Source organism: Nothobranchius furzeri, chromosome 12 (assembly GCF_043380555.1).
Source record: "Nothobranchius furzeri strain GRZ-AD chromosome 12, NfurGRZ-RIMD1, whole genome shotgun sequence".
NCBI classification, from domain to species: Eukaryota; Metazoa; Chordata; class Actinopteri; order Cyprinodontiformes; family Nothobranchiidae; genus Nothobranchius; species Nothobranchius furzeri.
This window is the reverse complement of record NC_091752.1, coordinates 21,487,306-21,559,151: the sequence shown is the minus strand read 5'-3', so window position 1 is coordinate 21,559,151 and position 71,846 is coordinate 21,487,306. Positions and strand designations below refer to the sequence as shown.

General features: G+C 40.4%; 3 protein-coding genes across 10 annotated transcripts in view; 2 read left to right on the top strand and 1 right to left on the bottom strand.

Moving 5' to 3' along the window:
* The window catches only part of slit1a (slit homolog 1a (Drosophila)), a 100,574-nt gene extending 97,226 nt beyond the window's left edge, over nucleotides 1-3,348 (top strand). For 2 of the 4 annotated variants that reach the window (XM_070542414.1, XM_070542413.1), the window contains 5 exons: nucleotides 1-34; nucleotides 136-290; nucleotides 1,094-1,382; nucleotides 2,731-2,942; nucleotides 3,016-3,348. The exon at nucleotides 1-34 is cut by the window's left edge and continues 97 nt beyond it. In XM_070542414.1, coding sequence (XP_070398515.1) covers nucleotides 1-34; nucleotides 136-290; nucleotides 1,094-1,382; nucleotides 2,731-2,942; nucleotides 3,016-3,254 — 929 coding nt within the window. In that variant the 3' untranslated portion in view covers nucleotides 3,255-3,348. Of the gene's footprint in view, nucleotides 35-135; nucleotides 330-1,093; nucleotides 1,383-2,730; nucleotides 2,943-3,015 lie in introns of all 4 variants that reach the window. The other 2 variants (XM_070542412.1, XM_070542411.1) reach the window with 1 other exon arrangement.
* A 12,124-nt stretch (nucleotides 3,349-15,472) lies between these two features.
* wu:fc17b08 (ligand-dependent corepressor) lies at nucleotides 15,473-47,474 on the bottom strand. Of its 4 annotated transcripts, none has more exons than XM_070542408.1 (7): nucleotides 33,573-47,474; nucleotides 32,579-32,644; nucleotides 30,267-30,346; nucleotides 29,845-29,977; nucleotides 29,424-29,741; nucleotides 29,221-29,314; nucleotides 15,473-21,867 (listed from the first exon to the last, which is right to left on the bottom strand). In XM_070542408.1, exons 5-7 carry the CDS (start codon nucleotides 29,680-29,682, stop codon nucleotides 16,860-16,862), a joined length of 5,361 nt encoding a protein of 1,786 aa, XP_070398509.1. In that variant the 5' UTR covers nucleotides 29,683-29,741; nucleotides 29,845-29,977; nucleotides 30,267-30,346; nucleotides 32,579-32,644; nucleotides 33,573-47,474; the 3' UTR covers nucleotides 15,473-16,859. The 4 variants fall into 4 exon arrangements, with proteins under 4 accessions (XP_070398509.1, XP_070398508.1, XP_070398510.1 ...); XM_070542407.1 differs by having other exon boundaries at nucleotides 47,253-47,401; XM_070542409.1 differs by having other exon boundaries at nucleotides 47,257-47,379.
* Nucleotides 47,475-48,684: 1,210 nt separating this feature from the next.
* On the top strand, nucleotides 48,685-51,164 carry morn4 (MORN repeat containing 4). Of its 2 annotated transcripts, none has more exons than XM_070541953.1 (5): nucleotides 48,685-48,818; nucleotides 49,433-49,506; nucleotides 50,458-50,572; nucleotides 50,656-50,765; nucleotides 50,844-50,983. In XM_070541953.1, the coding sequence occupies exons 2-5, from the start codon at nucleotides 49,440-49,442 to the stop codon at nucleotides 50,906-50,908; spliced, it is 357 nt and encodes a 118-aa protein (XP_070398054.1). In that variant the 5' UTR covers nucleotides 48,685-48,818; nucleotides 49,433-49,439; the 3' UTR covers nucleotides 50,909-50,983. The 2 variants fall into 2 exon arrangements, with proteins under 2 accessions (XP_070398054.1, XP_070398053.1); XM_070541952.1 differs by having other exon boundaries at nucleotides 48,686-48,818; nucleotides 50,863-51,164.
* Nucleotides 51,165-71,846: the final 20,682 nt, after the last annotated feature.

The window sequence follows — 71,846 nt, the reverse complement described above, 5'->3', positions numbered from 1 at the left end:
ACCCTGGCAGCCAGCCCGGACATGCCATCTACAGGTACGCGCTAGTTTTCTGTTAACAAAGGCGTATTTTGACTTACGCATGCACTTCCTGTTCATCCTGGTTGACTTTATGCCCCATCTGTCATCTTCTGGTAGCACCGAGACTATCAACGATGGTCAGTTCCACACAGTGGAGCTGGTGACCTTCGACCAGATGGTGAACCTGTCCATTGACGGGGGTCTCCCTACCACAATGGACAGCTTCGGGGCGGTGCGGCCCCTCAACGGGGAGGCACCTCTATACGTGGGGGGTAGGGGCCCTCTCCAGAACACACCTCCCTCCTCTGCAGGCACTCTTAACTACTACACTACTGTTCAATCACCTCCCCTCCCCCCCTCGCTTTGTCACCACCGCAACCCGTCCCGCCTCTCAACCATGCAACCCTCCGACTCATCCTTCCTCCACCCTGACCTTTACCCTGTCCTCCACCTGCTCCATCCCACCTGTCAGTCCTGACGGTGTCTGTTAGGAGTCTAAAGTTACACCAGAAAAATACGTCCTTCTGGACCGGACAATTTGTATGTAAATTATAGTAATTATTATATAACATGGACATATTTCACACCATCACTGCAATTCAGTTCTACGGTGTGAAATTGTGTCCGCTTTGAATTACCGCTAAACTAACAGACACAGTTTGTCTTTTGTGGTTTTTGTATTTTTGTTGTGTGTGAATGTTTTTATTAAAAATAGCTCATTTTCTGTGTTTGTGTTTAAGCCGTGGGTTTGTTCAGGAGTGTTTGTCTCTCTGCTGCTGTGTCGTTTTATTCCTTCGTGCGATCCCACAGGAGACACTGTTTTCCATTCTTCTTTGCTTTTGCGATCACGCGTTTCAAGGATGATGTCCCTCGTGGTGCTGATGCAAAGTTTAGTCTCGTTCTACAAATGCAATCAGAGTCGTTTAAGTTTGGGCATCGTCACGGTTGGGACACTCATGTTTGAAACCACTTTTCTCCATTACTCTCATACCAGCCCTATGTTTGCTGTTTGTTTGTGAGCCAGGGCACGGATCGCCACAAGGATTAACCTCCATTCTTCCTCTTCCTGCTCCAGGCATGCCGGTGGACGTCCACTCAGGCACGTTCCGCCTCTGGCAGATCCAGAATGGTTCCAGCTTCCATGGCTGTATCCAGAACCTGTACATCAACAACGAGCTGCAGGACTTCACCAAGACCCAGATGAAGCCCGGTGTGGTGCCTGGCTGTGAACCCTGCAAGAAGCTCTACTGTGTTCATGGCATCTGCCAACCTGATGGGGTCCATGGACCGGTGTGTCACTGCCAGCCAGGCTGGAGCGGAGCACACTGTGACCAGCCGGCTCTCAACCCCTGTCAGGGCAGCAAGTATGTCCGCAATTAATACAAACTCTAAATGGATCCACTTGTGTTCACTTAAAGGTGGAATATGAGATGTTTTCTTGCCGTTCAAGAAAACTGCTTTTTGACGTGTCCAATCCTCTTTCTCCGATATACAAACCCGTAATCCTTGTCATCAGGAGTTCAGTTTAATGGTTTTGATCATTGTTGGCACCTTTTCTGCCATAACTTCTAACATTACACACCAACATAATCATGCAACAATTTAGCATGCTTGCTAATATAGCATGTGGTGTGTTTTATAGTGAAAAACGAGGCAGCTTTTAGTTTTCTTGATTTATTCTCAACTTCAAAATCACCATCAGTGCGGGAAAACCCCACGGACTTCAGAACTCGCGTGAACCTCACACTCAGTTCTCTCCTCTGTGTCGTAAACACCAGCTCATGAGACACACACACACACACACACACACACACACACACAGGAGGCAACTGACCCACGACTCTACCAGCTGACAAGGGTCAGGCTGCATTAACAAACAACAGTTCCTTCACCTAAACGGTCCCCAACAAGAACAGAAACAGGCTCTAAACAGAATCAACTTACAAAACATTAAAGTCCCATTAGTCATCATCACACACTGGTGAAATTACGTCTCCACATTTGACCCATATCCCTGGGGAGTGGTGAGCTGTAGCTGTGGGTGCGCTCGGGAACTATTTGGTGGTTTATCCCTCCAATCCAACTCCTTAAACCTGAGTATCAAGTGAGGAGGCATTTGGTCCCATGTTTATAAAATGTTTAGTATGACTTGACTGAGATTTGAACCCCAATCTCCCAGTCTCAGTGCGGATACTTTACCACTAGGCCACTGAGAAGGTATATTAACCAATACATTTAGAAGATACGAGAACCCCGGGTATTAGAGCCATGTAACAAAAGGTTTTCAGGAAGTAAGATCATGACAAATCATTGGTGTTTCATAATATTGCCAGTTTGTACATTTAAGAGCAGGAAGTTGAGTCTCCGAGGTCCAATCCTCCCTTTTCTGTGCCTTTTGCTTACATTATAGGGTTAGTTCACATCTTTTAAGCTGGGGGTTTGGTGGAACAATTAATAACATATTTGTAGGTAACTCTTTGAGCTGCTTCAGTTTGGAGAAACAGAGAAGAATTCTGATCAAACCAATTCCATGCTCAAAAAATCATAGCAGTTAATTCAAATGCTGTGATATATACAATATATTGACTTAAATTTCCAATTTTACTGTATTATAATTTTCAAATGTTTAATTGTAGCCGTTTTCATTCTTATTTATATGCTTTGATTTGTTTATGGAGCAAAATAATCTGACTGAAGACCCTTTCTTTCTAGATGCGTCCATGGAAAGTGCATCCCACTGGACGAGCAGTCGTACCGCTGTGAGTGTGCAGAGGGTTACCGTGGCGCTCTGTGTAACCAACAAGGGGAGCTGTTTAATCCCTGCCGCCACCTTTTCTGCAAACATGGCCGATGCCAGATCTCAGACACAGGAGACGCGTACTGTCACTGCGAAAGTGGCTACACCGGGGAGCTCTGTGACGCAGGTGGGTGTGGGACGTGTTAACTAGAAATGCATACAGAATGCAGCCACACATTCAACAAATCTCTGGTTTTTAGAGTCTGAGTGTCGAGGTGAGCCTGTGAGAGACTTCTACCAAGTGCAGCGAGGGTACGCCATCTGCCAAACCACTCGCATGGTCTCCTGGGTGGAGTGCAGCGGAGCCTGTGACGTGGGGGCCTGCTGCGGCAGCCAGAGGATGAAGCGCCGGAAATACACCTTTGAGTGCAGCGACGGAACGTCCTTCAGTGAGGAGGTGGAAAAGACCATCAAGTGCGGCTGCGTGGGCTGCATGTAGCACCGTCCACTCACATTTCCTGCTGCTGGCACGGAGCAGAAGACGGAAAGCGAGCAAGGAAGGAAGAAAACTGCTGAAAAGTGGAGGAGGAAAGGAAAGGAAAAGGAAGAAAACAAAAGAGAGTATACAGAATATATATAAAACCTCTATCTAAATAATATGGACAACAATGTTTGTAAAATAGAACATTTGCTCCACATCTGGGGGTGTGTGACCTTACAGAAAAACAGAAAAAAACCATCATGAGCATCAGTGTAGAACAGCGACAAAATCATTGTATCTGCAACATTGTTCCAATGGGGGTCAGAGATTCAGAAAGTGCTGCGTTCAGATCCTTCCAGCCCAAACTATTCCGTGTGAATGCCCCGTGTACCTGAGGCCTCTGATGGCTCGACCAACATCTTCCATCTTTATTCATGGAGGCAGAGAGGACAGTGCGGTCCGTTTTTGGCAAAGAGTGACAGAAAACAAAAGTAGGGATAAGAGGAGAGATGGACCGTTGGACTTGGCAAAGCTATCTTGAGTTGAGCTTGGCTGGGTTACCTGGACTCTGCTGGACACGGTTTGGGTTTAGTTCAGCTTCCTGTCAGTTTGGTGTTTCTCCACCAGGAAGCAGTCATCCATCCACACACGTAGACGTGAACCGATGAAATGGAATGCGGGAAACAAGAGCGGCACGCGATTCTGTGCAGATTGTGGCTTAAAAAGCTCGGCGGTCAGAGCTGTAACGTGCATATAGAGACTGCAGTGAGTAGCAGCACCTCTCTGAAATACATAATCACACACACACATACACACACACAGTCTTAACCCGGGTTGAGAGGGCTTATGTGGTGCAGCTGTTCATACCGCACATTAAACCAGCCCTCAGCGTGTATTCCCTTACGATTAGCATCGTCCTACTTCCTCTGAGCGGGAGTAAGAGTGCTCCTCTTGCAGTATTAAACCTTTGCAAATTGTTGCATGTGTGGAAAAGAGTTTTCCAACACAAAAGTAGAGCTTCTTCATATTATTATTATTATTATTATTATTATTATAAATATTTTTACAAAACCATTTTTCATTGTTTGTTCTAATTTGTTTTTTTATGATTTTTCTCACAATGTATTCTAACTCCTTTAGCCCACCCCCACGTCTCTTCATATTGAAATGCCTAACAGATTCTAATATATATACATATATATTTGTATTTTGTTTTGGTATAGTATTTTTCTATGTTAAAGAGTAAGCCTGTTTTACGATGCATTTGGACTGGAGGAAAGGCATTCGGTTGGTTTTCTGGGTGTTTTTATTTGTGGATCTCACCTTTTCCAACCTGACCATGTTAACCGGCCCTAAAAGGCAGCAGTGGGTTGGCCTTGTTGTATAGAAGGCAGTATTGGTTTAGAAATATGTTTAATATTGTATATGTTGTCTTCCAAGTGAATATCACATTTAATTAATAGGAACATGTGCTTGCTTTTTTATTTATTTTATCTAAAGGAGTTTTCCAGTAAAAAGTGAAAGACGTTAAGTGTTTGCTGGGATATAATAAAAAAAGAAAGAAATTAGATCATTTCAAAAATAGAAATGGTAAAAAGTAAACAAAATATGTTGTTTTGTTGTTTTTGGAGACTTTGGAGATTTCCTGATTCTAAATTTTTTATTATTTTATTTCCATATCCAATCTTTTAAGAAATGGGCTTCATTTCCATCATTTGAATTGGAGAGAAATTTGCCAGAGAATAAAGATATTTTCAGTTTAGTCAAGCTCAACTGATTATAAGCTGCTGTCAAGCCAGAAGAAGAAAACAGGATGAAGCCGCCTCTATGGACACCGATCATGTTAAAGTGGATCATCCTTAAATCTCTGTAAATGGGATGTTTGAACTGTGTGAAGCATTACATGCCAACTACTGACAGATAACAAGAAAGCTCTGGACATTTTTATTGTCTGTCAGTTTTGACAAAAAAATAAATAAAAAAAAAGAAGAAAGGTGCCAATTATCATGAACAGTCATACCTGAATGTATAAATGTGAATAGATAAATATGTCCAATGCTTATTCATGAAGTGGTAACTTTTAGCTGTTCTTTAGTTTCCAGTGTAAGATACAGAAACTACTTCCTGTTGAGAGAGCCCCAGCCAATCAGGATGGAGCACGGCCTCGTTCTGCTTGTGGACTGTCTGGATTGTGTTTCTCTAAATGTCTCTTTATAATGTAAAAGGCTGCAGATCCAGATTTCATGCCAGAGCCGTGCCGCACCCTACATGCTAAAAACTCCGTGTTACATGCTGTTGATGTGATGCCAGTGGTGTACAATAATACAGAAAATCTCCTAATGGTTTCTGCAGAAAGGTCACTGTAATATTTAGGGCATAAACCTCTTAAAGGTGCATTCGTTTAGTTAAACGTGACTTTCTTTTCCAGGCTCCTTTTAACTCATTTTGCACTGATCTGAACTGGAACGGTGCGATCCGTCTCTCTGTAGACATCTTAGTGATACTTGTGCTATATTGAGATGTAATTCCATGATCTGGTCATACGAAACACAGATTTACCATCTTATGAACTATATACATAAATGTTATTGTAAACAACACAATGTCTCTGTTGTATTAATATGGTGCAAAAACTAAAGAAATATCCCCTGTTGGGTCTGTTTGCTTTTTTTTCTCTTGCAGGACTGAAAAATTGTAATTAAGCTGAATGTACGTAGTGCCACCGACAAAATGTTTACCAAACCTCCACTCTTTTCATTAAATAAACCTAAAATGTGTGTGCTTTTAAGAAAGTGTCTATTTACTTCACCGTCTTCACTATTTGGCAAAACTTTAAAATGCTTTAAACTAACAGATCAGCTCTTATGAGAATTGTTTTAAATCAAACCTAAAGAGATTTTAACACTTCAAGCGATTGCTGTCAAACTGGTTTCAGCGGTTCATGAGCCATATATTTGAGCAGCTTTGTATTGGACAACACTCTCTGGTGACCAGAAACTGCAATTCACTTGACGGTTCGCTAGAGGGAGGACCGGACCTGTTTTGCAGCAATGGCTGTTTACTGTGCCAGTAGCTCATATAAAAGCTAGCAGTTAGCTTTTTCAGTTTGCCAAACACCAAGCACAAGTAGAAGCACAATGCTGCGTTCCAGTGGTCCTCGGACATCGGAATTTCCGAGCAGGAAATGACGTATTGGGCTTGTTTTGCGTTCCAGCTTCCATCTCAGAAAAAATGGACACCACCAGTGTTGTCCAGTACTAAACCAAAAGAATTATATAACCAAGTATTATCTGCACTTAAATAATAGTGGATCACGCCCTTTGACAGTTGCCACAAACAACCAGAAAAACAATACAAATCAACTTAGATGTTAAATAGCAAAAAAGAAAACAGAACACATAAATAAGAAAAAAGACAATTACTTCCTGTTAGCACTGGGTGTAGCCATCTTTAAATTTGGGATGAAACCTACGAGCTCGCAGCTCGGAATTCCGAGTTCATTGTGTCATTTCCGGCTAACTTATCTCAGAAAAACAAGTTCCGAGGACAAATGGAACGTGCCATAAGTAGATATGGTCTACTAACTAGACTACGGTCTTCAGTGAGGTGCACATGGAGGGAGTGCGCAGTACGGCTTTGAGTGTAAAGTACACAAGTGTGCAAATAATTGCCAAAATGGGACAGTGAGCACTGCGTCATCGACAGCAATGCATGCCAGTTTCTATTTGTGTAACTTTTTAAAATCTTTATCAACAACTTTTAACCAAATAAATACTTTCTTGACTAAATTTACATTAATTGCTGTCCACATTAAATCTTGTTTTAAACTATTCAGAGCATGAGTAAATATAATTAATGGTCTTAAAATTAACTTCTTTCATTTGAAAAAACATATTTTCAGAAAAGGTATTTGAGCCATTGTTCCAGCTTCTTCTCAAAATTCCTATGCAGCAATAGATGCGGACTTGGGCAAAGTGCGGATCAAGGATGCAAAAGGGACCAACTTCCACGCTTGAGGATTGGGTCACCCTACGCACATGGAATGCGCAATGGAAGTGGGCAAGGGTGAAAGTGCGAGTATTGGGATTGGACCTTACTTGAACACAAAAATACCCCTTTGCCTGCTATGAATTGTGGAAAGGCACAGATCTGACCAAGGTTGCTGCACTTAAGATTCCTAAGAGGACAGTGGCCTCCATAATCCTTAACCCTCCCACTGTCTTCAAGGGTGACTCTGCCAGGAAAGTTGACCATTGAGCAGAATTGATGGTTTATCCCTTGAGGTCCACGTGGCAGGGGTGGGGAGTGATCATCACCTCACCCCTGTCACGTCGACCTCAGGGGATAAACCATCAATGGTGAACTTTCCTGGCGGGGTCACCCATGAAGACAGTGGGAGGGTTAAATGGAAGACGTTTGGGACAACCAGAAACCCCTCTACAGCAGGCCATCTGGACAAACTGAGCTACCGGGGGAAAGAGCTTTGGTGAGAGAAGTAAAGGAGAACCCAAAGATCACTGTGCCTGAGCTCCACAGATGCAGTCAGGAGATGGGAGAAAGTTGTAGAAAGTCAACCATCATTGCCGCCCTCCACCATTAAGGGCTTTATGGCAGAGTGGCCCGTCAGAAGCCTCTCCTCAGTACAAGACACACAAAAGCCCGCATGGAGTTTGCTTAAAGACACTTGAAGGACACCAAGATGGTGAGAAATAAGATTCTCTGGTCTGATCAGACCAACAAAGAACTTTTTGGCCTAAATTCTAAGCGGTATTTATGGAGAATACCAGGCACTGCTCATTACTTGTCCAATACAGTCCCCACAGTAAAGCATGGCAGTGGCAGCATCATGCTGTGAGGGTGTTTTACAGTTGCAGGGACAGGATGACTGGTTGCAATTGAGGGAACGATGAATGCGGCCAAGTACAGGGATATCCTGAACAAGAACCTTCTCTGGAGAGCTCAGGACCTCAGACTGGGACAAAGGTTTACCTTCCAACATGACAATGACCCTAAGCACACAGCTAAAATAACCAAGGAGTGGCTTCACGGCAACTCTGTGACTATTCTTGAATGGCCCAGCCAGAGCCTCGACTAATGCCCGGATCACACTGCGATTTTTGATCATCGCATGGCATTGTTCATGCCACACTGTTTGAATTCCAGAAAGGTAGCACACTGTACAGCGCAAGATTTCAGTGAGGCATGACGTCTCGCTCCTGCAGTGCACGCAACGTCATGAGCACACCTCATGAAAGCATATGTCAGCAGACCGCTAACCAAAACAAATCTGAAAAGCTCAGTGTCAGCTCAAAACCCAGCTCGTCTTCCTCAAAGAGGAAGCATCGTTTTAAAAACCCTCGCTTTGGCCTCAGACTTTGGCTGCATGTCTCCTTCTCCCGTCTTCCAGATAAGACAGCTGAACTGTCTGTTGGACATTCATCCTTCTGATCCTCCTTAATAAATACAAAAAATTGCACATTGTGATCCGGGTTTTAAACCCAATTGAGCATCTCTGGAGAGACCTAAAAATGGCTGTCCACCAACGTTCACCATCCAACCTCACAGAACTGGAGAGGATCTGCATGGAATAACGGCAGAAGATCCCAAATGTAAGAAATTTGTTGCATTTTTACCAAGAAGACTCACAGGAGCAGCTCAAAAGGGTCCTTCTATTAAACACTGAGCAAAGAGTCTGAATACTCTGCAATATTTCAGTTTGTCTTTTCATTAACTCTTTACAGGGCCAACGTCTTTATTTAGACACTTCCGCTCACATCATAAATTATGCCAGTGTACCTTTTCATGAACTCTTAGAACTACAGAATTTTACCCAAACAATCATCAGAGATCAAGCTAGTCACAGTTTGCGCCATGGCGCAATACCACCAGTTAATGCGGGGCTATAACGCACCAAATATTGGTGTGTCTGCAGAGCCAGAAAACTGCTCGATCTCTCGTGTTTACGGCCAGATCTCTTAAAACTAACAATGCTAGATTTATGAAACTCTCACATCACAAGGTTGACTAGTTGTAGTAAATAAGGATACATGTGTTGTAAATGGTAATTCTCAACGAAGTTGATAAAATTCTTGCATGAAAATCAAATGTACCCTGAACAAGTAAAAAAAATTATGAATATTTTTAGGTAAAATATGTTGTTTTTTAGACATAATCTTAATATTCATGGTAACAGTAATAATAACAAATATGATATTGAATATGTTAAGCAGTTTTAAGCTTAGATTTCTCTAGGGAATGGAGGACAGTTATTGTGCCAACAGTGATGATGTACAGGAGGAAGATGACACTGAGGCAGATCCTCAAATAAAATAAAAAATTTAATAACCCATATTTGATCAGAACATGTGTATATTATTCAATAACTTTTGAAATATATTCTAGTTATCCGTTTTTATAAAAATATACTATATTGTTTAATAATTGTGATATATTTGTATGTTTGAACAGTGGTATAATGTTCTAAAATTAGCTAGATATTTTAAAGTGTCTTATAATTATCTATATTTTTGAAAATAATGTGTTTTATTTTGGGATTTCTTTTACCGTAGGGCAATGTCCATATTTCTGCATGAAAATAAATATTTTTGAAAATTGTAACAGAAATACAGTTTGGTTATGGACTACAACAATACTCTGGGGTTGACATTTTTAAAAATAAAATACATCAATGAGTGCCCTAGAAAAGGTTAAATCTGCATACATTTCTAAAAGTTTGTGTTTTTCTGCCAATATGGGGCACTGTGTGTACATTAATGAGGGGAAAAAATGATTGAATTGATTTTAGCAAATGTCTACAATACAACAAAGAGTGAAAAAATGACAGGGGTCTGAATACTTTCTATACCCACTGTATATCCTGCCCCCATCGCCAGGGAGAATATACATCATCACTTAAAAGTTTTTCTTTCAAAAGTCCCCTATAGATATTTTATTCCCTGGGGTCAACCTGGGAAAGCATATCAGCTTCAATAAACATAAACACTGAATATTTACAAAATGGCTAAATTCAACGTTTACTAATATCTGTATGCTGTAGAATGAAGACAAGTCAGCCATACGTTGTTTTATTTCTTTTTAAAAAATCAAGTACAAATCAATATTCAACATTTGAATTCAATGTTGATCAAAAGATACGTGGAGATTTGTGAGAAGTACTTACGGGTTAACCTGCTGACAATAGTGACATCTAGTGTCCAAAAGTGGTGAAAATAGTTGGGACAGCAGTGGTTCATGTTTGGGTTTTGGAACCAAAAACTAACAATGTTAAAGGCTTTTGAACGGCACCCAGAATTATGTTGCACGAAGCACAATTTCACATCATTCTGGGTTCATTTGTGTGAAAACAAGGTCCAATCAGGCTGAAATGTTACAGGAAGGTAGAATCTATTGAGTTGTAAGTGATCTGAACGTTTCATGATGATAGCACTTTCCTAAGGGGGTCAAACAATGTCCCAAAGGTCACCGGATCTGGTGTCAATTTAAAGAAGTAGGCCAGTTACACATTTGTGGGCTTATAACTTGGCTTCTGAATGTCCTAGAGAGATCAGGTTTGTTTTAGTGTACTCCAATCAACAGCCCCTACAACCACAAAAAGGAATGGAGTCATTAGCACTTATGGTTTGTAAACGGCACCCAGAATTATGTTGCACGAAGCACTATTTCACATCATTCTGGGTCCATTTGTGTGAAAACAAGGTCCAATCAGGCTGAAACGTTACAAGAAGGTAGAATCTATTGAGTTGTAAGTGATCTGAATGTAGTCCAGTTACACATTTGTGGGCTTATAACTTGGCTTCTGAATGTCCTAGAGAGATCAGGTTTGTTTTAATGTACTCCAATCAACAGCCCCTACAACCACAAAAAGGAATGGAGTCATTAGCACTTATGGTTTGTAAATGGCACCCAGAATTATGTTGCACGAAGCACAATTTCACATCATTCTGGGTCCATTTGTGTGAAATCAAGGTCCAATCAGGCTGAAACGTTACAAGAAGGTAGAATCTATTGAGTTGTAAGTGATCTGAACGTTTCAACATGATCGCACATTCCTATAGGGGGTAAAACCATGTCCCAAAGGTCACCGGGCCTGGTGTCACTTTAAAGAAGTAGTCCAGTTACACCTTTGTGGGCTTATAACTTGGCTTCTGAATGTCCTAGAGAGATCAGGTTTGTTTTAGTGTACTCCAATCAACATCCCCTACAACCACAAAAAGGAATGGAGTCAATAGCACTTATGGTTTGTAAATGGCACCCAGAATTATGTTGCACGAAGCACAATTTCACATCATTCTGGGTTCATTTGTGTGAAAACAAGGTCCAATCAGGCTGAAACGTTACAGGAAGGTAGAATCTATTGAGTTGTAAGTGATCTGAACGTTTCATGATGATAGCACTTTCCTAAGGGGGTCAAACCATGTCCCAAAGGTCACCGGGCCTGGTGTCACTTTAAAGAAGTAGTCCAGTTACACCTTTGTGGGCTTATAACTTGGCTTCTGAATGTCCTAGAGAGATCAGGTTTGTTTTAGTGTACTCCAATCAACATCCCCTACAACCACAAAAAGGAATGGAGTCAATAGCACTTATGGTTTGTAAATGGCACCCAGAATTATGTTGCACGAAGCACAATTTCACATCATTCTGGGTTCATTTGTGTGAAAACAAGGTCCAATCAGGCTGAAACGTTACAGGAAGGTAGAATCTATTGAGTTGTAAGTGATCTGAACGTTTCATGATGATAGCACTTTCCTAAGGGGGTCAAACCATGTCCCAAAGGTCACCGGGCCTGGTGTCACTTTAAAGAAGTAGTCCAGTTACACCTTTGTGGGCTTATAACTTGGCTTCTGAATGTCCTAGAGAGATCAGGTTTGTTTTAGTGTACTCCAATCAACAGCCCCTACAACCACAAAAAGGAATGGAGTCATTAGCACTTATGGTTTGTAAACGGCACCCAGAATTATGTTGCACGAAGCACTATTTCACATCATTCTGGGTCCATTTGTGTGAAAACAAGGTCCAATCAGGCTGAAACGTTACAAGAAGGTAGAATCTATTGAGTTGTAAGTGATCTGAATGTAGTCCAGTTACACATTTGTGGGCTTATAACTTGGCTTCTGAATGTCCTAGAGAGATCAGGTTTGTTTTAATGTACTCCAATCAACAGCCCCTACAACCACAAAAAGGAATGGAGTCATTAGCACTTATGGTTTGTAAATGGCACCCAGAATTATGTTGCACGAAGCACAATTTCACATCATTCTGGGTCCATTTGTGTGAAATCAAGGTCCAATCAGGCTGAAACGTTACAAGAAGGTAGAATCTATTGAGTTGTAAGTGATCTGAACGTTTCAACATGATCGCACATTCCTATAGGGGGTAAAACCATGTCCCAAAGGTCACCGGGCCTGGTGTCACTTTAAAGAAGTAGTCCAGTTACACCTTTGTGGGCTTATAACTTGGCTTCTGAATGTCCTAGAGAGATCAGGTTTGTTTTAGTGTACTCCAATCAACATCCCCTACAACCACAAAAAGGAATGGAGTCAATAGCACTTATGGTTTGTAAATGGCACCCAGAATTATGTTGCACGAAGCACAATTTCACATCATTCTGGGTTCATTTGTGTGAAAACAAGGTCCAATCAGGCTGAAACGTTACAGGAAGGTAGAATCTATTGAGTTGTAAGTGATCTGAACGTTTCATGATGATAGCACTTTCCTAAGGGGGTCAAACCATGTCCCAAAGGTCACCGGATCTGGTGTCACTTTAAAGAAGTAGTCCAGTTACACCTTTGTGGGCTTATAACTTGGCTTCTGAATGTCCTAGAGAGATCAGGTTTGTTTTAGTGTACTCCAATCAACAGCCCCTACAACCACAAAAAGGAATGGAGTCATTAGCACTAATGGTTTGTAAATGGCACCCAGAATTATGTTGCACGAAGCACAATTTCACATCATTCTGGGTTCATTTGTGTGAAAACAAGGTCCAATCAGGCTGAAACGTTACAGGAAGGTAGAATCTATTGAGTTGTAAGTGATCTGAACGTTTCATGATGATAGCACTTTCCTAAGGGGGTCAAACCATGTCCCAAATGTCACCGGATCTGGTGTCAATTTAAAGAAGTAGTCCAGTTACACATTTGTGGGCTTGTAACTTGGCTTCTGAATGTCCTAGAGAGATCAGGTTTGTTTTAGTGTACTCCAATCAACAGCCCCTACAACCACAAAAAGGAATGGAGTCATTAGCACTTATGGTTTGTAAATGGCAACCAGAATTATGTTGCACAAAGCACAATTTCACATCATTCTGGGTCCATTTGTGTGAAAACAAGGTCCAATCAGGCTGAAACGTTACAAGAAGGTAGAATCTATTGAGTTGTAAGTTATCTGAACGTTTCATGATGATCGCACATTCCTATAGGGGGTCAAACCATGTCCCAAAGGTCACCGGGCCTGGTGTCACTTTAAAGAAGTAGTCCAGTTACACATTTGTGGGCTTATAACTTGGCTTCTGAATATCCTAGAGAGGTCAGGTTTGTTTTAGAGTACTCCAATTAACAGCCTCCATTACCCCAAAAAGGAATGGAGTCATTAGCACTTATTGTTTTTAAATGGCACCCAGAATTATGTTGCACGAAGCACAATTTCACATCATTCTGGGTCCATTTGTGTGAAAACAAGGTCCAATCAGGCTGAAACGTTACAGGAAGGTAGAATCTATTGAGTTGTAAGGGATCTGAACGTCCCCCCCCCCCCCCGACACACACACACACACACGAAGATCAAAAGTCAACTTTGGAAACAACGGCCAAAGAATCAGCTGATCATGATCAGAATTCTGACCTGGATAGATGTGATTTAAGATAAAGTTGTCATTATCTTTTCCTTGGAGCTGTGGTTGTCCCTTATTCAAATCCCTTTGTGTTTAAATGTCATCAGATTTCAGGGTTAGATGTTTTTCTGTTTTTACCCGTCCTGTCCTGGCAGTTCAAGCAGACAGAATGGTTGATCCGAGTGTCGTAACATGCCAGAGCAGTTTTACTCTACAGCAAGAGGGATGTGGGATATTCCTGTTTGTGGCTTGTTAGAGCACATTTGCTTATGCACCAGAGTGGACAGCAGGAAGAAAAGAAACACAACACCAACAAGGAAAGAGAGAGATGGAGGAATGGGAACAACAGGGAAACACAGGTCGGCCACAACAGCGGGGTCCTTATAAAAAATATACAAGGATAAATGGATAGGAACTTTGAAAATATTGTCCATTTATGTAGTAGCGTGTGCATATGTGCATGTGTCTATCTTATAGAATATGCTGCTGTTTTTGTGTGTGTCTAAGTTGTTAATCACTGTGGTTATGGGTCTCTGTATGTGGATTTGTCACCAAAAGTGTTTTTTTTTATAGTTCTTATATGCCCTGCGACAGCCCAGGTCCTACCAGACTCAGGGCCAACGCACGCCCCAACAGCCGATTGCCACCAAAGGGTGGACACCAATCGGCAGGCCCAGAGGACAGACCCACGCACATGGAAGAAGACGAGCCAACTGGAAGACAAAAGGGCACCAGCCCCCAGCCAAACAGGGGTTAGATGGTTTTTCCATCAGCCTGCGTTGGATGAGTGTCTCCATGTTGGGATTTCAGCGCATTTTTATTCTAAGCGCAGGTCTGCACCATTAACACACCAGCAGATGATGTTGCAAGCTGAATGAGCGGAAATTTGCACCCAATTTCTATTTTTATTTAGCTTTAGTAGAGGAAAGCCCTTCTTCTGCTGCTCCTCATCTTTTCTAGCAGATTCATGTGCTGGGGTACTGAGGAGCAGACTCGGTCAGCTCTGGAGTTTGCAGAGGGGAAATTCTAATTTCCTGTTTTTTACATTTGCATAATTTTATGCAGTACTGGATGCAATTCAAAATGTAAAGATGTTCAATACTTGGAAGAAAACAAACTCAAGCAAAATGTCAAAAAAAAGTACAAGAACACAAAAAAATTCTACTTAATTACAATAACATGAGTGAATCTAATTCATCACTTTACAACCCTCTTATGAGCTTTACTTTTATAACATAGTGAGATTTTTCACATTTTATTCGATTTTTCCTGACCCCCAACTCAGTGCATCAAAGGGAGTTCAGAGTGCGCCACTTTTCTTTACAAAATAAAAAACTTTGCGAATGAAGTTTAAAAATAAAGACTGGTTTAAATAACTCAAAAGACCATAAAAATTCAAACATCTTTATACCAACTCCAGCAAAAATACAAAGTTTTTAACATGTATATTTCTTGGGATAATCACAAATAAAGCAAGTATATCTTTCTAATATACAAAATTAAAGTCTTTAAATAGCAACTGCAAAGAATAAACAAGTTCAAGTCAGGTATTTGGTGGGTTGTCTTACATTTCTAAATTCAACAGCCTACGTGAAGTCCTTAAATATCAATAAAAACATGAAAGACCTGTTTGCCATTTACAGATGATTTATCGTCTTGCAGAAAATAAGCATAGTAAGAAAATAACACTGTGCTACAATGCTTTTTTCCTTTTGACCAAACGTATGGAAATTACTGTGGAAGTAAGCAGATTTCACATTATACAAACTTGCATGACATCAGTAAAATAAACTAAAACTGCACATTTCCAGCTTGCAATGGGACACACAAGCCAGCAAACCAAAGTCGTCTTAAATGTTCTGTCTTCAAACACCAGGAGAGTGTATTCAGTGCTGGGATTCATAGCTGCATTGCACAAGTTACTGACACGGTCTCCACAATAATAAGATTCTATACATGCAGAAGCAGGTGAACGTGGGTAATAAAACCTTACCATAAACAACAAAACAACATTTTCATGACACAAAAAGAATGCTTGATTGCGTTAACAGATCTAATCTCAAATACTAATGCAGCCATTACAGCGGGGTTAGGTTAATGCTTTGGGGAAATGGGCATACGAATAAATCCGTCTTGAAAAAAATTCATAAAATCTGAACGCCATCAATATGAGAAATTGCCGACTGAGCAGTAGGAAAAAGACTTGCTTGTCAAACTCAAAATATTATTGGAGGGAGTTTTCACGTTTAGCGACACATTCATTACCAGTACTTTTCATAAATAAGGCACCTGGTCACAATGTCACATTTCCATAATGTGATTGGAAGACTGGCTGGAGATAAAACTTGTTGCACGTAAAAGATTTTTGATTCAAAGCTCCTTTTTCAAAGAATTGTAATGCTGAACGTGCAATCATCTAAAACATTATTATATACAGAAACAGCCAACATGGCAATAGATTGTGAATGCTGACATGTGATTGATGCTTTCTTTTCCCTCCAACTTCTAAAGGGAGTTTTGTCCAGCTAATGTTATCTCCAACCGTTTAGCAGAGTGCAGATACGAGAAGCAATCACAACCGTCCGACATCACAGAAAATTTCACTCCATTTTTTTTTCTTCAACGTCATCTTAAAACTTCCCACTGAGAGGAAAATTCTCCAACAAGTTTGGGAAGAATACAATGATATATTTGGTCCTTTTTAGTTAAATCCGGATAGAAATCGAAAAAATAAAATAACCTACAACTTAAAGACCATTTTTCTACAAGGATGTATTTTATTTTGTCCTGGTGCGCTTTGCAGGTGTCTCCTTAGGTTCCTGGGCTCTTTTAGTGGCTCCCTTAGTTATGTTGCGTGGCAGCGAAGATGTCTGACATCTCTTTATAGCTCCACTTCTTGTCAGCTTAGGTTTATCCACTTCAGCAACTGCTTTAGAAGTTGCTGTATGCAAAGATTTAGACTTTTTGACCCTCTTTGATACATTATTAAGACTCCCACTTGGGGGGACTTCTGCCTCCATTTTTCTCTGGGACCTAGTCAGCACCTGGTCAGGTGAGGCTGGGGCCTTCTCACCCACAATCTGCTGTGGGACTTCAGCAGCATTCTCACCGACTTTGGATTCGGCAACTGAACTCGAAGAGGGTTCGGCTGCTTGATTTTTCACAGAATTCACTTTGTTTACTTCACTTTTTTCTAATTCTAGTTTGTCCGCTTCATTCTGTTTTTTACCAGTCAATTTGTTTTTTGATGTTTCTGAGGAGTTGGGTTCAGATATTTTGGGAGACCCGAGTCGTTGAGAAGATCTCTTTGGTATTTCTTTTCTGTTTGTATTTCTTGGAGTTCTGACACCTTGAGCCTTGCCAGTCTTCTTTTTGACAGAATACTTTGCTGAGCTTTTTGCAGCCAACATCGTCCTTCTCTCCAGTTTAGCGGCAGACTCTTTCATTTTTTTGCTAACAAGAATGGTCGGTTTCTGTCCTTTCATAGATGACTTCAGTTGCGGCTTATCAGCAGATTTTGTCGCAGCCAGCGTTTTCATTTTTTTGTTTGTTAACAGTTTTGATGCCCCCTTCAGTCTAACTGTAGTGTGCTGAACCTGCATCTTCTCTCTGATGTTGGAGTACTTCCTCAGGATTCTGGCACTGGCTGGATTCTTAGTTCCTGAGGATTTTTGGGATTCAACTTTTTGTGGGCAGGCTTTGTCAGAGGACGGCGGCTTGCTCAGAGCTTGCATACTGCAAGGAAGTTCTGTCCTCTCCTTCCCTTTAACTGCATTTGCCTCTTGCTCAAGTGCTTTAGCAATAAGCTTCAAACTCTTGGGATTGCTTTTTACAGGTGAAGCAATGGCAAACTTCTTTAAATGTTTCTTTAAGCGCTCCGCCTGGAGGCTTGGAAACACTCCCTGGGAAGGCCCTGACACACTTGAGCTGTGGAAGCACAGCTGAGTTTCTGACGGAAGACGAGTGTTCACCTTCTTTACGATAACAAGAGACTTGGTTTCTGTTGATTCAAGGAACCAGTGACAAATACTGGTGAGATCAAAACCTTTCATGAACAGCATTTGAACTGGGGAGTATTTCTGCTGCTCGAAGGACTTTGATTTTCGAGTCCTGCGTTTGCTTTTCCATATTGCTGCCTGTCTGTCGGATCTGTTTTTGTTTTTCACTGATGGCTGGCCCTCTTTGTCCATTTGCACCCAACCTTTAAGCATTTTATCATATTTGTTATTCATATTGTTGATTAGGTTTTGGTTCGCTTCTCCAGTTAATGACTGTAAGAATTTGTTGACAGTTTGTTTGGGGGGCTCCTGCTTTGGCGGTACCAAAGAGAGGCCAGTGTTGTGAAGAGAGGGTAGGACTGAATAGGGTCTCATCTGAGCTTTAGGTACTCTCTCTGGTCCTGCTCTAACTGAAGAAGCTGAACTACTTTGTTTTGGAGAATCCGTAAAGGCATTGGCAGGTGTGTTAGATCTTTGTGATCTCAGAGAAAGTTTCTTGTTTTCTGGTGGTGACAGATTATCAGACTGTTGGGATGTTTCGATCTTAATGGTCTCACTTCTTAAAGGCATTCTTTTGGGTTTGTCTAAGATTAGAGGACTTCCATCATCTCCACCTGCAGATCTGTTCTCATCTTTCTTCTGAATCAAACTAACATAGCCTGCATCTGAATTCTTACGGAGAACCCGTTTACTTCTTAATGGCAAAGATTCGGGTTGTGTTTCAGTCTTAGCTGGACACAGATTTACTAAAGGAGATGAATCCTCACTGAGCTGTTCCTTATAACTATTAATGCTGTCTGTTACAGCCTTGGATGATCTTAGCCTGGGCTTGGTTTCTGATCCTTTGTCTATTTGGGGTTTGGCTTTATCTTTGGGAATTACCTCAGCTAGAAGTGTATTTTGTGTAAATTGAGAGATTGCCTCAACTGGCTGGTTCTTTTGAACAACTTCACCAATTACCTCAGTCGCTGGAGAGCTGTGGGTATCTTCAGAGATTCTCACATCTGATTGCGCAATTTGTGTATCATCAGAGTATGTCTCTGCTGGGTGAGTACTGTGTGTATCTTCAGAGTTTGCCTCAGCTGGCTTGATACTGCGTGTATCTTCAGAGTATGTCTCAGTTGGGTGAGTAACGTGTGGATCTTCAGAGTTTGCCTCAGCTGGCTGGATACTGTGTGTATCTTCGGAGTATGTCTCAGCTTGATGAGTATTTTGTGTATCTTCAGAGATCTCAATCGACTGTGTATGTTCTACAGTTTTTGAGACAGTCCTTTGTTTGAGGTGTTTAGACGATGAGGATTCAGATGACCTGTTTAACGAAAATGTGGTAATAGGCAATGAATGAGGAACTAGCAAAGGGGGAAGCTGTTCGGCAGGAGGAAGAATAAGGGTTGAGGGTGTTGGAGGGGAAATGGAAGTGATCACATTTGAGGCAGGTGTCGATGTTGGAGTTGCTGTCAGTTTCTGGCTGGTTGATCTTAGTTGCCGTTTGGGAATGGCACTTTGACCCTGGTCAGCAGGGTGATTAGACTGCACTTTACTTCTCAGAACAATCTTTCGTCGCTGACTTTTTGGAGTCTTTGAAGGTAATTTAGATGAATGGCTTGATGAGGTGTCAGAGGAAGGTTCTGTCAGCTGTTGTGTCACTAGAGGAGTATCTACTGTTTCCAAAGGTACATTCTGAGGTGGAGATTTCTCCAATTTTTCATTATTAGCTAATAATCCAATAGTGAGATCAGGAGAGTTGTCGGGTTTGGTAGGTTCATTCTGACTAGATGTTCCCATGGTTTTACTAAGTGATATAGGGCTGTTTCCTGCTCTGTGGCGCAGACTTCTGTCAGAAGCCGATACGGGTTTACCATTGACATAACCCACTATGTTGGTTTCATTTTCTCTCATCGATTCTGGTAACAACATCTTGGTACGTTTTTTCCTACTGACTTTCTTTAAGGGTGCATCAAGTGACTTTGACGCATAACTGTCCTCATTAGCATTTGTTTCTACAGGATTTAAAGTCTCCGCTGCTTCAGGTGTTTGAATCTCTGGCTGTTTCTCAACGGGCTCCTCTGCTGAACCCTCGGCTGTCAACATGTTTGTATCTTCACAATTGTCATGATGTATTTGCATGTCTGGCTGAAGTTCTTGTTGTTGCACCTCTTCTATAGTTTCTTCCTTATCTTCCTCCATTCCTTCTTCAGTTTGACTAACTGCTGAAGAGGAATCAGTCTGCTGAGGAAGAGGATCACTGCTGAGGAGTTTATCTGGTGAAGGCTGGGGCTCAGCTTCTTTTGTAGTAATATTCTCTGGTGGTTCTACTTCTGTTTCTGCAATGGTTAGCTCCGCATTGTCTTCACTGACCTGCTGTGCTTCTGGTTGAGTGTCTTTTGTTGCTTCACACATAGGCTGTTCAACTACCTCTGCGTTTTGTATTGTTATCCCTGAATCTGTGAACTTTTCCGATTCTGCGTATGTGTCCACGTGAGTTTCTTTATTCTCTGATGGGAGATTTAATGGAGATGGTGGACTGGCCTGCCCCTTCTTCTCACACTGATCTGTCTGACTCATTTCAACTACAACGTCTGCCTTACTGGCTGCTATCTCTACCACATCGCCTGCTCCTGGAGTTAGACTCTCAGACTCTTCCGTGGGCATTTGCTGATTAACTGTCTCTGTGCATTCTCCAGCAAAAGCCATATCAACAGGTGGTACACCTTCAGGCTTTGAAAGTATTTGTTTCGGGGTGACCAATGTGATCAGCTGTGGTATTGGATTTGGACAGTTGCCCCTTCCAGCCAACGTACGGACCGTTTTTAACTCCCAGATTTCATCTGAATACATATGCCCTCTGGTGCTTTTTCTAGCATTGCGGCGCGGAACCAAACTGCGGCGCTTTTTGTGAAAACACTCTGTGATTGGCTTGTCAATAAAAACAATGTCACGATGACCAAAATCGGGGTCAACCATATCTTTACATAAAGAATCCCTGATCTGATGCTCAGACAAAGTCCTGGCAGTCTTCCTGGCAGTAGGAGCAGAATCTGAGGGAATGGTCACATGGACTGGAAACACTTTTGCTGGTGTATCTTTGGGGTGCTCAAAAATGTCCATCGGCCTAGCATGATGTAGGAGACTCACCGGACTGCGTCTTTTCACTGATGTATTAAGTCTGGCTCTGTGAGTCGCCCCCCTGCCGGATGAATTTGTGTTGCTCTGGTGGTTTTCATAAGCCTCAGAGTGTGAAGACAAGCTGCCATCAAGCACACAGGACAACTTTTTACCAGCAGCAGCACTGTTTGCCATGATTTTCATTTTAAGAGGTGCATGATCACTGGTACTCTTGTTGTCTCCATCTACTGAATTAGTTTTGGCCTGAGGTTGATTATTCTCCGACTCTAAACAAAAAATATCCAAAGCAGAGTCAGCAGAGGAGTTCAAGGACACCATATTCTCAGATATCTTTTTCAGTGCACAGCTTTTAGGAAGTGAATGAGTTGTTTCCTGGAGTTCTGCCTTAGGAGTGGATTCACATGGAGGTTTTAGCTCGGGAAGGGATTTATCTGGGATGGCTCTGCTGGAGTTCTCGTTTAAACAGGATGCTCCTTGGGTGCCAGCAGCAGAAGAGTTTGAAGCTTTAGAGGATGCGTGTGCTTTGACTTCTGTTTGAAGAAAACCTATGGCATCAACAATCTGCTTCTGATGGTGGGAACAAAGTTTGGACATAAACTGTTCCAGTGTGGAGGTGGACTGCAGGTCTTTTGCTTTTGCAATATGGAAGTCAGGAGACTCACTGGGAAGACAGCAGAAAACAAAACAAAATAAATATATTAAATGTAAAAAAAATAAATAAATAAAAGTTTCACTCAGCTGATATGGCAGCCATAATAAATGTTTTACAAACAAATCTGGAAAAATTAAAAAAAATTCACAAATACATTCCAATAATTTTAATGTTGCATATTTATTAGAAGAATAAGCCAATTTAAAAGTGACCAATTAGATTCATACAGCTACTACAGAATAAATTAACATCATTTTTACAGTATGCATACATACAAGCAAAAATACTACATGCACAAGACATTTAGTAACTGTAGACCAGTTTGATGTAAATAAGTCAAATACACAATCAATCAATCAATCAATCAATCAATCTGAAAATAAGTTGAAGGAGATACACCAGTTTGGTGTGTTTTATCATAATTATTTTATTACTGTAGTGTCTAGATAAGTTATCCTAGTTATCCTTGGACTTTTAATTTTGCTGTTTCTTAAAGATGTTTCACCTATAAAAAGATAAAAGGATTGGAGGTGAAATATTTTTCGAGAAACAAGAAAATAAGTTTCACGTGCTTCCTTCAAATAAAAAACAGAACTCCTATGCCTCATTCACCCCTGGTACAGAACGGCTGGTGTCCGAACTCTGTACGACTTCCACAAAGATCAAAAATCATTACGTCCAATCAGAACCTTCTTACCAGCTGCGGTGTGGTGTGGATCCAGAACTCTGGAAACATATTTTATGTGAATTGTCAGGAAGTTAAAAGAAATTACATGATTCAGACAGAAAGTGGGATGTGTGCCAGCAATCCACATCAGATATATTTCTAAATAAAGGTGTGTTGAGTATTTGTTTTATTATTATTATTATTATTATTATTATTAATGAGGAAGATATCAGTCTAAAGTGTATGATAGTTCATGTTATATTTACAAGTATATCTTAAAATCTGCTATGTCAAAATTATTTGGTGCTCTAGTTGGAGCGAATGTGCGAAACCGGACCACATCCGTTCCATGCTTGGTGTGAATGAGGCACAAGGATCACATTATCCTGGATAAATGAGAATCTATGCCAACATGTAGATGCAAGTGCTCAACAATAAAATAAATGAAAAATAAAAAATAAAAAGCTATAAATTAGTCAATAAATTATAATTTCTCATTTTTGTGTTTTTGTACAACAGAATATTTGTGGTCGTAAAAACAAAGTAGTCATTTAATTAAAAATATATATACTTATTTCAGCTCTGCGAAAAAAATTACTATTAAAATTGAGGGTGCAAAAATGTGTTAGTGAGCAGTTTTGGGACTTTTTGCTGTAAAACAAAACTTTACCGTTATGATGTTTTATTACAAAGTTCTGTCATAATAATTTGAGTGGTTCGAGGCAAAAAGGTGGGTTTCTAATGCATTTTCTGTTGGTCAACATTTCACCTGCATTGAGGTTTCATTGACATTCTTCTTACATTTAAAAAAAATCTCAAACTGAAAAACTGAAAAATGCTTTTGTCTTAAAAATTAATCTTTTACGCAACTCATAAAAAATGCTAATGCAAGACTAACTATTTTAAAACTAAGAATTAAAAAACCAAAGCCTAGAATATATATGTATTTTTAATCATTAGGCTTAAACTTCACATCCCTGCGTGAAACATTTCGGGAGTAAAGCCGAGTACCTGAATAACGTGAAAAGTGTGTCATCCCTGAGGGTGTCGTTTAGCATCGCCGTGAGGAACTGATACCAAACACATGCTTTTTTCATCCAGTGAAATAACAAACCCAATCTAATAAACACAAGCAAACCAAATTACAGCAGAGTAACACAAAACGTCACACGCTTGTGTTAAAGAAGGTGTAACTCTGAGCTGATAGACTATAAATTAAGGTTAAAAAGAGGCATTTATTCTAATAATCTTAAACACTACCCTTAAGTTGTTTGGTTTCAAATTTAATTTAAGGTTATGTTAATCTTTTTAACATGTTGACACAAAAAGTTAAGAATTTAACAGCAAAATGCCGTAACGACAGAACTCACCATAATATACAAGTTTCTTAAAGATGCACGTGACTTAATGCAATCATGCAAAACACTCAGCACCATTCTTTTATATCCTTTAAATGTCAAACCCAATAAATTAAAGCCGTTCGTGTTTCTGTGAATATTCTAGTCTTTGTAGGAGCCAGACCACCACCACCACCATCGCCAGGTAATGAAAGACTTTGGTCCTCACATATTTACAAAGCCAACATATCCTAAAATAAATTAGAATAATGGTAAATCTTCAGATTAGGAAAAACATTTACACATTTTTTAAATACATAATAAATTTGTCTTTTATATTTCTGAATATTTTCTTCATTAAAACTGCTTACATTCATGATTAAATAGTGTTAAGCTATACTAAAAACCTTAGATTATTGTAGTTCTATTCAAATTTGTCTTCTCCGATTCAACAAAAATCTAAAAATTCACACAAAACAGGAAATAATTTTTAAATGCTTTTGTTGCAATAAAATAATGAAAAGGCTCTTAACTGCCTTCTCGCTCCAAAGTAATAAAAACACATAACGTAGCACAGTTAGCATACCAAAAAAACAAACACACGGCAGTATTTACAAATCGTGGATCATTTTTCTGTTTAGCCTTTAACCGTTATCTTTCTGTTTCATGAGAACCTGCTTCAACAAATAGATGAGAACAGTAAAATCTGATATGTTTGATTTCCAGATGAGGTAGTCAACCATTAGCACTGGTACACCAGACAGAACTTGGGCTAGAGAAAGTGTTTGTGTACAACTACTCAATTTATGCTTAAAGGACTGGGATTAACTGTTAATTTATGTTTGAAGATTGTTCGTGCTATAAATTATTGAATGACTCATTTAAAATTGAATGACTCATTTAAAATGCGCCAAACTTGCTATTGTTATGGAGGGATTTTGCAACTATGAGAAGAACAGTAAATATGTTTTTGCCTTAGAGCTAAAAGGAAAAGTGAATATCTAAAGGCTAATTATAGCTTAAAGTGTTGCCTTTAGAGTAAAGAGTGCCAGCGTGTAAACAAAATAACAAAAAAACTATTGCTGCTAATAATATCCAAGTTCTCAAGTCCCTGAAGTTTATTATAATCTTCAATTCTTGCTTGATTAAAAAAATTGAAATACATTTTTTCTTTTAATCAAATTATTTATGTTCATTTTATGCAATGCTGCACAGCTTAAAAGACGCAGGAACTTGAGAAGTAATATCTGTTAAGTTTATCCGTCCACAATGGGCAGTGTCCCAATTATTCTGGGGTATCCTGAGGTAAAAGTGTTAATTCACCATGAGGTGGTCTGTTGAGTGAGGTTGAGTCAAAAACCAGAGGCAGAGAAAACATTGAGCGACTGTAGAAAAGTATAATCTAATCCTGATCAGAACCAACTGAACGTGGGCGTAACAAAGTATTCAAACAAAACCCAATCATGTGTTTGACAATAATTCTTCTCACAAGTAAAGCTTCCTTTGTGAAATTAGAGCAACGAAAGACAAAATATTGACTTAAACATGCTAAGAGTGCATTACTTTAAATTAATCTAGCTACAGAAATAAATTTGAATTTTGACCGTTTTAACAGAGAGATATTGGTAGGCGGTGTGTATTGAGGCAATAAAATGCCATTCTAAAACATCATACAGTAAGTATGTAGCTAATCATTTCTACTGTACATCTAAACTGTAAAATCTTGTTCTGGCATCATTTCATTAATGGAAGAAGAAATTTTTACCTAATTTAAGTTGCATCTTAAGAGGAAATACCTGAAGTCTTCAATAAATAAATGAAGGCTTTTGCGCTGCTATGCTGTTGACAGCTTAAGGTAGGTTGTAAAGGTATCTGAGGTTAGCATGCTTATCAGGTGGAGCGAGACGGATTAACAAGGAATCACTGTACCTGAGATTTGTGATGTTTAAACATTACCTGCTCAAACTGTTCCCTCGACTATCATCGCATCTTGAATCTGAATTCCTTTTTTTTTTGTTTTTTAAGGTCAACGAAGGCATTTAAAAAAATGTCAATTTTATAGAAGTTAAACATACAAAAATGTTTGCGAATACAAGTTCGATTGGGAAAAAGAGGATAAAGAGCAAGTCTTTAATGCTAAAATACAGTAGATATAAATAAATATATTATAGAATGATCTATTGAATAAATATATTAGTGTTTGGACACATTGTTACAGTGTAAGAGTCAGACAGTGATGGTGACTTTCACCTTAATCAGATCTAATTTGCTTTCAGCATTCTGCAAGGCCTGCACACTCAACGCTGTTAATGCAGTTTACCATACTAGTTCTGAGAGGGGACACACAGGGGCGCAATACACTAAGCAGAAAATTTCAGTGAGAAAGTGTTTCAAAATAAAACATTTACAGTGCTATGGAGTGTTTACAAAGCTTAAACATGCCTCTCAGGCACTGTGTGTATTGCAGAGGTGTTTGAAACATAATCATTGTATTAATAATCAGTATTAAATACATATATTGAGGTTTTTGTTTTTGGACAACCACGCTACTACTGGTGTCTGGTAGACAAACTGCTTAAAAGCTCATCACTCATTGGAAAAGAGGCCTCAGTCGTGTAAAACAGCAACGCTATCTTCAGATGCCTTCTCCCTGTCCTCGGGGTCAACGTTCTGAGACGCTGGAAGCTCCTGCCCTTCAAGAGACTGTGAAACACCCTGCTCATCCACCTGACTTATCGGCCTGGTTTTCTTTTTGGGGGGGTGCTTTAAGGTCCCCAAACGCTCTTTAACTTTATACTCCAGGGTACTGTGTGGGACGCCGTAGATCGATTGAGCTTTAGACACACTCATTTTCCCACCCATCACAACCAGAATGGCCTCTTCCAACAGCTCGGTGTTGTATTGTCGATATCGTCCCCGCTTCTTCCTTGGCTGCTTGTTACCTGGATCTGACTCTGAATCCATAGAATAACTAGGGCCAGAGCTTTGGTGGTCAGAGGAGAAAGGCCAGTAATCCTTCTCTGAACCTGAACTATTAGAACCCACACTGTTCCTTTTCTGGATCTGTCTGGGTCGAATTGCACAAAAGTTCTTTCCAAGACCATTCTCACAACGTGAACCTGAATATTCAGTGAAATCCCAGGACGAATCTGTTCCTGTGGCTAAAACTCGAACCTGAGGAATCTTGAGGTCAAAAGACGATGAACGAGAAAGGGGAAAAGCCCGATCCTTGAATGCATTCTTCAAGCTTTCTTTCTCAGTTGAAAGTGACTTAGAAAACAGTCCTGCAGCTTCCAACAACCTGGGTATGTCCTTAAGGTGCTTATCAGCTCCACTGCTGGTTTTGAGTTTGACTAGAGCCCCAAAGTGAGATTTGGAATTTGAGGAGGAAGAAGATGCCTTTCCTAAAAGCTCAGTAGGGCTGGACCTTGTGTTATCGTTGAGAGAAGACTCTGGGTCGATCTCCAGATTGCCCTCCTCTTTGATGTGCAGCAAGTATGCAAGTGGCGAGGTAGGATTATTACTGGCGGAGTGGCCGAAATTCTCCCTCTTCCTCCCATCCCGTAGGCTCCTCTTAAACAGCCCGACTTGTCCGTCCTCGCTCAAGGATCGCCTGATTGGATGGAAGGAAATTGGATGTAAGCAGAGCTTGCACAGTGCCCTTTTGTCTTTTTAAAAAGTGGATGGGTTGGGAGGGGGAAAATGTTGGCCACTCCTTTATTATATGACCTTGCTTTGGTAACATCACTAGTTTTTAAGTTAATGTCCTTGGAAGTGTGTGAGGCTTAGGAACAAAAAAAGGCTCCAGTTTTACAATCTTTTATTTGTTTTTTAGATCAAAATTCACAAATATCGCAAGAAAATAAGAAAACAAAAGCAAAGAAAACAATAAAAGTAAGCAAAGAAAGCGCATTTATTTAGTACACATACACGTCTTTACATCCCTGTGGCTTCAAATGCACAGCCAGGAGGAGGGATTGTTGCACTAAAGGAGCTTTGCATGTAGGTTTAAAGCAGAGCGCCACAACTATGATTATTATTGTAAACACAAATGTTTATATTTGTGTGTGACGTTACCACAGAACAAGCACAGCAATAAAAGAGTATGCCAGCAGAGGGTTGTAGTGTCTTTTAAACACAAAATCACTTATATATTCACCATTGGTCTAAATCATGGGAAATAGGCACTTTAAATATACACTTGAAAATGTTAAAATATTAATATATATATTACATTACCTTAAGTGAAACTTTTTGGCATTCGTAATTTACTTTTTTCTATTTTATTTTTCATGTAATACTTGGTCTTTCTGAGTGGTTCTGAGATTTATACATATATATATATATATATATATATATATATATATATACATACACACATATATATATATATTAATATACATATATATATATATACATACACACATATATATATATATATTAATATACATACATATATATATATATATATATATATATATATATATATATCCTCCCCAAAGTTAATCATAAATCAGACAAAACAGCAAAAAAGATTTAGTCACCTATCAAAGCCAAAATGACACAAAAATGCCAACCCACCAGTGATCAATACAGAAATTTGAATTTACAAGATTCGAGTTTGGTCAAAGAAAACAATAAAAAGTAGGATTTGCATGTAATAAAAGTATATTATACTGCTGATCTAAAATCTGAATTTTACCACACAGAACAAATGAAAAGTAGATAAAGTCCTGTGAATTGTGTATGTTTGAAAGGAAACCTTAAAGCCTGGTGTTTTAAAACTAATTATGTGAAAAAAAAGCTGTATTCTAATTTATTTTTACTACTTGTGTGTATTAATTCACCTGAACGCGCTCACTGTAAAATCTGTAAAAAAAAATAAATAAAGATAAAATAAAAAGAGTATTGCGCCAGGAATTCAATGATGGGTTGAGGTCCTAAAGTGAGGCATAATCAGTAAGACAGCCAGTAATTTGCTGGAAAATGACGCATCAAACCAAAATGCACTAAAAGAATATATGCTCACTAACACGAATTCAACCATTTTTATTTTCATGGCATTTCTATTACAAATGCATCTAAGTAGATGTGCGGGAGTGGGTTTTAAATGCAGAAATCACAAAGGTATAAAAAGATAAATGTCCTACTGATTCAGATTTCTTTTTCCTCTTTAGTGGTGGAAAAAAATTCTGTTTTCACAGCTATGTGAACTTATCGCAAACAATCAGTCAAACCTCAGAACTTTTTTCATTTTTACACCAATTTAAACTCTAAATTTATTATTGCCAACCAAACATCAAGCCCACTAAAGTTTAAAAATTCAGAAGCAAAGAGAAAAAAAGAAAATGTTCTTACCTCTTCGGTGCAGATGGAGAAAAGCAGGGACTATGGCCGGGCAGGCTGCTGTTGCTATGATGATTCTTTTTGATAGACAAGTCAAGAACTCCATCTAATATGAAATAAATATAAAATAGGTAAATAAATTACTTGATTCTTGATACTTATTGACTTGACTTGATTCTGAACTATATCCAACTTTCCAAATCTTTTCCCTTTACCTTGTTCGGTGGGTTCTGATGGGGGCTTCTTGATGGTGAGGTCGAGAGGAGCATCCTGGTCAGCCATGAGGAGCTTGCTCAGGACGGGGTTCTGGTTGTGTGCGGGCCCAGCCACAGTGGCAGCAGTGGTGGTAGGTGGAGCTCCTGATAACGAGAGTGGGGCAGGCAGGCTTTGGTCAGAGTGAGGCGGGGAGTCTGAGCGACTGTCCTGAGGAGAACTGGGTTTTGAGATATATTCGGCAGCCAGCTGACTGATCATTTTCTGAAGAACCTCACGAGCCACTATTGGAACAAGTGGATCTGATGAATTTGGTGCATCTGAAACAAAAGTGAAGGGAAAAATACATAAAAGATGACTTATTGATGGCAGATATCAATCAAAGTGTACTGATGCACTTCTGTGATAAAACCAAAGTGTTACCTTTCCTGCTGAGAACTGCATGGAGAAACTCCTCAGCTTGTTTCTCTAGTCTGATGACTGAGAGTTGATCTTTAACCAGGAGAGGTTTGGAGGTATCGTCACGCCCCCCCTTGTGTAAGCCAATCAAGTGTTCCTGTCAAACCAGATGACTGTTAAATCACAATACAGACAGAACAATAAGAGATTTAATTCTGATTAATGATCTGATCAAAGTAAATCAGCTGCTAACTCTTCTAAGATCATAGAGCCGACATTCCACTAACTTGTGCTTTAAAACTGATTCACCAACAACGGTCATTTAAAACGTTAACCAAAGTGCAAACCTTCACTAAAACAGACAGTTGAAGTTTTACCAACATCTGAACCGAGTTATCATAAATGTTTCAACAGCAGGACAGAATTTAAAAGAAGGACAAACTTACTTTGACTTTATCTCTTCTCAACCAGCAGAAAAGACAATTTTCTTTAAATGACCAATCAGACACGGAAACTGGCTCAAAGTCTGTGGACACAAAATAAGAAGGCCAGCAGCTGAGTGAAAATATAGTTAAAAATTATAAAATAAAACATTTACTCAGCAGCTTTAATGGATGAAAACTCGTCCATAGGTCCCCTAATGTCAAAAATATGAATGGGAGTTCATGGAGTGATAAAAGTTATTTACTGATCCCGTTTGATATGTGCCATGGATTTCACATTTGATGTTTGTTAATTTGGAAGGCAGATTTTGAGGCCAAGAAAGTGCTTATTTTCAACAAGCGGCAAAAGGATACCGGCAAAAGTTAATTTAGACGTAGGACTCCAACTGCTCGTCTCAACAAACAAGACAAGAAGAAGAAAAACGGCAGTAAAAGAAGGAGTATTAAATGTGGAGAAAACCACTATAAAGCTGTCCATGTAGAAAGTGTCAGCTATGCTGGAGGAGAGGAGATTCTACTGTGACATCATATATGCCACCTTCTGATTTGTAGTCTGAAATTAAGGATTTTTCCAAGCAAATTAATCTGAAATGACATAAAAACACACATAATTATTGAGCCCACTTTTCTACACATCCATCAAACCAAGCAAAGAGCGCAAGCTTGTTATGGTCAGGACACCGCTTCCTTTAAAATTTGTCAACAGAACTGCCATTGCGCCCTCAAAAACATAAAGAGAACAGAAGATTTCTAGTGGCCAACACAAAGCAGCTTGAAAAACACCTCGCCAAACACTTTGAAAATATGAACGTTTTATCCACCCGCGACTGGGGTAAAGTGTTTTATTCGAGGATGGAAATGATGGGAAACGTGGGTTTAGAGGTGACTAGCCCATGAAGAGGTGGAGGAGAATGAGAGACAGATTTGTCCATGTTAAAACGTCACAAACACAGAATAAACACAATAGGAAATGCACCATCTTGGACCAAATACTGCTGTCCTGGCAGGGAATTGCTTTAAACACTCCCAAGGTGAAGGGAAAATGTCTCAGTCAATGTGTCTCCCTTATAGAGCTGACAGAAGCATAAATTAGGCTTTACATTCATTTTTTTTTTTGTTCAGGGGACCCACGGGTCAACCTGAAGGGGAAGAGACTTATGCTGAATAAATCTTTAAAAATGTTTTAAATGTTTAAAGAACTTTTAAATGATATTTTATCAAAACACATTGATCCCAACAGAGATCAAGCAGCAAATCAGAGTAAACCAGCTTAATACTTAAAAATACTTGATCTTCCTCAATGCAAAGGCAAGACCACTGCGAGAAACACATTAATAAAACAGATGAGTGGGTTACAATGAATGAATGAATGAATGAATATATATCACTTTTAGTTCAGCAGCAAATGCTAAGGAGGATCTACTTCAGCTAACAAAAAGGACATCCATCCATCCATTTTCATCTGCTTATCCGGAGTCGGGTCGCGGGGGCAGTAGCCTAAGGCGAGAGGCCCAGACTTCCCTCTCCCCAGCCACTTGGGCCAGCTCCTCCGGGGGAATGCCAAGGTGTTCCCTGGCCAAGTGAGAGACATGGTCCCTCCACCGTGTCCTGGGTCTACCTTTAGGTCTCCTCCCGGTTGGACATGCCCGGAAAACCTCACCAGGGAGGCATCCTGACCAGATGCCCGAGCCACCTCAACTGGCTCCTCTCGATGCAGAGGAGCAGCAAATCTACTCCGAGCCCCTCCCGAATGACCGAGCTTCTCATCCCATCTCCAAGGGAGAGCCCAGCCACTCTTTGGAGAAAACTCATTTCGGCCGCTTGTATCCGCGATCTCGTTCTTTCGGTCACTACCCAAAGTTCATGACCATAGGTGAGGGTAGGAACGTAGATCGACCGGTAAATCGAGAGCTTCGCCTTCTGACTCAGCTCTCTTCACCACAACAGACCGGTACAACGCCCGCATCACTGCAGATGCAGCACCAATCTGCCCATCGATCTCACGCTCCATTTTTCCCTTACTCCTGAGCAAGATCACAAGATACATAAACTCCTCCACTTGGGGCAGGACTTCATCCCTGACACGGAGAAGGACAATGACAGCACATATAAAGCCTACTATTGTCTCAGCATGACCATATATTGTGAAAAATATCTATGGGATTCCACACCATCTTAAACACCTACATTAATAGGAACATAAGCATCTTCTTTGCCACTGGCAGCAGGGCCATCTTGTTGTGAATCAATGTGCATGGGGTACCAGATGGTACAATGCAGCAGCAGAGTCATGGAGAGCATCAAGAAATACTTACCCTTAAATACTTTTAGGTCTTCAACCAACTCTGGACCAATCAGACCTTCGAGGATACTCTCAAAACCTGAAGAAAGACATATTTTATTTAATATTTAACACTCACAGGAAGCCTAACACACCTTTTAAACGCATGTTTAGATTTACCCCTGACAGCAGCTAAACCAAGCAGAAGTCTAAATGAATCACTCATCAAGACAGTTTTTCTTCCTCAGGGTCAAACTTCATTTTACACCTGAGAAAGAGAACATGCTTGGGTTTATCCAACACACACAACATCTCAGCCACTCGCTTACGCGAGCCTTCCCCTCTCAACACAATACCACTTTAACCAAAGCCTTTTATTATTTTCTCTTTTGAAACATACATTACGAGCTGTCAGTCTGGATTTTTACATTAACAGTAAATATGTGCTTTACCCTACGGTTGCCAAGCAACTACAGCACCTACAGAGTTCAGAGTGCTGCTCCAACATAAAATGAAAGGGCTAGCAACAGGATTGCTGCACAGTGCTGTGTGAACACATCCTGTATAGCATTCTGGGAACTGAAAACCAAATGTCCAGTTTAAAAAAAGCATAGGTGAGAAAACCAAATAGAGCTCATATTAGGTCTAGAAGGTAAGAGAATAATATTACGCCAGATGTTTCAGTCAGTTTGTTATGATGCATTAATGTAATACGTTATTCCGGTTTACTGCCCTAGGCCGAAAATGGGTTCTAAAAATCTAAAACCACTACGAGTTGAATCAAGCACTAAAAGAGGTCAAAGGCAACATCTGTCCAGCGAACCATATCTTAAATGTGAGCACAATATTTTAAATGAGCCAGGCAGTAAAACGCCAAAAATGAGAGCTTTAACCGTTGTGATTTTTAGTAAAAACTAATGTGATGGATTTTAACAGAACATAAAGGTTAGTCAGTATTCCACGTTACAAAGACAGATTAAAAGGAATTATTCACCCAGCTATAAAACACAAAAAAAATGCCTACTTACAGACATCTTCACAGATGAAGAGAGGAAGCAGTGTGAAACATTTTCAGCCCTCAACATAGACTCTGGTTTTTGCGAAACTCAACAGTGAATTCAGTAAACGCTGTCGTGTGTTAAAATGCCCCTCTCTGCCTCTCTACAAATTCCCACCCACTTTTCAACGGCCAAACATAAAGAGGCTGGGGGGTGGGCGGAAGGGATGGAGTGCTGTAGACACAAGCTCTGCCTATAGCTGCAGCATGGGTCTGTTTCTGGGTTAGTGCACAGGACTTCAGCTCCAGCTATCCAATCCTATTTCTGAAATATTTCAGAGGCATGAGAGGGGAAAAAGTGGGTCATCCACTTTCGTTTGACAGAACAGCACTATGACATCAAATTACTCTTCAAGAATTCTGTTTAAGGCAGTTAAAAATGTGTCATATTGTAACGCGTGACTTTGAGGTCATGCCTTACTTTCCTACCAGAGGAACATGGGAGGATATTACAGCTGATAAAAGTAACTTTCACACACAAGCTGCTTTTTGGGAGCAGCATGACAAATTCTGAAGAACCAGATGCCTAAATGTGCTAAAGATGAAAAATTTATCACATGTAGAATTGGCAAGCAGACCCTGAAAAATAAATGAATATAGAAAAGGATTTTTTTAACGTGTTGGCACTCATGAGGTTATTCTTTTCTCCTCGTTTCTATAGAAGCAGTTACCATTGAATTACTATTAAACAGGAATAGCGATAGAAATGAGCTGCTGGTATAAATATCCGTCTTTCTATCCAACCATCCATTTTCGGCCGCTTTTCTGGGGTCGGGTTGCGGCGGCAGTAGCCTAAGCAGGGAGGCCCAGATTTCTCTCCAGCTTGTCCTGGGTCTTCCTTTAGGCCTTCTCCCACTTGGACGTGCCCGGAAAACCTCACCTGGGAGGGATCCAGGAGGCAGCCTTACCAGATGCCCGAGCCACCTCAACTGGCTCCTCTCCATGTGGAGGAGCAGCGGGTCTACTCCGAGCCCCTCCCGGATGACTGAGCTTCTCATCCTATCTCTAAGGGAGAGCCCAGCCACCTGCAGAGAAAACTCATTCCGGCTGCTTGCATCTGTGATTTCATTCTTTCGGTCACTACCCAAAGCTCATGACCATAGGTGAGGGTGGGAATGTCTTTCTATTCTTTCTAACTTTTCAATGAAGATTTTGAAACTGCAAAACTGTTACAATTGAAAAAGGGAAAGTTGTTTTGGTGAAAAGTAAGAAATGTGGAAATTACCTTAACAAATCCTTGTTTATGAAATCACCTTGCCCATGAAAACTGAAAGTACTAACCCTGTTTAGTATGTAGCCTTCTTCTGACCTACATCTTCACCCAGTCAGAACAATAATAATAATAATAATAATAATAATAATAATAATGATGATAAAGACAACTTGACACCATTGCTATTTGTACAGTTAGCATAGGTTAATCTCAAATCAAACTTAAGCTGAACATGGTGGTAAATTCAATATTCTGTGTGACATTTGGCTCTATATAGGCTGCCTTTGTTGCCAGAGGCTTGATTTTCTTTTATGAGCCTGTGCACAAAATCAATGAGCAACTCGCTTGTCATTTTTGTATTGCACTGCCAGGACATGACATCACACACTTTTATTAGAATGCTGTGAGATAATCAGCCTGACACGAATAGGCATTTAAAAACACGCACAAATCACGGGTCTCTCTGGATTATTAAATATGTGACTAATTCTAATTTTTTTGTGCTTAAAGCAGGACAATCATGCTTAATATGTTCTATAGTAGATGTATCATAAGCAAAGCAAAGCCAATTTTGGCTTCACTGCACCACCAAAAAGCTGTAGTTTTTATTAAAGTCAGAAAAAACCTTGTAAATTATCAGAATTAATTTAAACTAGCTTAAAAAAAGCTATCTAATAAGAACGCTGATATTATCAAGCACGTTGGATGGTCACATTATATCGTAAATGTGGACTATGTATCATTTGCTACTACGAGCATACTAGAGGGCACGAGAATGGCGTTTACTTAACCGGTTATTAACTGTTAAGGACATCAATAACTGGTTGAAGAAATTTTTGAAAAGGTACATTTCTAAACTCTTGATTAGGGTTGTCACGGTAACCGGTGTAGCGGTAAACCCCGGTAAAAAGTTGACAATAATAATAACCGTCTTGTTTTTAAAAAACCATATTATCTCGGTGGGTTACCGTGGCTGCGGTGTAGGCGCGGGGACCCTTACCAGCCACCGTATCATCTGCTGAAGTTGCCGGCGGCACATGCGCACTTTGTTGTTTACAACCAAAACTTTCTTGAAGCTAAAGCTGAAACAACGGCCAAAGGAGGAGACAGCAGCACTCAGGACATTTATTATCCCTCAAAGAAGACAAAGTTGGAAGTACGGGCATTTTTTGGATATTTGAAGAATGCCGAAGGACAGTTGATAGAAGACGGCTATCCTGTTTGCAGCACGTGCAGAAAAAGTGTCTGTGAAAGGCAGCAACGCTTCAAATCTCATGACACATCTGCGTGACCATCACCCACAACTCTACAGTCAACGCAAGGCAAGCTAACGTTAGCGTTTTAGCTAAAATGCGTGATCCGAGGATTTGGGTTGAGGGAGAATGCAACGAGTCGCTACATAAAGCAGCCGCAGCGCCTCTACCTGCATATAAACCGTGTCGAGGACACCGCCATGTTGAAATGACGCTATGCATTACGGGGCTCCCAGTGGCAGATAGGAGTTGGTCTCTCTCCGAGAATAATTATGAATTTAACAATGATTACTGCCTGATGACATTTTCCCACATCTGCAAAGCTCACTGGAAGGACACAAACCGAGGACAGCATTTTCCTGATATAGGGTTTATTACTCAAGTAAGGGTAAAAAAGTATCTGATTTAGAGCTGAAACGATTCCTCGAGTACCTCGAATAATTCGAGTACGAAAAATCCTCGAGTCAAATTCTTTGCCTCGAAGCTTCGTTTAATTAATATTTAATTAATTCATGGCTTTGCAATCGCCCGGGGTCATGTTTCACCCGGACCGAAATAAGTGACGCACATGCCCACTGGACTGAATGCACACGCGAGTAGCGAATGTAACTTAACTTTCTCTTAACAACGTGGACCCCGGTGGAGTGCGAAAAAGACAGAAAAAGTCAAAGTTGTGGGATCATCTTTCACGTCGTAAGACGGAAAACGTAGTCCAGTATAAATACTGTAAAATGGATTTAGCCTATCACAACACCACATCCTCCAAGCTGCAGCACCTGTAAATGTCACTTCTGCAAGCGGACTCAGAGCCTCTACAAGATAATGCTTTTTAGCCTGTTTTTCTATATATTCTGCGGACACTGCGACTTTTTCGTTTGTAGCACTCAGTTTCAGCTCACACCGTACATCTGGTAGCAACACGTCGGACTTAAAATGTGCTAAAAATAGCAGTTTTTACACAATATGTCGGACTTTCTATTGTGTTATTGATGTCTGTTGTCCCTCGGGGTTTCTGCAGGAGGACACGGGTATTTATGAGTGGCGGAGGAAAACGAAAGAAAGTAAATAAATGTTTTGTGATCAGTATAATTTGACAAAACCACAGCAAACATGCTTTTGGCAATCCTTGTTAGTGTGAGAAAAAAAAAGTGTAGAAATAAAAACGGACGGCGAGCTGTTTGCGCCGTGAGCGGTTCTGGTTCTGTTTGGGCCGCAGCCGCTCGCAGCGTTATCCTCCTAGTTTTTGTCTGGCTTGCAGGCTAGCAGATTCTCGCACGAGGGGAAAATCGGCTCAGGTTGTTTACTTATTTTTTGCACAGGCATTTGTTTACTGTGAAGTAAAGTTGAAGTGCTGAAGTTATGCAAACTAATTTTGAATAAAACTTGAAGAATAACTGGCAATTGCTTGCTCATTTTAAGAGGTCTTTCATAATTATAACATGCTATTTGATATCAAATCACTTTTATTGTCACGTCACATGTGCAGGTACACTGGTACAGTACATGCGAGTGAAATTCTTGTGTGCGAGCTTCACAGCAACAGAGTTGTGCAAAAATACAGTAATGTAAAAACAAGTAAAATATGAAAATGGCTAATCTAAGTATACAAATGAATAAAGTAAACAATAAGATAAGAGATATAAAATGTACAGAGGTTGGTATGTGCAAAACAGTGGCATTAATGTACAGTATGGAGCGTGTAATGTTGGAACTTGGTGGAGCTCGCGACGAGGCAGCCATACTCGACGCCATCTTGGCTCATCAATATATGATATAATGGTTTACAAACACAAAAGGGTAATTTATTAGAGTACTCGATTAATCGAAAAAAAGATTCGATAGAGTACTCGATTACAAAAATATTCGATAGCTGCAGCCCTAATCTGATTAGAAGGATATTTGAGTACTGAGTATCATCTGATCTAATATTTTTTAAATGATGACATAAGAAGTTATGGGCAAATATTGGTATTTTAAAGACTAAATGGGAAAAATGTAAACAAATAAATAACGTAATTACAAAATAACACATTTTAGGCAAAATTTAGACACAAACTGAGGACAATATTTTCCTGATATACAGGGTTGGTTTAGTTGTCTAAAAATGTAACACGTTTAAAAAAAATACTGCGATAATACCGAAAACTGTGATAATTTTGATCACAATAACCGTGAGGTTAGATTTTCACACCGTGACAACCCTACTCTTGATTATAACTTGTTTATGTATAAATAAATATAAAGCAAAATAAAAGTTGTTTGTGTTTAACCAAACATTTTTCTAGTTTACAGGAACCTCATTATTTGTTATAGAAAACATGAGCTCAAAGTGCCCTCTCTTGTGGATGAGCCACCCTTCCCTCTACCGCTCTGGATGCTGAGGGTGTGCAGCTCTGCCTCAAAGTCCACTCGACCCATCCCCCACTCCACTACTGTACAAATACGACCAGAAAAGCGGCAAATAGCTTGTAGAACACAAGCTTCTCTAAGCTAAAATCTGCCTCGCCCATTCTGGAAATGCCTTCAAGACTTACAAGAGAAACCGATCAGTACAATTATTTTTCTAAATCTGCATCCAGTTTGATGGTTAGGTCCGTGTTCACACATGGGACTAATGAAAGCATCGCTCTAGATAAAAACAGAATAATGTTTGAGAAATGTTCTTTAAAGATGTGAGTCTTTGCTGGAGGCTGAAAGCTGAGGAGTGTTGAGATGACAAATTTGAGCTAAAGGATTTAGCTGCCCTACACCATTAACTCTATCCCTGATCAGTCCAAAAATACAGACTAACTCATGTTTAAAAATCTGTAATTGCTGTCAAAAGTCGTATCCCAAGAAAGCACTGATGAATGAATCTTGCTTCAAAGATTCAAAGATTTTATCTAAATCTTTACCGTAAAATATAACGCAATATGATGCAAACTATTAGTTTAGTATTACAGCATTTTGACCAAGTAAATCTATCAAAAAACATATTTTAATTATTTGGAAAATGTAGTAAAGCTCGGAAGCACACAGAGGACTAGAAGCACTTTGACGCTGAAGACTGTATTAGAAATCCATCTATTAAAAAGTTTTTAACAAACTCAGAAACTCAACCATGAACCCTCCGAGGTCAGTATTTGTTTGAGCAAATATTCCATCCCACTCATTTGCATGCCAAATACAGAAAAAAAAAAAACATAACTAGCATATCCAACATTTTTTTGAATGTCAGTTGTTTATTTTATTCCAAATTTTCTCTAATCCAAACAGGACACCCATTTTTTTTAACCAACACAGTTTGCATCTGGGGGCTGATGGGCCATAACTACATGTATGGTGCAAACATGCAGACAATTGTTGCTGCTGTTTTGTGGGACAATTGTGCTTGTCACTGCCCTGCTGTTTTACTGCTCACATTAGACACAAGGACAAAATGTTCATTTCAGGGACAGTGGAGTGGTGGTGTGGCAGTGGCGTGCAGCCCTCTCTACCAAAAAGTCAAACAAAAGTATGTCCTTGTTGTTGTGGACAGAATATGCTATTATAGAAGCATCGGGCCCGTGCTGTTGTCATGTACTCTGCAGCTTTACACATAATGCCCTAAACAAAAGGGAACTGACAAAACAATCCTGAGAATATAACCAGTGTCTGTCTCAAAGGATTTCTTTGTTATTTTTACTGAGATCAAAATTTTTCATCTAGTATTGTGGCTAGTAAAAGTTTTATACAGCCCTTTCTAAATAACCCCACACTGATGTTAAAACTGATGTGAAGTGCTAGCTTGGGATGACTCAAACGACTATTTTAATAGTCTAATCGCCTGTTTTGTTGACGATTGGTTGACTAATCATGTCATGCATTAAAGTGGGGCTGCAGCTATTGAAAATTTTAGTATTCTATCGAATCGTCCATCGATGAATCGAGTATTAAATTTGACGACGTTTCAAGTGAAACGAGACTGCGGTCTACTGCTAAAATCATAAAAAAATAAAACAATAAAAATAATAAAGGGACCAACATTATGTATTAAATTGATGTTATCTAGTTCCTTATTTCCCAACTGATATTTACAGTTAATAAATTTACTATGGCACAAAACTTTTCTTATATTTCTTTAAAATAGTCTAAACATATATTCACATATGATCAGTAGAATTGAATTATTTCAGTAACATGTTCAGTAGTAATTTACTGGAAATTATAATAACATTTAATTTCTACTAATAACAATTTAATGGTGGCATATCTATTTTATTACGTACAGGTTGGCAACATAATCCAGTCTAAATTGTATCTAAATATAGAAGCATTTGTGAATTACATGCTGCAACAGCTTGCCAAAGTCCTACTGTGGTGTGTGGAGCTGACTTGCTAACACTCAGCAGCAACAACAGCAGACTCCAGGTAGCAGCTGCAGCTTCTCTGCGCCACACCGCTGCAGCTGCAGAGATCCACAAAGAAACAGGATGGCGGGGATTTGTCTTCCACTTCTGGAGTTTAGTCATTCACAAACATCACTTTTTTTCTGAACTCCTCTTGATCATGATCCGTGAGTGTGTGACGCGCTAGCTAGCTTAGCATTTCCCAATCTAACCGTAGTTTAACTTTTGATGCCAAACTTTGGACCATTTTTGCCTTTTAAAATGTTTTTTTGTGTTTGCTGGTCTCTCAGCTCAGTGGTCTAGTGGTAGAGTGTTCAGTAGGGATGAGTACCGAATTCGGTACTTTTTAAGGTACCGACCGAATTCCATAGTACCGACCGAACACCGATTCACGTCATTTCAAACGGTGCCTCGTTTCGGTACTGCCAAGACAGTTGCGCATGCGCAAGAGCGTTATGTCGCCGGTCCCTGCGAGCCCGTTGTAAACAGAGCAGCATGGTAGAAAGAACGCACGCTAAAGCTTGGGTCCACTCCACTAAATGTGATGGGTAACTGGGTGATGAAACTAGCGACAGACAACGATCTAAGTGAGACATCCTCATCTTAATCTGCTCCAGTAGGTAAATAAAATGTTTAAGATAACGTTACCTTGATTTGTTAGCTTCCGTTTCGCTAATGGTGCGTTCGCTTTCTCCTCGGAACTCCGAATTTCCTACTAGAAGAACATGAACGCGCTCTAAAGTTTGGCTTTACTTTACTAAATGCGACGGGTGATTGGGTGAAGGTAAAACCAGTGACAACGATCTAAGTGTGAGGCATCATCGTTTTAATCTGCTCCAGCAGCTAAATAAACTGTTAAAGATAACGTTAGCTTGATATGTTAGCTTCCATTGCCACCGTTGTTATCAGCCAATGGTGCGTTCGCTTTCTCCTCGGAAATTCTAACTTACCAGTAGGAAAAATCAAATGAAAAAGGACGGCAAAAGGAATGAAGATACACAGTAAATTTAGTTCACAGTAAAGATGTTTGCTTCAGTTTAATTATCAGCTTATAAAACTACAAGGACGATGTTAAAATACAAACTTGTACGTTATTTATCGTGATATTTATCAAATATGGTTATATATTGAGAAAAAAATATATTTAATTATAAAAGAGAATTAAAATAATAAACACTCAAAAGTATCGAAAATTGGTACCGTTAAGTACCGGTATCGACTCGTAGGTACCGGGAATTAGTACCGGATCGATTCAAATGTCAAAGGTACCCATCCCTAGTGTTCACCCTGAGACTGGGAGATCAGGGTTCAATTCCTGGTTGGGTCACACCAAAGACTTTGAAAAAAAATGGGACCCAGTGCCTCCCTGCTTGACACTTAGCAATAAGAGGTTGGATTGGGGGGTTAAACCACCAAATGGTTCCCGAGCGCGGCTGTGTCTGCAGCTCACCGCTCCCCCAGGGGATGGTCAAATGCGGAGAACAAATTTCACACACACTGATGTGTGTGTGACAACTAATGGGACTTTAAATTTAACTTTTAACTCTATTTTCCTCCACAGCACCTAGAATATAACATTGTGCGCCAGTAAAATGTGGTCAGACTGTGGTGCGCACATTTAACGAAGCTTCAAACCAGTAAAAAATGAACAGAGGAATTTAATAAATCGAACCATTGCACCAGGATGCTCTAATATGTCGATCATTAGCTTTTAGTCTGAAGTGTGATCAGTTATGCGCCATCTAATAAAACAAGATGGGGAAGAAGAAAAGCCTGGTGGCCCGCCAGGATTATGAAGCGCTGGGGGAAACCCTGATCTGTGGTCCTTTTTAGGTGACACAACATGCAGGCAAATCAGCATAATCAAATCAGCATACTGCTGCGACAATGTGTCTTTTGAACGCCCCATGGTTGCAGGGAGATGCAGGAATTTTGCAGCATTCGTTCTGACAATCTTGGTAGTAATATTAATGCAATGCCAGACTTGTGAATGAAGATTATGCCTTGGTACAACAGAGGGTGGTGTCTTGGTCATGTGGGGAGTTATTGTCGAGTTACTGCAGGTTACAATACTGAAATGAAAGTAAACAAAGCATTAAAAAAAAACAATAAAGTTTTAAGTATCAGGCGTGACATTAAAAGCAGAAGCTTTGATGCTCCACCTGAGCATAAATCTGTAAGGCTTGTCACCAGCATTCAGACATTAATTCTGTTTGCTTCACAGCCAGACAGGACACAGGGGAAAAAAAGTAATAATAAAAAAAATTATTTTTTATGAAATTAAACACGAGCATAAGTTTTTCTTTTGTAAACAGAATCAGATGAGATGATAAACTGGAGCGATGCAGAGCTCCAGGAGCTTCTCTCTGTTCGACCTGGAACTCAGATTACCTGACATTCCATGAGGACTGTGGAGGACAGACACCTTTAAGAGCGGCTTGTGAAAAGAATACTTCAGGACTGCGTTCAAGCTAGAATTAAGTCTGACAGCACAGAGACCGCCCCCATCCCCCCTATTACTGCCATCACGTATTATTTTAAGAGAAGGACATCATAACGCCACTATTTGACTTCTTATAAATGACTTAAGGATCCCACATGCTGGCTTGGCTTTGTGGCAAATTGGCGGCAACGTTTTATAAAAGAGTCTTGTCAAACAAAACAGAGAGTGCATGTCTGTGATTTGTCAACTCACCAACAGAGGCGCCGTCGGGGGGACGGACATTTCATGAACAAGTTTTCATTTGGCAAGATCAAGCAGTTCCATGATTGATTGTTTTGGAGTTATTTTATTTTTTAGTAATTTTATTAAACTCTTGTGGATTTAAAAAGTTTCCACTAAAGGAGTTCTGGGACATTTCTGGGTGGGGGAAAGATGACAAGGAAAAGAGGATGGCTTGGTCCTCTCAGGCATTGTATGAAAATTGATTCTTTCAGAGCTTTGCTAAGACGTCAGCATATAGCGACCATTTCAGTAGTGAATTACATCAATGATCAGCATCAAAAGGCATTCATGGACATTGATAACATTGAAAGTTATATTTTGTCAAAGTATGCCATGGTTGAATCCATTCAGGGACTGGGAGAGCAACTGTTATGTAAAAAGTGACCTTCAATGACTAGAAGAATCACTTGTTTTGGCGACACTCTGTAGGAGAGGATAGGAATCGGTGAATTGCAAAGACTCTTTATGGGGACTTCTGCCTCAGGCATTATTTTTGTTTAGATTTATTTTGGACCCGATTAAACCAGATGTAGTCACCACCATTTTGTAAAAAAACTCTCTTGTCAATCATGTAAAATGTTCTGGAGCTTTCCGGCAGTGTGCTGCCAGTGCTCTGTTATGCACAACATCTGTGTAGACATTGTGTACATAAAAAGTTGCGCAGAAAACAGCAGACAGACTGACATCAGAAACAAAGAAGGGCTGGATGGCCCAATTGTTTCAACTCAATTCTATTGTTTTTTATTATTGTGTCTTTATTTATTTTATAAAACTCCTTGTTCTGTAAAGTCTTAAGCACTTGGTTAACTTTAGCAGTATTTTAATTGGCTATAGAAGTCATTTTGGCTTAGACCATAAAGAGCTGTCAGTCCTTCCAGATTAGCTTCCTGTGTTTTTGGAATTACAAATATTGATTCACATTTGTTGGCACAAAAAGCATAAAGCAAATGTTGGTTTTAGGTAGACATAAACAAATTCTTCCAGTCCAAATATAAAGTCTGATTTAACTTAAATTTTTAAAAATGGATAACCAAGGCCATATTTTAAGACACACTGTTTACTATTAAAGGTGCAGTATGTAAGAAAATAGTGAGCATTTTACAGTGAGAAAATCCCAAGAGTCTAATGCTTCTGTCATTTTGGAAGGAAGGTTATACAGAAAAATATTTCATATCCAGCTGGCTGCTGGGATTGTCAGCCTTTCTCCTTTCAAAACAAAAGAAGGAGGGACGTAACTACTGTTTACCATCAGTGAGTGTGTGGATGCTGTCTCCTGGAAGCTAATACTGCAATGCCAACAATTGTCATTTGACAACGGTCGGCAAAAAACTCCAGTTATTCAAGTTGGTTGCAGTAAACACATTTTACCACCGGATGTCATTTTTACCTCATTTCTACATAATGCACCTTTAAGGCTGCAACAGCAAATCTCCAAAACAAGCCATCTTAAAACATTCTTCATGCCTCTTAAGAATGTTCTAACATAGTACAGATATTGTGGAGTTAAATAGAATATTTCTTTTCTTGAAATTGTCTGAAAACCTCAGTTAATAACAGGGCTTGGACCGAAAGCAACCATTGGACCACGCAGTTCTGTCTCACCGATTCACCGCACCTCCACCTTTACCTGGGTCCTCCACTCATTACATGCTCGCGCGTTTTGAAACAGAACACCACTGGTGTGAGAGGTTTTCTGCTCAATGAAATCAAAGACGGATAAACAGCCAGCTGCTACCACTTCAACTTTAGAACAAACTACTTAAGTCCCAAAAAGAAAAACACCAATTGAAGTCATATACAACAAAAGACGATTAGAAAAAGACAAACGGCAGGTCGGTTGGTCTGATGAAGGAAGCAGTAGACACCGAAAAATGTCAGTAAAGTTAAAAACAAGCTCTATTTGCTCTGTGTATAATGAAGAACCACAAAACATGAAATTGGATAGAAAACATAGAAGAAATGTAATAAAGATGTTCAAAGAAGAATATCGAAAATGGTGTTTAGCGCTCTCTCGTTTCCTCTGGCAATGTGGTTCTGATTTCCGGTGGACGTGGCCTGGGGATGATACCAGAGGGGAGGGGTGAGTGCTCCGAGACCGTGTTTGTGATTTATGTGTTTATGTTTTTGTTTATTTATTTGGCAGAAAAAACTTGGATCGGAGACAACTCGCGTGGGAAATTGTAATGTAGCCATGCGGCGTCTTCTTCTTCTGTTTGTCTGGGAGGCGGAGGTTGCTTTACGGCATCTGGCCGTCGTGCGTGTCGGTGTACTTGAAGAAGGCTGTGTATAATAGTCCATAATATCGATACCATAGGAATGGAATATCTAATTTAGATACCACTTTTAGTATCGATTTATATCTAGGTATCAATTTATTTGACAACACTAATCAAGAGTACTCGATTAATTGATAAAAGAATCGATAGAGTACTCGATTACAAAAATGTTCGATGGCTGCAGCCCTAGTAAGTAGGTTAGGCAAAATTATAACCTTTTGCTTCTGTCTAATGGGCTCGACACACAGGAGGCGACAACGCCTCTCCTCCATTCGTTTTCAATGAGACATGCGAGACAAAGCGATAATCGCGGGTCTCCCTCCTACCAAGCGAAACGCGAAAAACGTGCGTGTGAAATTTTGCGCTCGTGCCGTGCACGGATGACTCAGCGACGCGATCCCAGAAAGTTGAAACATTTTCAACTTTTCATCGCTGTCGCTTGGACGAGGACCAATCAACGGAGGTTTCATTCACTGACCAATGAGCGGACAGGATGCTCCGTACATCTCCGAGCAAACATGAACGAGAAGTTGATTATTATTATGTTTCATATAGTAAAATCACAAGTAAGATTTCACATAACTGAAGCAGCACCTTGTGAAACATCATATCTACCACTTTTTTTTAACTCTGAACTGCTTAAATAACCTTAATTCCCTCCAACCTGACACAGCCAAACAAAACAACGGAAGTTTCGATTTTGCCATGGAACAGAACGCGTAGACGGTTTTGCCGCTGGCCGCTGCCGCGTATTGCCTCCCGTGTGTCAGGTAATAAAAGCGACAGCGACGAATTTCGCTGATCGCGGTCGTTTGTCGCCTCCCGTGTGTCGAGCCCATAAACCTGTTCAGTCATGAATGTGTCGATATTACCAAAGATATGATATACAAGTATATGAATATATGTTTGTGGAGGTAAGGAAATATATGTATGTGTTTCTGTCTACATTAATTACTTTTGATGATGATGACTGAATAAAATTGATCATTCATTCATTCTTCTGTCTATAAATGATTTGTTTTGTGTGTATTATATATATATATATTTGGTTGGAAAATATTGTAGATAGGACAAGCTACACATCTTTTACTCAAAGTGTTGATTTCGCAGAATCCTAAATTATACATTTTATGCACCAGCAAATTGAAACTGACATAAATTGCCACTTTCAGCTGCAATAACATGTTCAACAAATCTTCTTACTACACTGTTAACAAAAATATTAGCTAAACACAACAAATAGCATAAGGTCAAACTGTGCTTTTAATTATTTGTGTTTAGAAGTCAAGCATACCAAAAGTTTATAAGTGTTTTGTGGGGAAAAAAATGGGTTACCTGGTTCTATATCGGTTTCTGCTCCTTCCTGACTGCGGAAATGCGCGTCCATGCCTGTTTATTTGTGAAAAGCATCACCTTGCAGGTCAGCGTCGCCCTCCCCCCACCTAAAATACAGTATCATCATCGGGAGCGCGCATTTTAAGAGAACGGGTCGCTTTTAGCCGACACGACACTCCCTTTAAAACATGCACGGCGCCCTTTAAACAAACTAACGTTAGGCCAGTAGATACTTCATGTTTTTCACCAAGAAATACAAGCACCAAAAGCAGCAAGGAAACCACAGAGGTGGCCAGACGTTGGTTAAACAACCCACAACAATTAACTAACTAACCCAACTGCAGGCAGTTTTGAGGACAAAAGTCGTTCGGAGATGCCCCGAGTCTGTGCGGTAATAGATGGTTATTTACGCCGATTTACGTCACGCTGAAGCGAAATTCAACGAGTGAAAATGTAGAATGTGTAACTGCCATTATTCTTACCTACACAGTGAAGGAGTTTGTGTTTCCACGAGTCAAGTTCCTGCCGAAAGCCGCGCCTGTCGATTGTGCATTGCTGCTTTTTGCACGGACTCGCCATTTTCTATTTGTCCGCTGGCTGATGCTCGGGCACGAGAAGAGGAAGCGCTCGGTCACGTGGACGCGCGCGCGCCTTCGTCAAGGGGAGGAAACGGTTCCAGAGGGAGTGAGCTGTTCATTACAACACAGAGCTCAGATTAAATAATCTGATTATATTAGTTTATTGATTAATCGTTTTGTACATAAATAGTACAAAACTGCAATTTTACTGTTCTTTGGTTTAAAGGGGAACACAAAAAATCTAATTATTCATCATCAATTATCTTTCACATTTTGATCATGTAACCATACCCACATAATTTGTATATTTATTTCATTGATCACTGCTTTCAAACTGGAATATTTATTTATTCATATATATTTTTTTAGATTTGTGGAGATTTCCATTCGTTTGTGTGTGTAGATAAAAAAATAATTAATGGATTATAGTAAAAAGAAAAAGAATCATACCACAATATTTCCCTGGGTTAGCATTGTGGTTTTAATTTAAAGAATAGGGATGTAAGAAAATGTTTGTATGATATACATATAAATGTTGTGTCCAAATCTAAAATAGGAGATAGAGTGAAATGACACTATAAAGTATTTTAAAAAGATGATAATGAATAAATATTTCAAAGCAATTTATCAAAATTGCATGCAAACATTTACTGTTTTGTGTTATGTAGTTCAAACTCCAACAGCTAGGTGGCAGCAGTTTTACCACCTTCACTCTGATGACAAGACCTTGCGGTAACACCGGGATAAAACGTGTCTGAAGTGTCTGAGCCAGTGTTTCCCAATCATCTAGTCTTGAAAATTGCAAATATTGTTTGTTTATTTAGCATCGCAATATATCGTATCCCCCCATTGTTAGAAATAGTCTATAACTAGATTCTTGCCAGTACAACTCTCTGTTAAATAGGAGAAAAAAATAACGATTTATTACATTTCAGATTTAAAACTACTCGCTTATAAATGAACACAGTTTTGCTTTTTATCTCAGTCCAGTACAAATTTAAAATAATTTTAGTCAACAAATTTATTTTTATATGACAGGACCATTATTTAAACCATAATGATGAAAATGGGTTAAATTAGTGAGTATAAGAGTAAAAAAAATAAAGATCTTTTTCAGAAATAAATCTCTCAGCTGCTGTATGCCATTAAAGAGCTTCTTCTTAAATGTTGCTTTAAATGTAACTCGGAATTCCTGGTTTTAGTTTCTCACAAACGTCATAGATATTCAGATGCCATCATTTAAAACGCTTTTAAGTTCTTAATAATGAAAATGAAGAATAGTTTTAGTATTTTAATACAAACAGTGTTAGTTCACGCGGTTTTATCCTACAGTCACTGGGTTGTTAGTCAACTTTACGGGCAGCACTTAAACGCACCATCCGTTTTTCAGCCGGTGTTTTTATTTATTTACGCCCGTCCGTTCCCGTACGGTTGCCTCCATGCTCCAGGGACGAAAACCCTTACGTGCAGGTAAATTACACCAATATAGGTGCTTTTATTTTCCTCTGATTTTCGTTTAATTTCAGGTTTTTGGCTTAAATTGGCTTATCGGTCAAAGCGAAGAGCCTCTTCAGAGCTTTAGTATGGATCGAAAACATATTGACAGCTAATTAGGCGTGTATTTGTAATCATGTGTGGATTTCTCAGCCTTTTTGTGATGAATTATTAATTTGCTAGCGGCCGCCTGGGTAAAATGACAGCTGTCTGCCATCTGTAACGTGGCCATTTGTTTTAAAGGGAGACTCACTAAAACACAATAGGCTGTTTGGAAATGACTGTGCGGAAAGCTTGCGTTTGTCTGCAGTCAAGCTTAAATGCTAACCTTATTAGGTGTCATAATTAATTTTTAGCTGATAATTAATCTGTCACTCATTTCAACTCTAATTTGAAGCAGTCGCTGTCAAACTGCAGATATTTTTTAATTGATTTCAGTTATATGATTTATAACCAATCAATAAATCAATCCCTGTCCATGTTTACATTTATTTTGAAAAGAAGAGTAAAGAGACATGTTGTCAATTGCTCAGAATAGTCAGGTGTATCTAAATACCATGTGTTGTTGCATGCATTTGTCTTGAATACAGGAATACCATGACCCTGACCAGAGGATCTTTCACTTATGCCAGCGGGGAGGAATACCATGGCGAGTGGAAAGAAGGCAAGATGGTTCTGTTCCACAGCTCCGATCCAAACGGAGACATCTGTCTGTGTTGCTCCATGCACGTCAGAGAGGTTTTGTCAGAGTTACAGGATGTGGTGACTGAGAAACGTCTCTTCAGTGTTTGTTAGATTCCTGCCTGCTCCTATCTGAACTGCTCGTTCTTTACATTTACTCCTGATTCTTGGAAATTCAGTTTTCTTCAAATTATAAGTAACAAAATTGTCAGTGAGATGAAAAATGTATTGAAACTTAAAACTGCATAAGTGTGGGCTTAATTATCTATTTAGAATGGAAATATCTAAATGATATTACCTGTGTTACTCTCACATTTACCTGCAGGTGCATTGCAGTTAGCTGCTGCTGGTAACTTAATACGAGCAGAGCCAGATTTAACAGCTCTGCTTTTGTCTAATCCCTTTTGAGCCTGACTTTGGAGTTTGGAACTGTTTAGGAAAGTGTGGCCAGTCCTCAAGGAGCATTTCATTTAATTAAAATACAACAGCATCCTTTATGCTGTGTTTAAATGTGCATTGCAGTTCTAACTCTTCGTGTTTATTTTCCCCTCCCATTTCTCCTTTACCCAGTTTTTGTGTGTCGTGGTGCAGTTTGTTCACTTAAGGTTCAGGTTTAAAATAGAAATCACTGCAAACCTGCAGGATTAGACGGCCGTAATTCCCACTTGCACGGGAGACAGATGGGGCTCCTAGTTCAGTAGTAAATCTTTATCTCATTTGGTTGGAAGGAAGTATTTAAATCCAAGTGTCCAATTTCTTGACACCTGAAGTGGCTCTGCAAAAAAATATGTCATTGTCAGACTCAGAGGCATCACAGTTGAAGCTGGTTGCTCCCTTTATTGAGGCATTTGTATTTAAATGAAGTTAAAATGTGCTCTGATATGATATTCCAGGAATGTAATGGTAATATTCACTAAGATGTGATGCTTTCCAGGTCGGAGGCATGGCCTCGGCCAGCTCAAGTTTCAAGATGGAACCTGCTACACTGGCCAGTTTGAGAATGGACTCTTTCATGGATCTGGTGTGCTGCGTTTTACAGATGGGTCCCGGTTCGTGTGCAAAGAAAGGGTAAACATTTTTGCACTTTGTTAAAAGATGCAAACAACATCCTGGTTTATTTACACCACACTAGGTATGAAGGAGAATTTGCACATGGCAAGTTTCAAGGCACGGGAGTCTTCAGCCGATACGACGGCATGAAATTTGAGGGGGAATTCAAAGACGGGCGCGTTGAGGGATACGGTAAGTCTGTGACCCTCCCCGCTTGGAGCAGCACATCCATCAGAATGTCAGTTTCCTCCATGTGGTTGGTCATGGTAGGATGTGTCTGTACCTGCAGGGCTGTTGACTTTCCCAGACGGAACTCACGGCGCTCCACGGAATGAGGGCTTGTTTCAAAACCACAAGCTGCAGAGGAGGGAGAAGTGTGCAGGTGTGGTGCAGCGTGCGCAGGCTTCAGCTTCCAGTGCTCACAGCCTGGCGACCTGATCGCTTGGACTCTTGAGGGGATGTTAGCTGAGCACCTTCCAGAAGGGCCTTAAAGATGTAAACTCCTCCAGTGCTTCTTACACTTTTTATTGTTTAATATTTTAAAATTCTGCCTCTCCTTTGGTCCACCAAATGCATTTGAACCAAATAACAGCTTTCTGTGTGGATTATTAGAAAGGCACAACAATAAGAAGCACACAGTGAGCAGCAAATTAGGCTTTTATTGTGTAAATATATAAATTAGTGTTCTGGACCTTAAGACTTTAAAATAACAAAGGAGAGCTACTGTGCACCTTGGATTTAGAAGTTTTAAAATTAAATATTTAAAAAAGTTTTAGCCTGTGATTAGATACTTTTTCTGAAAAAAATAAAATAAATAAAACTTCGTAAAGCAGCTTAAAATTCTAGAAATAATTTAGGGATGCTCCGATCCAGTCACGTGATCGGAAATCGGGCCCAATCACATGGTTTTAAAAGGATTGGTATTGGGAGAAAAAGATTGGATTTAACCTTTTAAAACAACAACTTTTTTAATTCATCCTGAGATTGAGATTTTCAAATGGAATAACAATGGGTTAGTTTTAATTTCAACAAGTTCCTCTACATCAATATTATTTTTTTCTTTTATGAAAACAAAGTAAAGTCACGCAATTTACAGCAGGCATAGATTCAGACACCAAGGTGTAGATGTTAGCTAGCAGGCTAACACAGAGCTAACGTATCTCCTCAAGAGAGCTAAAATGTCTTTAGCTTGGTGGTGTTTTAAACGGACACTACAGAAACTAGTATGTGTGCACACTGGGCATTCAACATGCTGGAAAAGACAGAGCTTCATCATTCCCTGCCTTCAAAACAAATTACTTACTAGCGAAAAAAGCGAAGCCAGCCAACAGAGAATACACTAATAAACAAAGACATGTTCTACAGATTGCTGAACACCAGGGTGTCCTAAGTCTGCTGCAGCACCCAAGATGCCCTGGTAGCTACAGGTGTTATGCAGGGAAAAGTTACCCTGCCTGCCAACTGCCGAGGCTCCGCGTGCATGCCCCATCATAGGAACGTATATCGCTCAACAAATTAAAATATGAGCAATGCTGCTACTTTAAACATGTTCATGATAGTAACCTGTTTTATTTAATCGATGCACTTCCTAAGGGAAATTGAAACTTAAAGAACAACTTGGATGTGTTTTTGTTTTTGTTCTTGTTTTAACGATTTCCTGAAAAGTATCGGCTCGGGGCTTGGTATCAGCAGACACTCAAAATCAAATGACTCTGAATCAGATTGGGAGCAAACATGTGTTTGGAACATCCCTAAAATATTTGGTGAATGCAGCTAAAAGGATGAATGTAAAAATGACTGTGGTTTATTTGCGGGACCTCACTGGGCATCTTGTGAGAGTCGTATAACATATCTGTTGAAGTTTCTTTCAAGGACTTTATTTATTATTTCCTCCTGTTTGAAAGTTCAGTATTCACATTGGCCTTAAAGATGCTTTTTTACAACAGGATCATTGAAAGATGCTCATAAGGTTATCATCTCTTCTCTGCTCCGTTAGTCTAATGAGTTTCAGATTGCCTTGATTTCTGAGAGATGGGTTTCTAAGCTGGTGCTGGGCTTTATCTCAAATCCTCCTTTCAATAACTCCTCACTCCCAGTGGGAACCAGTGTACCAGTGGTTAGGTCCACTGACTAACCTAAAAGATCAGAGTAAGGGAAAAACAAATAAGGAATTTAAGTGTAAATGTATCAAATGAAGGACCTAAATCTTTTTTTAGCATCTAAATGAAATAAAATGCCATACAATCATTGTAACAAACTATTTAATGTGAATTTTAAAAATTAACAAATGATTTGGTGTTTTATTTTGTATCGTTAAATAATGTGTGCATACATAATTACTTGAACATTATATATAGCCTTAGAAGACATAATTTCTTAGAAATTTCAACCAAAGACAATCTAGTGAAATGACTGGTAAAAATGCCTAAAACTGAAAACGGTCAATCTGATGGCTTGAGAATAAAAAAAATAAGTTATTTAATTGAGCTCAAAGTACTTATAAAGTCAAAAGAGTGATATATTAGATTGAGGATTATTAAGGTGTAATTTATAAGAATGACGTGGTAAAATGTGGTTACTGTAGTTCATTTTTTTAAGCAGAAATTCTATTCTGTCCCCCCATTCCATGAGTTTCACGGCTGTTGCCAGTTATGGATCAGTACCAAAAGATTCTAGATGACAAGTAAAGATAGGTTGTTTGCCATCTTGCTGTTAGCTTGTTGCTAAAGGAAGTAAAACGCCACGATTGACTCATTAATCACTTCACATACACATTTCAGAGTTTTTGCTATTGAAAAAGTTGCATGAGATGTTATTAGAGCCAACTATTTACTTCTAAATCATTGTTAGCTCAACGATAGTCTGTAGCCTTCTTTACCTGATATTCTTATGAGTACAAGACATAATTTCTGGGAGGCTCCTGTTACTAGCTTCAGTTCTTCAAACAACTCATGATCTTTTTTCCTGCCGGTGTCAAATTACAAATGCTAATGCTACCATTTGCAGATTCTGCAAACTCAGTGTAAATCAGCGGCGGCTGGTGAATTAATTTTTGGGTGGGGTGCAGTCATGCCGTCTGCAGATGTTATATGCGGTAACCACATATCAACACTAGGGATGCCAAATTACCATTCTTATGATAGAATCCATGTTTTCTATCTCAACAATGACACAAAATAAAAGGGATTAAAAAAAGCTAAATACACCTATTGAGAAAAACACACAGTAGCAACAGTGCAACATGATCATATCCACAGAAGCAGCCATTTAAATAAAGCCCAGACTCCTTTTTACAACATCATTACCATTACTCTACCTGCAAAACTAATGGAACTCAGCAGCAAAACAATCAAAGCTAATTTCAAAAGTCAAAAGTGTAAATTCTTATCCTTGCTGGTTTTTGGTCATAATATTATAGTAAAAAAACACTTGGTTTGTGTAATCAAATGTCCCAATTTCACTCTGAGCAGGTTCTTGTGCTTATTTTTTCACCTGCTGGAGTGTTTACAAGTCTCTGAAGCCACATTCCATCATTTTGCGGTTGTAGACCCCAGAGGAATCGCCACTGGTGTAAACAGTAACTTCATCTCTTTCATTTTTTCGAAAGGAGAAAAACTGACAATCACCCAGCCAGCTGAGAATGAAATGTGTTTTAGTATAACCTCCCACATAATTGAGACACTGGACTGTTTTGTGATTATTTAACAGTAGAATTCTTACAAATTGCACCTTTAAACCTATCTAATTTTGATGGCCATGCCATACTATTGATTTCAAAGATTCATGTGCTACAGATCAAACCATGAAAATAGATTGGATATATAAAATCAAGAGCAGCGTTTTACCAATAATGAAATGACATTTGAATGTTTATGTTGTGTATTTGTGAGAAGTTGTATTTGACTTTATGTAATATTTATACTCAGCTAGATGAAACCTATCTCCATTCTGGAAACAAATGGTGCTCTTAAATTGTGCCTGTGCAGAATTTCACTTAATGCTGTTTGAGAGCTCTCATTCTTCTCAAACTGGTGTGATCATGTATTTAATAAAGGATGGTAATAAAACAAAACATGTGAACATCATGGTATAAACAACTTCTTCTGTCATTCCTTCTGCTCAGATAATACTGTGTTAGAGTTACTGTTTCATGGGTGAATGGGTTCTTCTGGATTTTGACTCCCAGCATCGAAGACATCAACAGAAACCCCACGCCCAGCACCATTACCTTGTGTTTTTCTCTCTGAAATCATCAACAAAGCAAAAACTGAGCACGCACAAACCTGACCCAGTGTGAATTTGTGAGCGTGCCAGAATGCTGTTGATATTTCAGACAATGGGAAAACAAATGTTTTTACCCATCATTGTAGTGTTTGTGTTTTGTGTTCCCTCATCCCTGACAGGAAAAACTGCACGGGACTGATAACGTAACTGAAGGTTAAGGCAAGCTGAGCACATGTCAGAAAAGGATAATGATGTTCTTCAAGGCACCAAATACTTTAAGGGTTTATGGTCATCCTATGAAAAGACACATTTTGTCAGCTGATAAATGGTAAACTGCCTTTATTTGATATACAGTAGCACCTTCTAGAGTCCCGGAACCCCTCAAGGCACTTTACTACACAATCAGCCATTCACACACTGATGGAGATGAGCTCCAATGTAGCCACAGCTACCCTGGGGCGCACTGACAGAGGTAAGGCTGCCAAACGCTGGTGCCACCGGTCCCTCCGACCACCACCAGCGGGCAAGGGGGTTTATGTGTCTTGCCCAAGGACAAAAAAAGTTGCGACAAACTGAGCGAGGCTCAAACCTGCAACCTTCCGAGTACAGGGCGAGCTCCTAACTCCTGTGCCACCATCACCCTGATGGTTTGTTCGATGATAAGTTTTATTAATGTAATAAGAGTCCCTCCCTGGACTGCCACCTTACAGTAGTAGTTAGGTCCCTGTATGACCAGTGTCAGAGCTTGGTCCACATTGCCGACAGTAAGTCATTGGACGCTTCCCTTTGACACTGACTCTGTTCATAACTTTTATGGACAGGATTTCTAGGCACAGCCAAGGTGATGAGGGGATCCGTTTTGATGGCCCAAGAATCAGGTCTCTGCTTTTTGCAGATGATGTGGTTCAGTTGGCTTAATCAGAACGTCATCTCCAGCTTTCCCTAGAGCGGTTCACAGCTGAATGTGAAGCAGCTGGGATGAGAATCAGCTCCTCTAAATCTGAGACCATGGTCTTGAATCAGAAAAGGGTACAATGCCTTCTCCAGGTCAAGGACGAGGTCATACCCCAAGTAGAGGAGTTTAAGGTTGTATCTTGGGGACTTGTTCACAAGTGAAGGAAAGATGGAGTGCGAGATTGACAAGTGGATTGGTGCTGAGTCTGTGGTGCTGTGTACAGGTTTATCTGAGAGAGTTGAGCCGGAAGGTGAAGCTCTCGATTGGTCGAGCTATGTTCCAGCCTTCACCTATGGTGGAGGAACAAGATTGTGGACACACGCATTCAAAATGAGTTTTCTTTGCAGGGGGGCTTGGTCATCCAGGAGGGGCTTGGAGTAGACCCGCTGCTCCTTTAGAGGAACCAGTTGAGGATGCTCGGGGATCTGGTCAGGATGCCTCCTGGACACCTCCCTGGTGAGGTTTTCCAGGCTTGTCCAACCGGGAGGAGACCCAAGGGACGATCCAGGGCACGATGGAGGGACTATGTCTCTCACCTGGCCAGGGAACACCTTGGGATTCCCACGAAGGAGCTGGCCCAAGTGGCTGGGGAGAGAGAAGTCTGGGCCTCTCTGTTTAGGCTGCTGCCCCTGTGACCCGACCCCAGATAAGTGGTTGAAAATGGATGGATGGAGTCTAAGAAAACAGTTGAGATTATTTTTGTATTAAAAATGTATTTGAAGAGTATAAATCAACAAAGTCAAATGAAATATTGTTTTTGCTAAATTTGATAACAATCTTATAATTAAAAGGTCATCACATGGCAAGAAGCTCTGCCCTGTTGTTTTGATCACATACATGGGAGTATGGTTCAACATTAATATACAACATCTGGAGGATGTGTATAAATTTGTTCTCAAACATGTTACTGTCTTCAGGCCACAAGGGGTTGAAGCTTTACTGGAAGGAGATAATCTCCCACATTTTACGTCAACTGTAGCTTAGGTAAGGATCAAGTTAGAAAGGAGATCTAGGAGGCAGCCAGGTAAAATAAAAAGTTAAAGGTCCTTTATGAACAGGGTCTGAAGCAGAATAAACAACATGTCACTGAGCTGGGCTTAAATAGCAAGGGAAGTGCAAATGATGACAAACAGGTGAGATGATTGCTAATGACAAGAACCTACAGGTGTGACTAAGGCCTAGTCCACACGTAGCCATCTTTTAAAAAAAAAAAAAAACGAATATCCGGCCCTCCAAAAACTTGCATCCACACCACCTCGTTTAAAAAAAAAACCTGTCCACACGTACCCGGATAAATACGTTGTTAAGGACATGTCAGACCTGTAGGCGGCAGTACTTCCCCCGTTCTTAACCTCGTCCTTCGTCTGTGGTCTTCCGCAAGGAGCAGTAATTCCGCTTGCAAAAACAAACAAGCCAAAAGGCGCTTGGACAACTGATAAAGCGAGCGCAGCTCTGAGGGCATCCATGCTGTCGGCTAGTGTAAACACAGGTCGCACATGTGATGTCAGCATTTTTTTGTCGCGGAAAGTGATGTTGCGGACCTTAAAACTCCGGTTTTGTCCGTCCACACGCAGACACCCAAAACGGAGAAAACGCAGATCTTCACTTTGGCCGGAGTTTTTAAAAAGATCCGTTTTCATGTGAAAAAACTCAGTTTTCGTGTGGATGACAGGCCAAAACGTAGAAAAATATCTACGTTTTGGCAGATCCCCGGCTACGTGTGGACAGGGCCTAATTCATTGAGGAATGGGAGGCAATACAGAACACAAGAAGAGGAGGTTTGACGAACAGATAAAACAATAAAACAGTAACTAAAACAAGACGATACAAGAACTGAAAGCTGAAAGAAATGAACTAATGAGGGAGAAGCTAACAGATTCTACATGCTCTAAGACTAACTGAAGACCAAAATATTAGATAATAAACTAAAATAATACAACTGAAAATAGAAAATAAACGAGAACTTAATGAGCTAAAGAACTGAATGAAACTAATGCAGGAAGAAAACAGGAGATAAATAGGAAAGTCTACTCCTATTGATGTTTTAAAGCACCACTATCAGACATTTGTCCCTTTAGTTAACTTAGATGTTGTAATTTTGCCTTCATGAAGCCATCAATGAAGTTAAATAAAAACTATTCAATCTTTAACAGTCTTTTATTAACCCCCTGGAACAATCAATGGTTGAACTTTTGCTTTAGGAGTTGAAGGAACAGGATGAATTTTGGATATTTTATTGCTAATAAAACTATTTTGGTTGAACATTTACATTTTGGATGTCCTAAAAGAAAAATATTATTTGGAAATGGTCAAAACATCTTAAATTAAGATCCCAACTAAGAAACCTTTCACTGAGAAACATTTTTTATTTATTATTTTTCAAAATAAATACAATCATTCAGAATTTTTCAAGCAGGCTGAACGTGGAAATAATCTTCTACTCGTTTCTCCTCTATTGGCTTCTGATAGAAAACAGACGGTGAAACGCTAGGACTGGGGTATTCAATTCCGGTCCTGGAGGGTCGGTATCCAGCACATTTTAGTTGTTTCTCTCAGGGGTGGACCTTTAAAGCGCCCGAGCGCCAATGGCGCTAAATTTTCTCGTCGGGCGGTAAATACTTGACGACTCACTGCCCGGGTGGCGCCCAAGCCTTATTTGTCATTTACACACCGGCTTTCACCTACATCATGGCCGCGCCCTGTAGGAAGCCGCCGTTTTCATTTTGCGCGCGTGAACCTGCGCGCCTCTAGCCACGTACTGCACTTGCACGATTCGTGCACGTACTGCACGATTCAAGTTATAGTCACGTGAACTATAAGTTCACTATTAAAGACAAAGTGGAACCACGCTAGAAACACACAAGCACGCAGGGAGATGCCGCCGCCACAGGGATGGGATTTCTTGATGAAATCTCTGGCAAAACGCTTTAAAACTGGTGAGGAGAAGCGAGACAGTTCGAAACGGTATGAAGCAGAGAAGCGTGTGCGTAGGTGGAACGATTCTTGGTGGTTTAAAGAAGACGGGAGGCGCAGAGAATGGCCGTGTTCGAGTTTAGCAGCGCCTCGCCTGGAAAACAGACGAGAGCAGGCGGAAGCAGCAGGGGGAGTGGCTGAAAGCCGGCGTTTAAGTCGGACAGATTTCCCTACGTGTGTAGCTCGGGGGTGATGATGGCTGAAGATATCGTGTTAGCGTTCACACCTGTTCAATTTTCTATTTTAATTTTGGTGCCTGTTAGCAGCTGAAACACATCCTCACGTGCTTGTGGATATCATATATTGTATATGAAGACATGACTGTAATAATAAGTGAAGGTTATCAGCTGTAGGTTTAGTGTGCTTATAGGAAACATGACAAAAGAACACAAAACACATTTCTCTTTATGGCCTATACAGTTGTCATCATCAACATAACATGATTTACAGAATACATGTGACCAACTATCATTTCATATTCTACCACCGGATGTTTGGATCAAAATGTGAACCACTCAGATCTTAGATCAGGTGAGAGCCAGGCGTTTCCTGTCATCCCCTAGGTTTTGCAGCCGAGGGAGAGCAATTGCAGCGCCTTGCTCCAAAATCTGCGGCCGCCTTGATCTCATGAGGTTATCGTTGCCTACGTATGCATGACGTCGGAGCAAGTCGGCGTCAAGATGGACACAAATCTAACCGGCATGCACTGCTCGCCGATCACCGCTGGTCTAATCTGCGCAGAACTGGCTCATCTCGAACACAGCCAATGGCTCGAGTACAGCAAAGCGGAGTTGGTGATGTACTGTGTTGTATGCCGGAAGTATGCGACGACAAAATCGAGTTGTTGAGGGAACAAACAAATTCAAACTTGAATACGTTACTATGTTTGTGAATGTGTACAAAATAAAGGTTTATTACATTTAAAATGGTTCAGTTGTTATTTTGACTCGTTTTGGCAGCTGACCAGGTAGATTCTTGGCGGGGCCGGTAAATATCCAGAGTTACCGGCCCGGCTGGCCGGTTGGTTTTGAAGTTAATGTCCACCCCTGTTACTCTGCTCCAACACTTTATTGAGAGTTCTGATGAGAATTAAAAAGAGAGACCATATCTCTCCTGTCTTAGCTTCCCTACATTGGCTACCTGTTAAATTCAGAATAGATTTTAAGATCCTCCTTCTCCCACATATAAAGCTCTTAACAATCAAGCTCCATCATACAGCAGTGATCTGATTGTATATTCCTAACAGAGCACTTAGCTCTCAGACTACAGGTTTACTGGTGGTTCCCAGAACATCTAAAAAAAGGATGGGGGCAGATCTTTTAGCTCTCAGGCTCCTCTCTTGTGGAGCCAGCTCCCAGCTTTACAGGGAGTGCAGAACTATTAGGCAAATGAGTATTTTGTCCACATCATCCTCTTCATGCGTGTTGTCTTACTCCAAGCTGCATAGGCTCGAAAGCCTACTACCAATTAAGCATATCAGGTGATGTGCATCTCTGTAATGAGAAGGGGTGTGGTCTAATGACATCAACACCCTATATCAGGTGTGCATAATTATTAGGGAAATTCCTTTCGGGAGATAGCGGACTCTGTCTATTTGGGTTTTTCGGAAGAGCTCAGTCATCGATTGGGAGCGGAATTTGAAGGATTACGATTTGTTTCTGGATTTTGACGAAGGATTTCGGGTCACGGACTTTGGAGGTTGGCATAAGCTGGTGTGTGAATGGCTGAAATGGCGTCTCAGGAAGAGGATGAGGACGAAATGGATTTTGGTGAATGGACCCGGGTTTCTAATGGCGGAAGATCGGGTAGAGGGAGAAACAGGAAAGATGGGGAAAGTGTCTTTGGTTCACAGACCAGTAAACGGAGTTTAGAAGAAATCAGTTCTGATGAAGGAACAACTGTTGTCTGGAAAAAGATAGTTAGAGAAGGATTCAAAATAATCGTGAGGTTCAGGAAGGTAGATGAGAAAGTTCAGTTGAGCCCAACTGCTTTGTCGAGAGAATGGAAAAAAAGGTTTGGGGAGGTTCAACTGGCTAAAATTCTAAGGGATGGAAACTTGCTGATAGAAGTGAAGACAGACGAACAAAAAAAAGAAAGTACTAAACATTGAAAGTATTTGTAAGAAGATAGTGAGTGAAAAAAGGGTCCTTGGAGAAAATACAGTGACACGGGGGTGATTACTGGAATACCGGTGGAAGAAGATCTGGATAAACTTAAGCTGAGTATTCGGGGTGGTGAAGTGAGCAGGATGAAAAGACTGTTAAAAACAATAGCTGGAGAGAAGGTTGAAAGTTTATCCATACTTTTGGAGTTTCAGGAGGATGTCCTTCCGGAGAGAGTTAGAATAGGGTGCATGAGCTTCCCTGTTAGAGCTTATATCCCTCCACCCCTCAGATGTTATAAATGCCAGAGGTATGGACATATTGCAGCAGCTTGCAAAGGGAAACAGGGGTGCCCTAAGTGTGGAGGTGAACATAGGTATGAGGAATGTGGAGAAAATGTACAAGACAAATGCTTCAACTGTGGGGGGCAGCACAGGGTGAGTTATGGGGGCTGTGAAGTCAGAAAGAAGGCAGTGCAGGTTGAACAAATAAGAGTGGTTCATAACATCAGCTACGCAGAGGCTCTGAAAAGGGCACAGAATGGAAAGGATGAGGAAAGAAAATTTCAAACAAAGTCGCCATCTGATTTTGTGCAAATACAGGAAACTAACTCATGCAGGATTGACAGTGGAGAAGATGATTTTGTATATGGCGTATGTCATAAACTGTACAGATCAAGTGAAACACAAAACAGAGAAAATAAAAATTATTGTGAAAGGAGCAGAGAGATTTTTTGGCATTAACGACGTTTCGTGGGAACATGTCGTTAAAAGACTTGGGGAGGATGGGAAAGCAGGAGCTCCTGGTGACAGGACAGCATGATTATATTACAATGGAATGCCAGAAGTTTGATAGCAAATGGACAGGAATTTAAGGGATTTATCGATAAATGCAAAATAAAACAAGAAATAGTATGTATTCAAGAGACATGGCTAAAACCTAATTTAGATTTTGTTATTGAAGGTTATGATGGTATCCGTAGAGACAGAAGGGAAGGTAATGGTGGAGGATGTATAACTTTTGTGAAACAAGGAACTCAGTATAGACCATTACATGTAGGATCACAGTTAGAATACATAGTAATTGATGTATTGGTCCAGTGATTGTAATATTAAAGTAATCCATGTTTATAATCCAGGCAACAGAATATTGAATATAGGTGAACTAGATACACATTTAGAGGGAAAAGTTATTTGGTGTGGGGACTTCAATGCACACAGTTCCTTGTGGGGCAATAGCAATGATAGGAATGGGGCAGTTATTGAGGAACTGATGGCGACAAAAAATCATGTTTGTTTGAATGATGGAAGTGGTACGAGAATAAATATTAGAGCTGGTACATAATCAGCAATTGACCTCATATTAGTGTCAGATTCATTAGCAGGTTTTTGTTCATGGCAGGTAATTAAAGAAACAACTATTGGTAGTGACCATTATCCCATAATGACTGAACTTGAGGTGAATGTAGAACAATGTGATACAGGGATTGTACAAAATTGGTGTTTTGGTAAGGCAGATTGGGAAAATTTTAAAATTATTTGTGACCAGGAAATGGAAAAAATAGATATGAATGTTGATGTTGAAGCATTGAATTTTTCTGTTTGTAATGCAGTTTTGAAGGCTGCAAACCAGGCAATAAAGAAGAAAGAAGGTAGGAGAAAAAAGAAGCTAGTACCCTGGTGGACAAAGGATTGTGATGAAGCTATTAAGGATCGATATAAAGCTTTGAAATTTTTAAGGAGGAATCAAAGTTTTGTTAATTATATGGAGTACAAAAAATTACAGGCTAAGGTAAGAAGAACTGTTAAAATTGCAAAGAAGGAGTATTGGAGGGGCTTTTGTAAATTCAGTGGGGAGGGAGATAAAATTACAAAATGTTTGGTCAATGATTAAGAGAATGAATGGCATAAGAAAAGAGTATGGATATCCGATATTAAATGATGGTGAAGTAACAGCAGTAAAAGACGAAGAGAAGGCAAATTTGTTAGCTAAGACATTTGTTAAAATTCATTGCTTAGATAGTGTTAGTGAAGAAGGTCAAAGAGGCAGGGAAAATACGTTTCTGGAAAATATAGAGTTATTGGAACAGGATGAAGATACTGATAACTTGTTAAATATTTTATTTACAAAATCGGAATTAAATTGAGTTTTACAAAAATCCAAGGTATCAGCACCAGGAAAAGATCAAATTTGTTATATTATGATACACCATTTTAGTACTAAAGCTAAAGAAATTTTATTGGAACTATATAATAGAGTTTGGGAGGGTGGGGTATTGCCACAAAGCTGGAAGGAAGCAGTGGTTGTACCCATACGTAAACCAGGAAGAGATAATACCGATCCAGGAAACTATAGACCTATAGCGTTAACATCTAATATTTGTAAGATAATGGAGTGCATGATAAATGAAAGATTAATGCACTACATTGAAAGTAATGGATACATATCTAACTATCAAAGTGGTTTTAGAAGAGGAAGGAATACAATGGATCCTGTTTTATGTTTGGAACATGAAGTTAGGAGAGCAGAAATAAACAAAGAGTGTAGTTGTTGTCTTTTTTGATATTGACAAGGCTTATGATACAATGTGGAGAGAAGGCCTTTTAATTAAGATCAAACAAATGGGTATTGATGGACGAATGTTTAAATGGATCAAGAACTTTTTACTGGGGCGACAAATTCAAGTGAGAATTGGGAAGATTTTGTCTGAAAAGTTTCCTGTGGAAAATGGTACACCACAAGGTAGTATCGTGAGCCCATTATTATTTTCTCTAATGATAAATGATGTTTTTAATGGTATAAAAGATGGGATGGGGTTTTCACTTTTTGCAGATGATGGGGCAGTATGGTATAGAGGGAAAACGTAGTTTATTGTAAAGAAACTTCAAGAAGCAATAGGCAAGGTGGAGGAATGGTCATACAAATGGGGCTTTAATTTCTCGGTATCACTCTAAAAACCTCAACTACAGTTTTGTCATTATAACACATATTTCTAAGTTAACTGAGCATTTTTTTCTAAAATAGTTTAACTGAATTAAAATATTAAGTTCACAAATTAGTTGTCCATTTAAACTCAATTTTTCAGTTGAGATAAATTTTGGTAATGAGTGGTGCATCCAGAGAAGCAACTAAGGGCCCCACACATGGTAAACTTTGTTGAAGTATTGGAAATCATGTAATTTATCCATGGGAATACAATGAATACTTACATTTATATCTTTGCATTTGTATATATTTGTGTTTTTATGTGTTTGTAAACATTTTAGTTTAACATGCCAATCTGGTGCCATTAATGTTAAACTGACTGTGTAAAGTAATCTAATAAACAATAATTCATCTTAAAAAAAAGTCATGTTTCAAACATTGGCAGAAATTTGTTTTTAATAAATCTTAGTAACATTAACTAAAGTACTTCAAAGTTTTTGAAAGTTTTTGTAACTTACACTCATACCAATTTTTAACTTCTTACTTTTAAAAAATAAAGTATAAATGTATTTTAATGATATATGTGTTATTTCTTAGAGTTAAACTGTATAATTTTACTCATTTTCTTAATGATGTGAATCTGCACCTAAAATAATTATCTTCTCACAAAGCGCTCTCAAAACATTTGATTTTTGTATAGCTTTATGTGTATTTGTATAATTAATCCCCCTTAATGATTGTTCACATAAATGTACTCCACTGAATTGCATATTTTGTTTGTTTTAACGTTGTTTAATCTATTCGTACTTTGTTACATTATGGTTTTGAAATAAATCAATAAAAAACAACGGAAACAGTTTCGTTTTAGAGAGAAACGAAATGCGATTCGGACGCCCGATCGATAGGTGGCAGACAGTTCGAGAAATTCAAGAATTTAGAGACAGTCGTCATTTCCGGAAGCCGGGTTAGCGCAGGACAGAGCCGGAGCGGAATTTGGACGAGACGCACAGCACCGTTGGTCTGAATGTTCCGCATGCATGCTGTTTGATCAGGTAAGCCTCCTTATGATATAAACGTTATTTTGCTGGTTGCCGCTCAAATGCCTTAAGTATTTAAACACATTGGTATATTGACAGAATTGGACTTTCGTACTGGTCGAGGCCAAGCTAGCAAAGGCTAATTCTTGTGTAAGTGAAAGTGTGTGCTTGCTCTGGCATTCTACCTTCTAAGTCTACTCTATTTTTTTGACTGGGAAATGCTTTTATTTTATTTTTTTAGTCCCCAGCGTCCAACTTCATTGGTATTTATCCTCATATATTTCGTTTTATCGTTTTTATTTCGTCGCCATCTGTCGAGATTAACCATTGTGCGCGCTCATTTTCCCTAGTGGATGGCGCCACACGTTTTTGTGGAACACGGACATAAAAGTGTCTAGAGCCCTTTTCAGATAGACATTCTGGAACATTTGTGGACAATTCAATCCGGTTTTTAACCAGAACTGTGTTTTCAGACACACCACTTTTGTACCGGAACTTGTCCTTTCGGCTGCGTTCACACAGCAGGGAAAAGTTCCAGATGTCTGACGGCGGCGGGGGGTGGGGGTGGGGGGAGAGAGAACTTATGTTAAGAAGAAGAAGAAAATATCATTTCTATAGCGCCTCTCAAGATAAAAATCACAAGGCGCTTAAGCATAATTCTGCGCACACGAAGACGCATAAGAGACCTGGATGATGAAGCTCAATGGTTAAAGGAATCACTGAAGCGGTGTGAAGCGCTCCGTCGCGCGTCTAGACGGTACCGTTTTTCAGAATCATCAGTATTCTTGTTCATTCTTCAGCCAAGGTGTCTTTCTTGTGCAGAAAACTCATGTCATGGTACATTGAACATTCCAGATGCTATGAAGTATCTGAAACAACTGACATTGAAATTCTTGAGGAAGAAGATCTTAATGATATCCATCCTCTTACGTCTTATGTTATTCAGGGAAAAGCTGTTGTCTCCCTGAAGAAGTTCCTCCTCCACCTTTAAGGTAATAATAATAATAATAGGGAACAAAAATGTAGTAATTGATTGTTTGAGATGGTGAAATGGTGAAATGCTAATTGACTTATATTTGTTTAATGGCTTCCAGAGAAATTCACTTGTGCACACATTACCCACGAAATATTATATTGTTTGTATTAAAGCAGCGTTACATGACCAGTTGTCGTCTATTGAGCATAACTCTTTACTGGTACTCCTCTTGCAAACCTTCATGAATTTTTTTGTGACGTATTTTGTTATAATTTACTTTTTTTTCTTCTTTTTTTTTTGCGTTGCAGATCATGCTGTTTCGTGTCATTGTGTCACCAGACAACATCAGAAGGGTGGATATTTCGGAGAGCCTGTGTTCAGTAGAACATTTAAAGAACATTCTTCAAGAACGCCTTGAACTTGCAGGTGATATTTTGATTCAGTTTGAGGATCCTGATTTTGGGAATGAACTGTGCAATTTAACAGACATTAAAGAACTTCCTAAAGACAAAGCAGTACTGAAGATTCTGTATCAAGGAGCAATCCAACAAAGAGATGAATCTGCATCCTCAATTTCTTCCACGCCATCTTTAAATGACTTACTTCCATCAACCAGCACAAGTCGGAGTTCAACCCAACATCTTACACAGCGAGACAGTGGAATGGAAAATACTTTTCCATGAGGAGGAAGGAAATAGTGGGAAAACAACCCTTTGTCTCTGATGTGATGAATCGATGGCTTGCGCTGTTCTTTGAAGAACAGGTTTGCATTTTCCAATGTGTTGTATTTGATATTTTGAAGGAGCACTATGTAAGAATTCTACTGTCTAATAATCACAAAACAGTCTAGTGCCTTAATCACGGTGGAAACTGATTTCCTTTAAAGCCAGCTGGAAGGTTGTCAGACCTTTTCTTTCAAAACAAAAAGGGAGATGTAGTAAATATTTAGTAGAAGTTTGTAATGTTGCTGTGCCTCTGGCGAGCTAACGCAGCAGAACAGACATTTGTAATTTGGTACAGTCAAAAGCTACAAAGTTTTTTTTTAAAACAAAAGCAAGGAGTGACCCAGAAGCAGGCTAGAGGCTAACGTTGAGGTAACAATGCTAATAGTGCATAATAAGCAACTGTTATGCTCTAAAAATATTTCAAGCTACTTTTTAAATGACAGACAACTGGATATTACAGTGAAATGTGTGTCAAATTAATCAGTTAATCAGTCAAAGTTTATTAGCGCACTGAGTCCAGAGTAAAAACAAAAATAATTCAATTATGGCATTTTACATCCTTTAATGAGTCGTTCATTAAAGCCAGCTAACAGCAAGAAGAAGGAAAAACAACACTTACTTTAATGCTGGATAAATATTACAGTAAATGCTCTACACCGTAAAACACCCAAGCGTGGTAACACCTGATATAATAATGTACGTCTATTATTTAAAATCTGGTGCTGATTTGTAACAGCCATGAAATTCAGAACAACAATGAGATAGTTAAAAATTTGCTTAGAAAAAAGTCCTGCAGTAACCACATTTTACCACTAGATGTTTGTCTTATGTTATTCTTACATAATCTCGTCTCGTCTCGTCTTCCTCCGCTTATCCGGGTCCGGGTCGCGGGGGCAGCATCCCAACTAGGGAGCTCCAGGCCGTCCTCTCCCCGGCCTTGTCCACCAGCTCCTCTGGCAGGACCCCAAGGCGTTCCCGGACCAGATTGGAGATGTAACCTCTCCAACGTGTCCTGGGTCGACCCGGGGGCCTTCTGCCGGCAGGACATGCCCGAAACACCTCCCCGGGGAGGCGTCCAGGAGGCATCCTGACCAGATGCCCAAACCACCTCAACTGGCTCCTTTCGATCCGGAGGAGCAGCGGTTCTACTCCGAGTCCCTCCCGAATGTCCGAGCTCCTCACCCTATCTCTAAGGCTGAGCCCGGCCACCCTACGGAGGAAACTCATTTCGGCCGCTTGTATCCGCGATCTCGTTCTTTCGGTCATTACCCAAAGCTCATGACCATAGGTGAGGATTGGGACGTAGATCGACCGGTAAATCGAGAGCCTGGCTTTCTGGCTCAGCTCCCTCTTCCCCACGACAGATCGGCTCAGCGTCCGCATCACTGCAGACGCCGAACCAATCCGCCTGTCGATCTCCCGATCCCTCCTACCCTCACTCGTGAACAAGACCCCGAGATACTTAAACTCCTCCACTTGAGGTAGGACCTCTCCCCCGACCCGGAGGTGGCAAGCCACCCTTTTCCGGTCGAGAACCATGGTCTCAGATTTGGAGGTGCTGATCCTCATCCCAGCCGCTTCACATTCGGCCGCGAACCTACCCAGCAAGAGCTGAAGGTCAGAGCTGGATGAAGCTAGGAGGACCACATCATCCGCAAAAAGCAGAGACGAGATTCTCCTGCCACCAAACTCGACACACTCCACACCACGGCTGCGTCTAGAAATTCTGTCCATAAAAGTGATGAACAGAACCGGTGACAAAGGGCAGCCCTGGCGGAGTCCAACCCTCACTGGGAACAGGTCCGACTTACTACCGGCTATGCGGACCAAACTCACGCTCCTCTGGTAAAGGGACTGAATGGCCCTTAACAGAAAGCCACCCACCCCATACTCCTGGAGTGTCCCCCACAGGGTGCCCCTGGGGACACGGTCATAAGCCTTCTCCAAATCCACAAAACACATGTGGATTGGTTGGGCAAACTCCCATGCCCCCTCCATCACCCTTGCAAGGGTATAGAGCTGGTCCACAGTTCCACGGCCAGGACGAAAACCACATTGCTCCTCCTCTATCTGAGATTCAACTATCGATCGGACCCTCCTCTCCAGTACCTTGGCGTAGACCTTTCCAGGGAGGCTGAGGAGTGTGATCCCCCTATAGTTGGAACACACCCTCAGGTCACCCTTCTTAAAGATGGGGACCACCACCCCGGTCTGCCACTCCCTAGAAACTGCCCCCGATGACCACGCAATGTTGTAGAGACGTGTCAACCATGACAGCCCTACAACATCCATAGCCTTGAGATACCCAGGACGAACCTCATCCGCCCCCGGGGCTCCGCCGCTGTGTAGTTGTTTGACTACCTCAGCAACTTCTGCCCCCGAGATCGGACAGTCCATCCCCAGGCCTCCCAGCTCTGGTTCCTCCTCGGAATGCGCATTGGTGGGATTGAGGAGCTCCTCAAAGTATTCCTTCCACCGTCCGACTATAGCCTCAGTTGACGTCAGCAGCTCCCCATCCCCACTGTAAACAGTGTGAGCGAGTTGCTGCCTTCCTCTCCTGAGGCGCCGGACAGTTTGCCAGAACCTCTTTGGAGCCGATCGATAGTCTTTCTCCATGGCCTCACCAAACTCCTCCCACGCCCGAGATTTTGCCTCGGCAACTGCCACTGCTGCACCCCGCTTGGCTGTCCGGTACCTGTCTGCTGCCTCCGGAGACCCACAGACCAGCCACGCCCTGTAGGCCTCCTTCTTCAGCCTGACGGCTCCCCGAACCTCTGGTGTCCACCAGCGGGTACGGGGGTTGCCACCACGACTGGCACCGGCCACCTTACGGCCACAGCTAGCAACAGCCGCCTCGACAATCGCAGAGTGGAACAAGGCCCACTCGGACTCAATGTCCCCCACTGCTCTCGGGACGTGGTCAAAGCTCTGCCGGAGGTGGGAGTTGAAGACCGTCTTGACAGGTTCTTCTGCCAGGCGTTCCCAGCAGACCCTCACTATGCGTTTGGGTCTGCCAGGTCTACGCGGCATGTTCCCTTGCCATCTGATCCAACTCACCACCAGGTGGTGATCAGTTGACAGCTCCGCCCCTCTCTTCACTCGGGTGTCCAAAACATACGGCCGCAGGTCAGATGATACGACTACAAAATCTATCATCGACCTGTGACCTAGGCTGCCCTGGTACCAAGTGTACCGGTGGGCATCCTTATGTTCGAACATGGTGTTCGTTATGGCCAAACTGCGGCTTGCACAGAAGTCCAATAACAAAACACCGCTCGAGTTCAGATTAGGTGGGCCGTTCCTCCCAATCACACCCCTCCAGGTCAAGCTGTCATTGCCCACGTGAGCATTGAAGTCCCCCAGCAGGACAATGGAGTCCCCTGATGGAGCACTATCTAGCACTCGTCCCAGGGACTCCAAAAAGGGTGGGTACTCTGAACTGATATTTGGCCCATAAGCACAAACAACAGTCAGGACCCTTTCCCTGACCCGAAGGCGCAAGGAAGCTACCCTCTTGTCCCCCGGGGTAAACCCCAACACACAGGCAGAGAGTCTCGGAGCTAACAAAAAGCCAACCCCAGCCCTCCGCCTCTCACCCGGAGCAACTCCAGCAAAGTAGAGTGTCCAACCCCTCTCCAGGTCTCGGGTTCCAGAGCCAATGCAATGTGTCGAGGTGAGTCCGACTATATCTAGCCGGTACCGCTCAACCTCTGCCACAAGCTCCGGCTCCTTCCCCGCCAGCGAGGTGACGTTCCATGTCCCAAAAACTAGTTTTCTTGTCCGGGGATTGGACCGCCAAGGCTCCCGCCTTGGTCTGCCACCCGATTCGCATTGCACCGGACCCTTCATGTTCCTCCTGCGGGTGGTGGGTCCACAGTTGGACGAGCCCATGTATCCGGTTCGGGCTGGGCCCGGCCGGGCCCCATGGGCGAAAGCCCGGCCACCAGGCGCTCGCTCTTACATAATGCACCTTTAATTATGTTTTCTGTTTAAGTGCAAAAATTGTGGTACATTTAGCATATTTTATGTGATAATGTTTTAATGAGCACTATTACCTCAAAGATATGTGCTGAGTTTTTTCGAGTTACCCGGGTGGAGCTGATGAAGACCTTCTTGTCATCTCTGGATGAACACTCTGCACAACTCATAAAGCTGTACAGATCGCGCTCTGGAAAACTTGACAAGGAGCTCAAGAACCTTCTAGATATATTTGATGAGAAGGTAAAGATGTCTATGAACTGTTATGATAAACATACTGTGGGAGACCAGCTCTAACTGAGATTTTTCTAATTACTAATTTAATTTTCTCATGTAACTGTCTTTCAGACGACCGATGTACTTGAATACAGAAAGTCTACAGCTCTTCGAGGTCTGCCTCTATATTTGAAGGAACAGTCTGATGGGTTTCTAAAAACGTGTCTGGTAAGGTATAGTGCTATTGCTGTTTAGATATCCTTAAGAAAAGCCTAAGTCACTGTCTTGTCTCTATGTTCATGACCATTTACATTAGGAGATTCTCACTGAAGGCATCAAAACTATAAATGAACACATGTGGAGTTATGTACTTAACCAAAAAAGTGCAAAACCTAAAAAAACATGTTTTATAATTTATTTTCTTTCAAATAGCCATCCTTTGCTCTGATTACTGCTTGGTAAACTCTTGGCATTCTCTTGATGAGCTTCAAGAGGTAGTCCTTCAACACAGTTGGAAAACCATTTCAGCAATGGGTTGTCTTTTCAGGTTTCTTTGTTTTCCTCCACAGCACCTAGATTACCACATAGTGCACCAGTAAAATGTGTTCAGACTGCAGTGCGCACATTTAACGAAGCTTCGAATAAGTAAATAAATAATCAAGGAATTTAACGAAAGGAATCATTTGAAGATTCGTTTCAGCCCTATTCTTGGCATCAAAATGTGTCTTTAAAATTCACTGACATCATATGTGAAATCCATGGCACAAAACAAGCGGAATTAGAAAAAAGCATTTTTAGTCCCGTTGACTTGCATTCATTTTTTCATTCTTCTGGTGAGCCATGATGTGTAAATGACTTAAGCCTAATTTATACTTTTTCGTCTGCGTCGGGACAGATGGATGCAATGCCATTATCCGTCCTTTTGAGGGCTCTCAGCTCACAAGGACAAAGTTGAGCTCTCTTTTTCTAAACATCTGTCTGACAAGACAGAACGCAAGCTTGTGATTGGTCAGGACACCACTGTCATCATTAGCGCCGTCATTATCCCCTCAAAAACAAAAAGAGAGCCTAACATATCTAGCTTGAAAAATACCTCATGGTAAAACTCTGCAAATATGAATGTTTTATACACCTGTGACTGGAGGAGTGAAAATATGTGCAG

What these genes read in the sequence shown, in the direction of transcription:
- wu:fc17b08 (XM_070542407.1), bottom strand. Translation starts at nt 47,349, where the DNA reads ATGGCGAGTCCGTGCAAAAAGCAGCAATGCACAATCGACAGGCGCGGC. An exon ending in AGACCTAAAAGTATTTAAGG is followed by an intron (nt 30,347 to 32,578) that starts GTAAGTATTTCT and finishes TTGTGTCCACAG; the next exon opens with ACTTTGAGCCAGTTTCCGTG. An exon ending in TCTCCATCTGCACCGAAGAG is followed by an intron (nt 21,868 to 29,220) that starts GTAAGAACATTT and finishes CTGTCTTCCCAG; the next exon opens with TGAGTCTCCTGACTTCCATA.
- morn4 (XM_070541952.1), top strand. Translation starts at nt 49,440, where the DNA reads ATGACCCTGACCAGAGGATCTTTCACTTATGCCAGCGGGGAGGAATAC. An exon ending in CGTTTTACAGATGGGTCCCG is followed by an intron (nt 50,573 to 50,655) that starts GTTCGTGTGCAA and finishes ACACCACACTAG; the next exon opens with GTATGAAGGAGAATTTGCAC. An exon ending in CGGGCGCGTTGAGGGATACG is followed by an intron (nt 50,766 to 50,862) that starts GTAAGTCTGTGA and finishes CTGTACCTGCAG; the next exon opens with GGCTGTTGACTTTCCCAGAC.